At 44.0% G+C, this 72,089-nt stretch overlaps 1 protein-coding gene across 1 annotated transcript; it reads left to right on the top strand.

The window, feature by feature from the left end:
• The first annotated feature begins 15,067 nt into the window (after positions 1–15,067).
• On the top strand, positions 15,068–43,464 carry LOC137378306 (putative nuclease HARBI1). Its single transcript, XM_068048567.1, has 2 exons — positions 15,068–15,272; positions 42,842–43,464. Exons 1-2 carry the CDS (start codon positions 15,068–15,070, stop codon positions 43,462–43,464), a joined length of 828 nt encoding a protein of 275 aa, XP_067904668.1.
• Positions 43,465–72,089: the final 28,625 nt, after the last annotated feature.

The raw sequence follows: 72,089 nt of genomic DNA, 5'->3' as shown, positions 1-72,089 counted from the left end.
CCAGAACCGTGACAGGGTTCCCCTTGTCCTCACTTTTCATCCCACCAGCCTCCATATCCAAAGGATCATCCTCCGCCATTTTCGCCACCTCCAGCGTGATGCCACTACCAGTCGCATCTTCCCCTCCCTTCCCCTGTCAGCATTCCGAAGGGATCGTTCCCTCCGCGACACCCTGGTCCACTCCTCCATTACCCCCACCACCTCGTCCCCGTCCCAGGGCACCTTCCCTTGCAATCGCAGGAGGTGTAATACCTGCCCATTTACCTCCTCGCTCCTCACTATCCCAGGCCCCAAACACTCCTTTCAGGTGAAGCAGCGATTTACTTGTACTTCTTTCAATGTAGTATACTGTATTCGCTGCTCACAGTGTGGTCTCCTCTACATTGGGGAGACCAAGCGCAGACTGGGTGACCGCTTTGCGGAACATCTCCGCTCAGTCCGCAAGCAGGACCCTGAGCTTCCGGTTGCTTGCCATTTCAACACTCCCCCCTGCTCTCATGCTCACATCTCTGTCCTGGGATTGCTGCAGTGTTCCAGTGAACATCAACGCAAGCTCGAGGAACAGCATCTCATCTACCGATTAGGCACACTACAGCCTGCCGGACTGAACATTGAGTTCAATAATTTCAGAGCATGACAGCCCCCCACTTTGCTTTCATTTTTAGTCATTTTTAGTTATTTTTTCTTCCTTTTTTTTTTGCATTCCTTTTTACATTTTTTACAATCTTTTTTTGCATTTATTTATTTCATTTCATCTTAGTTTGTTCAGTTTGCTTACCCACTGTTTTTTTCAGGTTGTTTTTCTTCAGGTTTGCACTTGCTGATGTTCAATATTCAGTATATTCACACCTAATCTGTACTAATGCTTTGTCTTTCAACACACCATTAACATATTGTTTGCCTTTGCTCCGTGACCTTTTGGTCAGCTATGTGGCCTGGTCCAATCTGCACCTTCTCCTTTGTTATCTCTTGCCCAACCCCCACCTCACTTGTTTATAATCTGTGACTTTTCTAATATTTGTCAGTTCCGAAGAAGGGTCACTGACCCGAAACGTTAACTCTGCTTCTCTTTCCACAGATGCTGCCAGACCTGCTGAGTGAGTCCAGCATTTCTTGTTTTTGTTTCAGATTTCCAGCATCCGCAGTATTTTGCTTTTATAAAGATTTTAACTATCTGTGCCATCCCTGTGAAAATGAATACCTTTTTAACTTTTGTAAGAAACATGTTTCAGTCTGAAAATTTGGAAACATTTACAGTGATAAAAGCCCACCAGCAACATTGGCTTCACCCTGTGTATAACAGTTAACATAGCCTTTCAGTAACAGGACAACTGTTATTATTTTCAAGTGGAACTTGATATTGAAATACTCATGATTGGGAAAGCAATAGCAGATAATTAACATCATAAATCATTTACACCTTTAAGTCATAAATACTACAGAACCATGTAGTCTTGACCTCTGTAATTAGCAATTCATTTATTCTAACATTGGCAAATAAACAAACTGTTCCCTCCTTTGCCATCAGTACTAAAAATTGAAACCATGGCAGTCCAGGCCTGTAATAATTTTGTAATCCATGGACAGTCCGAAGTTTACTGAAACCTCAGTCAATTCATATTAACCTTTATTACCTCCACATTAATATTAAATGATTATTAAAATAAAGGTTTAAAAAATTACAAGCAAGCAGTTTACTTTTCCAAATAGATAGTGTGTGTTTGTGTATGTATGTGAGGGAGGGGGAGAGGAACTGGCAATCATAGAATCATAGACTGGTTACAGCACAGAAGGAGGCCATTCAGCCTATCATGTCTGTGCGGGCTCTCTACCCGAGCAACTCAACTAGTCGCACTTCCTCTCCACTTCCCCATAGCCCTATAATTTTTTTTCCTTCAGGTGCTGTCCAATTCCCATTTGAAAGCTGTGATTGAGTCTACCTTCACCCCATTCTCAAGAAGTGCATTGCAGTTCATAACCACTCGCTGCGCAGAACAAGTTTTTCCTCATGGCTGTTCTGCCTTACATTGATATTCTCTGGTTCTCGACCCTTCTGCCAATGGTAACAGTTTCTCTCTATCTACCGTGTCTGGATGTCCCCATGGTTTTGAACACCTCTATTAAATCTCCTCTCAACCTTCTCTTTTCTAAGGAGAGCAGCCTCGCTTATCCAATCTATCCAAGTAACTGATATCCCTCATCCCTGGAACCATTCTCGGAAATCTTTTCTGCATCCTCTCTAAAGCCTTCACATCCTTCCTAAAGTGTGGTGCCCAGAATTGGACACCATTCTTCATTTGAGGCTGAATCAATGTTTCATAAAGGTTCATCATAACTTCCTTGCTTTCATACACCATGCCATTGGCTGGGATTTTACCCTTGATAGACGAGGGCCGTCCACCAACTGAAAAGCGAACCCTCTTCTGACTGGCCTGGGGATCCGACCCGTATTTTGTGGGTGCCCGGCCTTTATTTGCTCTGAGGCGGGGCTTCTACCCACTTGAAGCAGCAAGTCCCGCCTAATAGAGCTGCTGGCCAATCAGCGTGCCAGCTGCTCTTAGTCCCAGCAGCGCCACCAAGAGCAGTGGAGATTGAAAGAATTGCAGCCCAGCGACCCGAAGAAGATGTTGGGGAGCCCGTAACCAAGGTAAGTTTTGGTTACCTCATCAGGGGTGATTGGCTGGGCCCCGGTAAGGCAAGGGTGGTCGACTGGGGGGACGGGGGTGTGGGTTGGGGTTGGAGCAGCAGGAGCTCCCTCCATCGGGCATCGGGTGCCTGATCATGAGGGTCCCAGCCACCGCAGGCCATCAGAGAGCCGCCTGCTTTTAACAGGTGGCTTCTCTCAGGCCTTGGTCACCCGACCGGCCATGGGTAAAATCCCCGTGGCGGCGGGCGGAGGCCCTTAAGTGGCCGTTAAGTGGTCACGTAAGGGCCTTGATTGGCCTGAGGCGGGCGGGCCGTTTTTAGCGGCCGCTGCCCTGCGTAAAGTGTCAGCGAAGACGGGAGCGGGTTGGGAAGGGCACCCTGAGCCTGCCGCTCCATCTTCCACCCCCACCACCCGCCACCTTCCCTCTCTTTGGGGGGCGTAAAGGTCAGCCCATTATCTATAAAGCCCAAGATCCTGTATGCCTTTTTAACTACTTTCTCAACCTGCCCTGCCACCTTCAACGATTTGTGCACATATATCCCCAAGGCACTCTGTTCCTGCGCCTTCTTTAGAATTTCACCTTTTATTTTATATTACCTCTCCTCATTCTTCCTACCAAAATGTATTACTTCATCGTTCTCTGCATTATATTTCATCTGCCACGTTTCTGCCCATTCCACTAGCCTGTCTATGTCCTCTTGAAGTCTATCACTGTGCTCCTCACAGTTCACAATACTTCCAAGTTTTGCGTCAACTGAAAATTTTGAAATTGTGCCCTGACCCAAGTCTAGGTCATTAATAAAAATCAAGAAAAGTAGTAATCCCAGTACTGACCCCCAGGGAACCCCACTGTATACCTTCCTCCAGTCCAAAAAACAACCGTTCACCACTAGTCTCTGTTTCCTGTCACGCAGCCAATTTCTTATCCATGCTGCCACTGTCCCTTTTATATCATGGGCTTCAACTTTGCTGATAGTCTGTTATGCGGCACTTTATCAAATGCCTTTTGGAAGTCCATGTACACAACATCAACCACATTACCCTCATCAACCCTCTCTTCAAAAAAACTCAATCAAGTTAGTTAACGATTTTAACAAATCCGTGCTGGTTTTCCTTAATTTTGTCCTGGATTATTGTTTCTAAAATCTTTCCCACCACTGAGGTTAAACTGACTGCCCTGTTGTTGCTGACTTTATCCTTCCACCCTTTATTGAACAATGGTGTAGCATTTGCAATTCTCCAGTCCTCTGGCACCACCCCTGTACTAAGGAGGATTGGAAGATTGTGGTCAGAGATTTTGCAAATTCCTCCCCTACTTCAAATGAACTTGAAATTCAAACTCATCTAAATATCAGGAATTGCACCAAATTGAGCCAAATCCAGTTGAGTTCTTTTTGAGATTCAGGGAGTGCTAGGAGTGAGTTCAGTTTTCACATCTGTTTTGCCATGTTGAGCCTTTAAAACTATGAGTTGGATTTAGTTGAGCTCCTGACGCGGGCTCTGTCTCCGTTATGGGGTGGACAGGTGTGGCTGGAGGTTTGAACTGACGGCGGCCTGCCATGAAGCCCGATGCCGAGATTGCAGGGCCCGATCTTCCCGGAGGCACCCCCGCCACTCGGTGGCGGGACCTGACTTTAAATATTTAAATAAAGGATAGGCATACATTTACATACCTTTCATCGTGATCTTCCATGTGACAGCTGGCACTCACACACCTTTACTTTCCCATTCAGGGAAAGCTGTCACCACTGAGATGGGGGAGGGGGGAATTTAGGATTTTTAGTGAAGTGGTGGAGGGGGGGGGGGGGGGAGCACGGTGCATGCAGATGGGGGTCAACATTTCTAGTGTAAGGGGTGGGGGGAGTGGCAGAAGGGGTGACCTCTGCACTTTGTGCAGTTGTAGGGGGTGGTCAGATATTAAATGTAAGTGTTTTGTGAGGGGTGGGGGGAAACTGGGCGACCTTTTTTTTTGTATTGTGGGAGGGGTGTGCGGTCTATGGACCAGAAATCTATTAACAATATTTTTTTTGGGGGGAGGGGAGGTACAGGCTTCAATTGTGCAGGTCTTGCAGCCCTTTACAAATGGCAGCAGTGCCTGTGCAGAGGCAGCTGACAATGTTGCAGAGCCCGCCCCCACCACGTGATTGGGGGGGCAGACTGCTCTGCATATGTAGGTGAGCTGCCGCACAATAGATCGCGGCAGCATGGTAGCACGTGCTTATTTTGCCCGTCGCCGTTCCTGGCTGAATTTTACTAGCCCCTTGATGTTGGGGGTTGTGGTGAGGGGGGGCCTGGCCCGTAAACTACTTGCGGGAGCAGCCTGCCACGGCCCTGACGCTGAGAAAGCCTTGCCACATATTACTAGAGGCAGCAAGGCTTCGGTGCGGTCCCAGCGGGGCCTTCATTTGAATATTAAAAATAATTTTTAAAAATGCAGATAAGCCTCCCTCATCCCGGCGACCGAACCACGGTGATATTATGGATGCTGGCTGCAACTTGTGTGCCTTCGGAACTCCGTACGTGTAGGGAAAATGCTAGAACCTATTATGAAGGAGATTGTAGCAGGGTAAGTCGAAAATCTTAATGCGATCAGGCAGAGTCAATGTGGTTTTGTGAAAGGGAAATCGTGTTTGACTAATTTATTAGAGTTCTTTGAGGAAGTAACAAGCAATGTGGATAAAGGGGAACCTGTAGATGTAGTACACTTGGATTTCCAAAAGGCATTTGATAATGTGCCATATGAAAGGTTATGACACAAAATAGGAACTCATGGTATAGGGGTAACATATTAGCATAGATAGAGAATTGGTTAGTTGACAGGCAGCAGAGATTAGGGATAAATGGGTCATTTTCAGGTTGGCAAGTTATAACTAGTGGCGTGCCACAGGGATCAGTGCTAGGGCCTCAACTATTTGCAATCTATATCAATGACTTGGATGAAGGGACAGAATGTATGGTTGCTAAATTTACTGATGACACAAAGATAGGTAGGACAGTACATTGTGAAGAGGACATAGGAATCTGAAAAGGAATATAGATAGGTTAAGTGAGTGGGCAAAACTCTGGCAGATGGAGTATAATGTGGGAAAATGTGAACTGGTCCACTTTGGCAGGAAGAATAGAAAAGCAGTATATTATTTAAATGGAGAGAACCTGCAGAACTCTGCGGTTCAGAGGGATCTGGGTGTCCTGGTGCATGAATCACAAAAAGTTAGAATGCAGGTACAGCAAGTGATCAGGAAGGCAAATGGAATGTTGTTGTTTATTGCAAGGATACTGGAATGCAAAAGTAGGACGTTCTGCTACAATTGTACAGGACATTGATGAGACTACATCTGGAGTACTGTGTACAGTTTTGGCCTCCTTAATTAAGGAAGGATATAATTGCATTACAATCAGTTCAGAGAAGGTCCACTCGACTGATTCCTGGGATGAAGGGGTTATGAGGAAAGGGGGCTTGACAGGGTGGATGCTGAGAGGATGCTTCCTCTTATGATAGAGACTAGAACTAGGAGACACAGTTTAAAAATAAGGGGTCACTCATTTAAGACATAGATGAGGAGAATTCGTTTTCTCTCAGAGGGTTGTTAGTCTGTGGAATTCTCTTCCTCAGAGAGGGTCATTGAATATTTTTAAGGCTGAGCTCGATAGATTCTTGATTGATAAGGGAGTCAAAGGTTATGGCAGTAGACAGGAAAGTAGAGTTAAGGTCACAATCAGATCAGCCAGGATCTTATGGCCTACTCCTGCTCCTAATTCGTATGTTCGTACGTATGATTAGGGTAATGTGATTTTCTAATTCTTCTTCCTGCATTAGCTTATTGCTGTTCTTAACTTTCAATGGAAGGAGAGTGAGTAGCTATATGATTATATCTGGAGGTGTTGGTTACCCAATTAAAAAGCAGTGGCTTTCAGGCTCAAATTACGTTAGTGGTAGCAGTGATCAGGGCCTAAGGCAAATCTACTTCATACATTTATTATTGCTTTTTAAATAGGGCGATAAAAGGGCATTTAAAATTACTGAGCAGTTTAATAGGATTGATTAAATTGTTTGACTGGACAGTGTCAGTTTTCCCTGTACTTATGTTATTGCTGTTGCATACAGTGCAGTTTATTATGTAGTCACCCTTACTGTCATTGTCCTGTTCAGGCTCTGTGCACCATGTGTAATGAAATAGTGAATACGTTTTGCTATTATAAAATTTTTGAAAACCAAAGTACTGAAAGTTATAATTAATGGTATATCAATGCAACATTGTGATTGGAATAATGATGTTGAATGATTTGCTCTACAGTCTATTGTGGCTGAATTTAATGATTCCACCACCGTTCACGGCACCAGGCATGCAAAATTGTGGCAGTCCCGCGTTTCACGTGAGCGGCTGTGCCATCGCGATTACACATTGGGTGGCCCTTTAACATAATGGAGGCAGCCATCCCCCCCAATCACGTGGTGGGGCGGCAGGCAAGACGCCATTCACAGCATTAGCTGATCTCAGAGCAGGTGCTGGCGCCATCTTTAATAGCCTGCCAAACATGCATTCACTCTTTCCTTGCATTTTACAGCAGCTCAGACATCGGAAACGTCTCTCCATTAACATGAATTGCAACCTCAACATGCAGCACCCTGGGAAGACTGTTGAGAATGTCAGAGATCAGAGCAAAGGTGGCCTCATAGTTCTGTGATGCCTCCCTGCTGATTCTCCTCCAGGCTGCAAGGGAAAGGCAAGAGGTTCTTTTTCTCAGTGATGGCAAGAAGAGGTCCTCCCGCCCGATCAAGCAAGCCTGGATGGAAATCACAGAGGAGCTCGCTCAACACAACTGGCTGCAGTGTAGGAAGAGGGTCAATGACCTCGTGCATTCAGTCAAAGTAAGTGCTACATTCCAAAGTTGCTTTGTGGGTTTTGGGTGTCACTACACGGTGTGCCACATGGTGAGTGTGCCACTGCCATTCCAAAGACAGGGAGGTGATAATATCAAGACAGATGCATGGCTGCATCTGTGAAACAAGTCTCCCTCGTTTATACCTCAGCCCAAGTAAATCCCATGACAGGCTGAGTCAGTATGAGATACATTACATCCCCCAGTTGTTGAAAGGGGCCCATGTTAGCAGAACTGTAATGGTGAATCGTATGCCAATTTATAATTTCAACATCCTTGCTCTTGCAGGTGAAGAGGGCCTATAACAGAAGGGAGGTGGCCAAGACTTGTGGTGGAGTGCCAAACATGCGTCCTCTCAGCCAGGCCAAAGAAGAGGCCCTAGAATAGCGGGGAGCCAAGGTGGAAGCGCTGTTTCAGATGGGTTAATCAGGGTCCCTGTGCAAGAGAGTGATTATTGCCGATCAGCTAAAAATTCATTAATAACGGAGAGTTATCTCTAGCATGCTGTCCTTAATGGGAAAACTATAGCCTAACCCACACATGTCGTTTTCATTGTATCTTGAAGGGACTCCCGTCAACTGCTGAGGAGGAACAACACTGAGAATGCACTGTCCCATTACGCTCCTGCACCTTTCACCAGTGCAGACACTTTCACTTCGGTGGGTCACTGCTAAGTTTTAGAATCAGGGTCACAAGTTGGTGAAAGCACCACGCACACACCTGAGCAGCTGGCTGAGGCTGAGATAGCCGAGGCCTCTGACAGTCGGAGGATTGTGGGTGGCCAGCCCATGCTGAGCCCCAGGTTGATGATGAGCCTCTGGTGTCAACAGCACAGGGCATGCTGGAGTTGCAGAGAAAGATAAGGCAACATCTGGTGGAGATGCCAGAGGCCATGCGCAGCCTTGAGTCGACAATGGGGGAGTCCATCCATGCCATGACTGCTGCCATGTCTCAGACATACGAGCGTATGGCTTCCTTCATTGAAAGGTTGGCAATGCTCTTGGCGGGCCACCTTCCACAAATCCTCCATTATCTGAAAACCCTCGCCCTGGCCATGATTTCAGATCGGCAGTGGCAAGGTGAAAGAAGGACCAGGAGGAACCTGGAGACTTTTCCCACTTCTCTGGTGAGCAGGGAGGTTCAAGTGAGCCTTGAGAGGGAGGAGAGGCTGTGTTCCACATCTGTGGTCTCCACTCAGGGCGTTTCGAGTGTGGACACCTGCTCCTCAGCCCCTCTGCCAGTAAGCCCAGCTGCAGCAGCCGCAACACCTGAGGAGAGTCGTGCATCAGTACCTCCAGTCCTCAGACATCCAGAGAGCACCTGCCGAAGTCATCTCAGGCCAAGGGGTGTCCTGATCAACAGCCTGCCTCCAGCACAGTTGATGGCACAGGGGTCACACCATGTAGGAGCACCCACAAGCGTATAAAAAAACTTAGCCATACATGGGTATTCACGTGTGGCATTACTATGTCATGTACAATTTAATTAAATGCTCTTTTATGCTAAACGTTTGCCTTTATTGTATGGAAACCATTTCCACCATGCCTTAACTGTAACCCTCTGAATTCCAACATACCCCTTAGGGCAGTGCTAATGTGAACACGGACCTCATTATTAGGACACTGTGAGTGAAGAAGTAATCACCATATGCTCTCCCATGGGCCCTCGCACACAATGTAGCTGGTCCATATTCAGGTAACACAGAGGGCAAGGAGGTGGAAACCTACATGCCTGAAGGTCAGTATTTATTGCATTGTTATTGAGTAGACATCAGGGTGCCTGAAAGCGAGTCATTATGAGGTTGTCTCTTGCCTCCATTGCGCATCATTCACCATGTCTGTCCTCCATCTTCCCGGAAAATGGGCACACACCTGTCGGAAATGCTTTCGGTGGTCACAGACCAGTTGAACGTTGATTGAATGGAAGCCCTTCCTGTTGATGAAGGCACTAGTTGGTCCATGGAAGCTTTGATGGCCACACTGTGTCCAATCTATTACACTTTGCACCTGTGGGAATCCAGCAATTGCCCCAAATCCGATGGCCTTCTTGGCTTGACTGTCAGGGTCATCCGGTAATGCAAATAATCACTGGCCCTCTTGGACAGGGCATTGGTCACTTTCTTGATGCTGCAGTGTGCTGCTGCCTGGGAGACCCCACACAGGTCCTCAGTGGATCCCGATGTGTAAAAGTTGAGCGCCATGCTTATATTTAGGGTGACCACCAAATCCCATTGGTCGCAAATCATCCTGCAGAAGTCTCCATAGGTACGTGACGGCCTCCCTGAAGAGCCGCAGCCTTTGCTGACAGTGTCACTCAGAGATCTGCAGGTAGGAGATACAAGTCCACTAGACTCTTTGGCGTACTTGGGCCCTTCTTGGCCTTGCCGGCTGTTGCTGTTCGCGTCTTGAAGCTTCAGGGTGAGGCGCAGCTGCCTCTTGGGCCCACTTCTGTTGGACGCGCCTCAACATGCCAAAGGAATCCAGAAACATGGGGTGAATGAGACGCGTGGCAGGTCCCTGGGTCCTTCAGCTCCCTTCTGATGCAGAGTTGAGCCTGTCTAGCCAAATATCTTTGTAAATGTTTGCTCGTCTGGATGCCTGATGTGGCCCTAGAGTAAAGGTTAATGTTGGTCTACCATCGTTTCCAACTGTGCGAGACATCACACACATTACAACATCGTTTATGGTGCCCTCTAATAGCCCCCCAGCGCATACAACCTGTATTCTTGCAGAGCAGCCCCTTTACACCGAACCCCCTTGCAGAGCTCCCCCCATTCACACATCCCGCTTGCAGAGCTCTCCCAATACACATAACCCCAGCACACATAACCCCCAGTACACATAACCCCCCGTACACACAACCCCTGTGGATACTCAGCATAGCAGCAATGGCTGCAGTATCCCCCACTTGCCTTATGCTACTGTGGTCAGGTTACCTTCCCTTTCACAGCACTGAGGCACCGCCAGCTTTTCAGGGTCGCGAATCTGAAGGCATGTGTTTGCGGCATGTCACCCACAAAATTACGGACCGTTTGCTGGATTGGAAATAATTACATTCAAATTAGTTAAACAGCATTTCAGCCATTTAAATTACATTGCTGCTGCGTCGGAGCATCAGTATCGCCATGGTACTTCCCTCCCTCTGATATAATGGGGACACTGCGACACGGCACTGGGTTTCGGGGCTGATGACTCCGTGGCAATTCTCTGCCCCCCCACACCATCAAGCCCGCCTTAGATGGAAGCACAAAATCCAGCCCTTGTTCACAAGTTTTCACTTTGAATGGAATAGGAATTGAATAACTTATGCAAGTTTTTGCAAAACAATGCACAACCAACATCTGTAATCTTGCAATATTTTGTTTAATATTTATCAGTTCATTTTGCTTGATTTCTCAATAATCACAATGTAATCAACCACTTGCACTCATTTAAATCCATATTACTGGAATCATTATGTGGAGGCTCGGACTTGAGAATCTGCATCTTGCACAAAAGAAAACAATCATTGTTCTGAGAGTTTGCTTCTACATGTAGATCTATATCCATGATTACCTTCAATAGCTGGTTGTCTGTTGGAAAGACATTATTTGACACCTGTGTTCGTTTCCTGCCTTCTTTATGCTACTGAAAGTGCTGCAGTGATGAATGGTTTTATTGATTGAAGTTAAAGGTAAGATAACTAAAAGAAAAAGAAATGCTGAAATTACAATACTTCTTAATGGAAAATAAATATGTGAAAGCAATTCAAGTACCATATAATTAAGCAGTATAGTAACCCAAGAAGTAGGAACTCTTAAATAGAAACAGACAGTTTTGGAATTGTTCAACCAGCATCCCAAAGGGCAAAGCATCTTTTCTGTTTTAAAAAGCTGGCAGATCTGCTTTGTATTTCATGCATTTGACATTTTTTCTTATTATTATTTCTAACATAGGAACTCTTCATTCTCCCTTGGCAGTTTGAAATTTGAGCTTTAGTGCTGCTTATTGCTTTAAATTGTTTTCTGTGGTGTAGCAAATGTTATTAGTTCTCAATTGGCCACTTGATAGAGTGGCACATAGAGTGAAGATATTTCATATCGAGGGAAATAAAAACCAAAGGAGGACAGCCTATATATTTGAGTTGTGGTTCATGCTTGCTGTTTCTGGACAACCACACAGCAATCCAACCTGTTAGATGCTTTCATTTGAATTAAGACAATACCAAGGAGAAGATCATGTCAGGCAAAAATGCAAAAGAAACCAGGGAGTGAGAAACAGGACAGCATTAGTCAGGAAGTATTTTTGCTCTTTTTATTTTTCAGAATGATACCAATAGATGAAAGATGATCTAGAGCTCAGTCAAAACTTATTAAAATTATTATATTTAATGCTGTATAAGAACATCTCATACACATACATAGTAATTTACCCAATGTCTGTATGTGAAGCAAAACTATGCTTTTGAAATGAAGCTATTTTATTTTGTAATGTTTTGCATCTCTTGTATTTATGTGTATCTATGTATATCTGAGAGAGAACACAAAACAAGAAAGAGTTGATTAAAAGGAGGGACGTTCTGAAAGGGTTGTACTGTTATTCAGCTGTGAAAGGAGATCTGAATGAAAATCCTGCATATAAACCTGTTACATAAGCAGAACTTTTATGAGCTATAAATGCTGTTATGAAGATATTTGGGAAAGAAGAGAGGCTGCAAATTAGTGTGATTTTTTTTCTTGAGGCTTAAAACCTACCCTACCCCAATGCTCATTTGATACTTAAAACTGGTAGTGTTGTTGTGGTCTGAATGGAAGTACTTCAGCAATTGATTTAAAACTGGTTGTTTGAATTAAACTCAGCTGACTCTTGTTCCTAAGTGTGAGAGAGGGAAAGGCAGAAATGTCTTGTGTAGATAAAAGATCTAAAATCGTTATAGACCAATGTAGAACATTCATGTTGCTTATTTTCCAGTGGAAAGTAGTTGTGTTTTCTCCTCCCGTTTCCTAAGACTTGCATTTATAATTTCACAACCTCAGGACATCCCAAAACACTCAACAACTAGTGAAGTACTTTTGAAGTGTAGTCATTGTTGTAATGTAGGAAACACAGCAGGCTATTTGCACACAGCAAGCTCCCACAAACAGCAATGGTATAGTGACCAGATAATCTGTTTTTATGATTTTGCTAGACGGATAATTATTGGCCAGAACACCAACAGGGGAGCTCTCCCCTGCTCTTTTTCAAATCAGTGCCATGGGATCTTTTGTGTCTATATGCACAGGAATTAATATATTTACGATACAGTGGGAGTAGCAGTTATTGGAATAATACAAATTATTCATTGTTACAGGCAAAATTATGCTCTTACATTTCCTGCTTCAGTTTATTCCCTTTTGTCACCTCTTCTCGTGAAAGCACTAACCTGTGTAGGATAAGGTGCACCAGCAGCGCTTAGCTATCTTGGCCAAATGGCGTTTCTTATTTTGGGAGTACATACAATGACCACCACTGGCTATTGAACTGTGGAGGTGAGAGTCACAGCTGAATCTGATCCTTTCCTCACCGATATCCACATTTGTGCACTTTCCAACAGAAGTCACTGGATGGCAATCTGAAGAAAGAATCATGTTTATTTTTTATACTTCCCAGCCCAGGGAAACCAGAACCAATTGTAATGCCCTAGCTGAAATCAGATAATTCAGCGTAGAGCAGGCTGCAGTTTTGGTGCGAAGCACTCTTATTCCTTTTGTCCCTCCAAAAAATAAATTTCAACAGACCATTTTTGGTCCTCTTCAGCTGTATTCTTCACCCAGTTTTCTTCCAAAATGGCAACTGAAGTCCACGGTGTGCTAATTTGTATATTAATTTCCTATGAACTGAAACAGGTGGCCATGCCAGCTTCCCAGCAGCAGGCCTCTTTCAGGTTGGCATCATTTGGAGTGGGAATGGGGTGCTTTGTTTTCCCTCATGTTTTTCGAGGATGTGCCACCATGTTTCCACTTGGCAAAGCCAGTGAAAATCTCCCCCATTATTTCTGTTGTCTTGCTCCTGGTACACTGTATTGATGTTTAATAACTTGGTCCTGAAATTATGCAATGTAAAAATATCCCAGTGCATAATGTCTTCTTCTAAAGCTCATCGCACTACTATTTTAATGCTACTAATTAAAAATAAATGGATTAACACCTCTCCTAATGTTGTGTGATTGCTTTTAAGAGTAATGTACCTTTAATATCTTGGTATGCTAATGAGCCAAGTACCAGGATGTAGGCACGTGACTACATGCCAGTCTCACTCTGCTACTGTAACACCAAGAGGGAAGTCCTATAATATGTTAGCTCTGTACTGTATATATTAGTTAGCTGTTTAATAAACCTGTTTCAGATCTTCAAACAACCTGAACTTCACGCATCTCATTTATGTTGCATCAGACAACATAAACATCTTTTCATTGCATGGTGGCAGCTGCAGTGAGAAGAAAAAAAATCCAAGTTTGAAGACTACAGGAAAATAGCTTTTTAAAACTACCTCCCTACAGCTGGAAGAGAGAAAATTAAAGAAAAATACTGGTCCAAATAGGTGCCTCATGCTGTCGAAGACAGAGCTGAACGACAGACTGCAAGGAAATCGGGTGAGTCATTCTGTCGATGGGCGAGGGATACTGCTTTAAAAAAAAGCTTTGAAGTCCTTCAGCAGATTAATTTTTGTTTCAAAAAGCTCTGAAGTGCCTAAAAATTGAACTTTTTCAAAGCCTCTATTAAAAAAAATGGAGAAGAACTGACTGCCCTCTCAGGCTGAACAGTGATCGGCACCAGTATCGGAAGCGCCCGACAGAAAAAAGCGCAGGAATTCTTGATACAGTTCACAGCTAGAGCTATCAAGAGAAACCATTAAATCAATCAAGCGTGAATGCATTCCTTCATTCAGCCAGAGTTTTAAAAAAAACCATTGAAGCAATAAGAATTGCCTATTGAATGGCTGCATAAACAAACTAGCAAAAAAAGGCACATGAAATACCTATTTGTTCAGCTATGTAAACAGAAAACACTTAGTGCTGGAAGCTGGACAAACAGACAAGCTGCTGCTGTCAATCAAATCAGCCAAGCCAGTTTCTTAAAGAGGAAACAGTAGAGAGTCACAGAACCAGCTCTTAAAGCAAGTTTTAATGCAAAAGAACAGCAGAAAGATGGATTCCAAGTTTCCCAACATGAACTGGAAAGCCATAGATATCCTATCTGAGTTCTAACTGTTCAAACAGAGAATACAGTTATGCTTCACAGACTAAGTGATGGTAAAACCAGAGAAGCAAGCTCTAAAATTAATGGTAGTGATTGGAAATGAGAGATTGCACAGAATCAATACCTCAGAAATATCTGGAGGACCAGAAAGATCCCGCAAACTGATGGAAAGTGCTGGAAGATCAGCTCAGATTAAGAGTGAATTTTCAAACTCACCTCCTGGAATTGATGTCCTACAGACAACAGCCACAGGAATCAATAGACCAGTTTGTAGCAAGGGCAATGAATACAACTTCTCAGAAACTGAGCTGTCAGACTGAATAATGGAACTGGTGATCATATCAACACCTGTTAAAGTAGTTCAGAAAGACCTCTGGGGAAAAAAGCAAGGTCACAGCATCGATGCACTTCTGGAAGATGGCAGAAAATATAAAGCCATTGTAGCTGGACAACAGCTCCTGCAAGAACTAGGCGCAGCCAACAGTATCGGCACGATAACCAGGTCAAAAAGAGCAATAAAGCTGTGTGGTAAGTGTGCTTGGTTGACAATGGCACTAGTGCAAATGTCCTGCCAGTCCGAACCTTCAAATATATGTACCAGAGTTGTTGGAGACTGATGATACAACTGACAACTGCCAAACTATCTGCATACGATGGGTCACCCTCCCTTGCAATGGCATATTAACAATGCAATGCAGATACGGCAAGTCGGTTTCGAAACCGCAAACATTCTACCTAGTCAACATGCGTGGACCGGCAGTGGCAGGACTACCAGCGTGTAAGAACCTCGACACCATAACTATCCATGAGAGCATTGCCAAAGGGAAATCTCCAAGAACCGAAACCTGCTCGCAGACTCTGACCAGCATCAAACAGTGCAGTTTGGAAACCCAGCAACAGCACAACTATGCTACGACTTCACTTCTGCTCTTTAGAGAGCCGCCAACACCACAACGAGCCAGAACGGACAGTTATCTCCACGAGACCAAGTATTCTTCCCCCAACAAGTCCTCGACTTTGAGCCCCAAGCCTTCAGACGCAGAGGATCAGGAGAGATGAAGGACACGCAATGTCCTGAAGAGGCAGAGGAGGAATGAGTTGAAGCAATGTCTAAAATAGTCAAAAGAGGAGGTTTAGACAAATGCATTAAGCAATATTAACAGTATGAATGCAATTTATTTTTCTTTATCCCACATTGCAGTATGTGCTAGCTGAAGGTTTAAAAGGTGAAATTGGTCCAAGCCACCAGCACAAAACAGGCTCATAGGGATTCAGCAGACGATTTTTCACCATGTCCGATCTTCTTTCCATTGAAATTCACAGCACGTTGGTTTGGAGTCTTGTTTCCTAGTCTCACTGTCGCTTTTACGTGGTTTAAAATGAAAAAGCTTTGCAATATTTTCCAAGTCAATGGAAAATAAAAACTGGCACAATAAAAAATTTTGTTGCCGATTCACTGCTAGCCCGTTTCTCACTGCTGGCATAGATGAATTTTGCCCCTACATTGTCATTGTTCCTGCTCTGATTATGTACTTATCATGCAAATGTTTTCTACCAAAGTTACAATGGAGGAGTGGTAATTTGAAATTTAACCTGTACAATTTAATAATACTTATGCCTTGATTTTTTTTTAACTTTTCATGCACAATTTGACACTGAATGAAGCCAAAATCAAATTAGTAGGTCCTCCCTTACTCACACGCAAGTAAGTTTGGTAGCAAACCTCAATAAAAATGGAAGAAATTGATAGGAGAATATATGATGTGAAGCAAAATTAAGAAATGTGGGACTTATAACAGCCAGAAAATAACTGTGAGAAAAATATAAAATCTGTGACAAAAGAAAAATATTTCTGAGTGAGTGTAGCCAGAGAACAGAGAGAAAATGAAAAAGGAGATAGAAATGAAACCTCTGAAATGAAAGCAAGAAGTAGCTGTGAAAGGTGCAGAGGTTACAGGATCAGAGATAGAGAATTACAAAGGAGTTTAAGAACTGACAGGACTCCAGGTCCATGAAAAAGACATTTAGGAAAAAAAAGCATAGAAAGGAAAGAGTAAATGCCAGTTTTTTATTTTATAGAAGTTTGATTTATTATACTTTCTCTCTTTATATTTTGGAAATCCTACTCCAACGAATGTATTCATAGCATTCAATACACTTTTCATGTATTTTACTCAGTAACAATGGGGATAAATTTCTGTGGTTCACACCATTTTATCAGGATCTCTGCAGCTTTTCCACCAAAATTACAATGGAGAAGAAGGAGAACTGCCATGAAGATTCACCTCCAATAAATCATAATAAAAATCTGCATTGGTTTAGTTATAGTCTTTGTAATGGTATCACCCCATTGATATAGTATTGTTCAATTTGGGTAAGCTGTATCAAAGATCTAGGGCGGATACTCATGCTATGTGGAAAATATGGCATAAAGTGACATGATGGTATGATTCGTGGTTAATAGTACTGGACTAGCAATCTTGAGGTCATGGGTTCAAATCCTGCTTTGAAAATTGAAATGTATGGCTAGCACCAGAAAATAATTCTGAAAGCTGCCAGATTGTTGAAAACACCCAACAAATATCGTTTAGTGAAGTGAACATGAAACACCTACCCATTCTTGTCTACATATGACTCCAGTCCCACACTATGGGGTAAATGTTTGCCGTAATGCCTGGGTAGTAATCTAACGGACTGAAAATTGGTCAGGGTCTACAATTCGTTCCCTTCCATTCCCCCAGATTATCAACCAAGAGATAAGATGAAAATTTACCCATGTGTGTTTGACTCTTAGTGCCTTCTGAGAAATTAGGGCTAGTCAATAAATACTGCCTTGAGAATGTTGCCTAAGAACAAAGAAAAAAAACTAACAATGCCTCAATGCTACAAATGCAAGTAAGCTTTAGCCCTGCTGCTTTGAATGGTGTATTTTCCATACACCATCAGCTACCCAGCATGTGTCTTTCATACACTATATATAACTTTAACATTTTTCATTCCAGTTTTGGAATATATTATTACAAGTTAGTAAACTGAATTTGGCACCATTGTTATCGCTTCTCCTAACCCAGTCCAGACTACACAGGAGGGAAAGCTTATTACTACATGTCGGATAAGCTTGCTGACCTAATAAGGAGATAACTGCTTTGAAAAAAGGATTAGCTGTAACACTGGCTGATGTGTTGGATACATGATGAGACTCAAACCAGTCCTCCTCCTCAATGGCATCATTCAGATATCCATAGAGTTTACTGAAGGCTAGTTGACAGGATGTGGGCTGTCTGCTGGCATTATATCTCATGTATTTCAAAGTTTCTCACATATTGAAGTGTGAAATCTGTTGAAGAGATAAAAATGTGCTGTTGCAATGTTGTTTATTTACCTCACAGCTCGCCATACAATTACATTTCATTGCATAATTTGAAGTTTATTGGTGTACTTTTTTTATACATGGCGTACTTAAACATCGGCACAGTGGCACAGTGGTTAGCACCGCAGCCTCACAGCTCCAACGACCCAGGTTCAGTTCTGGGTACTGCCTGTGGGGAGTTTGCAAGTTCTCCCTGTGACTGCGTGGGTTTCTGCCGGGTGCTCCGGTTTCCTCCCACAGCCAAAGACTTGCAGGTTGATAGGTAAATTGGCCATTGTAAATTGCCCCTAGTGTAGGTAGGTGGGAGGAGAATGGTGGGGATGTGGCAGGGAATATGGGATTAATGTAGGATTAGTATAAATGGGTGGTTGTTGGTCGGCACAGACCCGGTGGGCTGAAGGGCCTATTTCAGTGCTGGATCTCTAAATAAATCTGGGGTTAAATTTTCAAGATGAAGGCAGGAACCAGGTCTGGTTTTGGGACCGAAACCTGCGTCCTCTGGGAAACTGATTCCGATTACAACTTTCAAGTGGGAAAGCCTTAATTGATGCGGAGATGGGTTTCCTGTCCTCTTAGAGCCAGTGGGATTGAAAATGTTAGTTGGTCAGATCAAGTGTGGGACTCATGTAGAGGGTTGCTGTCACTGAGGCTGCTGGCTACCTGAGGGAGAGATCTGCCTCCCACAGCACCAGAGGGAAGCGAGATGTCACAGCAGAGCTGGAGGCCTAGCACTAGGGGCAGGGCAGACTCTCGTTTCATCAGTGCCCACCTGGATCTAATGCTGGAGGCTGTGAGGGAGAGGAGGGAGGTCCTCTTCCCGGAGGATAGCAGGGGGAGGTCACCTTGTCATGCAGCAGGGGCACCTCTCTGTTCAGTGTTATCTCCCTCCATTCCCTCTTCCTTCTCCTCTCTTACCTCCTGCTCCTCCCTAATGAGCTGTCTCCTTCCAGGGCCTCATTGTCCTCAAGGTCCACAACTCTCCAGAGGCCATGTTATGGCGAGCACAGCAGACTACAACAATGACCGAGACCCTTGCATGATGGTATTGGAGGCCTCAACCCGACCAATCCAGGCACCAGAATCGGAACTTCACAAGCCCGATAGCCTACTCAATGGTTGTTCTGCTGAGCAGGTGGCATTGGTTGTATCGCCTCTGTGTCTCTCTCTGGGGTTGCCGAAGAGGGGTCAGTAGCCATCTGTTCAAGGGATTTGCCTTGCCCCCACAAGCATGTTAATGAGTTCTTTAATGAGCTCAACAAGCAATTAATTGGACGTAGGCGCATGACCCGTTCCCTCCCTGCCGGCTGCACTTTAAAAATAGCATTGCGTTCCGGAGACAGCGGGACCCTGTGTCGACCTCCGATAATGTAATATTCAAATCACACTCGCTGCCATTCCCATCCTCAGCGGAGTTTGAAAATCCGGCCCCTGGTTACTACATTCCGATACTGCTTGCATGTAATGTGTGTTTCAGGAACGTTAGTTATGCAAGGAATTCAGTTTGGATAATTTACCTAAAATTTATAATCTAATACTTTTCCATTTACTGCAAGAGTTTTCTGCATTACTTGGAACAATTTTTTTTACACTGATTGCTTCTTTTGCTATGTCTCTTTTTCTTGGCAGACAGGCATCTTTTATTTAAAAATTGCATATGATCCCCAACTTAGCTAGCAAGAAAATAATGGTGCAGGGTTTGAGAAACATGTCTTTTTTACCAACATACAAAAGGAATAAGCTCTTCTTCCTGTAATCTAATAGAATCATAGAAACATGCAACACAGAAGGAGGTCATTCGGCCCATCATACATGTGCTGGCTCTTTGGAACATATAGAATCGTAGAAATTTACAGCAAGAAAGGAGGACATTCGGCCCATCGTGTCCATGCTGGCCAAGAAGTAGTCATTCAGCCTGATCCCACTTTCCAGCTCTTGGTCTGTAGGCTTGTAGGTTAAGATGCTTCAAATACATATCTAAGTCCTTTTTAAATGTTATGAGGGTTTCTGCCTCTACCATCCTTTCAGGCAGTGAGATCCAGATGCTTACCACCCTCTGGGTGAAAAAGTTCTCCTCAAATCCCCTCTAAACCTCCTACCCTTTTACTGTAAATCTATGCCCCATAGTTATGAACCCCTCAATCAAGGTGAATAGGGCCTTCCTGTCCACTCTGTCAAGACCCATCATAATGTTATACACTTCAATTAGATCTCCACTCAGCCTCCTCTGTCCAAAGAAAGCAACCCCAGCACATCTAATCTTTCCTCATAACTAAAATTCTCCAGTCCAGGCAGCGTCTTTGTAAATCTCCTCTGTACCTTTTCCGATGGTGCGTTGACCAGACCTCCAGCTGTGGCCTAACTAGTGTACAGGTTATACAGTTCCAGCATAACCTCCCAGTTCTTACATTCAGCTAGTAAAAGCAAATATCCCGCATGCCTTCTTGACCAGCTTATCTGCTTGTCCAGCCACCTTCAGGGATCTGTGAACATGCCAAGGCTCCTCTGTACTTCTCAGTATCCTACCATTTATTGTGTATTCCCTTGCCTTGTTAGCCTTCCCAAATGCAATGCCTCACACTTCTCTGGATTGAACTCCAATTTTCACAGTTCCACCCACCTGACTAGTCCGTTGATATCTTCTTGCAGTCTACAGCTTTTTTCTTCATTATCAACCACATGGCCAATTTAGGAATCATCTGCAAACTTCTTAATCATACCTCCTACATTCAAGTCCAAATCATTGATATATGCCACAAAAAAAAACAAGGGACCTAGTACTGAGCCCTGTGAAACCCCAATAGCAAAAGCCTTCCATTCACTTTCCTTCCATTCCATTCATCAACCATTACCCTTTGCTTCCTGCCTATGTTGGATCCAATTTGCCACTTTGCCTTGGATTTTCCCGCCACCGAGATTATGCTGACAGGTCAGTAATGACTCAGTCTATCCCTTTCTCCTTTTTAAAACAATGTTGCAACATCAGCTGTCCCCCAGTCCTCTAGCACCACACGTAAAAGCCTCTTCTATTTCTTCTCTTGCTTCCCTTAACAGTCTAACCAGTGTGGGGATTTATCCACTTTCAAAGATATTAAACGCCTTAATACTTCCTTTCTCACTATATGCATTACTGGTCAAAGAGGATATCACAGCTGTGCTGAAGGAGGGCACTATGGAGGACTCGAGCAGTGAGGCAATATGGGCAGAACTCAGAAATAGGAAGGATGCAGTAACAATGTTGGGGCTGTACTACAGGCCTCCCAACAGTGAGCGTGAGATAGAGGTACAAATATGTAAACAGATTATGGAAAGATGCAGGAGCAACAGGGTGCTGGTGATAGGAGATTTTAATTTTCCCAACATTGACTGGGATTCACTTAGTGTTAGAGGTCTAGATGGAGCAGAATTTGTAAGGAGCATCCAGGAGGGTTTTCTAGAGCAATATGTAAATAGTCCATCTCGGGAAGGGGCCATACTGGACCTGGTGTTGGGGAATGAGCCCGGCCAGGTGGTTGAAGTTTCAGTAGGGGACTACTTTGGGAATAGTGATCACAATTCCGTAAGTTTTAGAATACTCATGGACAAAGACGAGAGTGGTCCTAAAGGAAGAGTGCTAAATTGGGGGAAGGCCAACTATACCAAAATTCGGCAGGAGCTGGGGAATGTAGATTGGGAGCAGCTGTTTGAAGATAAATCCACATTTGATATGTGGGAGGCTTTTAAAGAGAGGTTGATTAGCGTGCAGGAGAGACATGTTCCTGTGAAAATGAGGGATAGAAATGGCAAGATTAGGGAACCATGGATGACAGGTGAAATTGTGAAACTAGCTAAGAGGAAAAAGGAAGCATACATAAGGTCTAGGCGGCTGAAGAAAGACGAAGCTTTGGAAGAATATCGGGAATGTAGGACCAATCTGAAACGAGGAATTAAGAGGGCTAAAAGGGGTCATGAAATATCTTTAGCAAACAGGGTTAAGGAAAATCCCAAAGCCTTTTATTCATATATAAGGAGCAAGAGGGTAACTAGAGAAAGGATTGGCCCACTCAAGGACAAAGGAGGAAAATTATGCGTGGAGTCAGAGAAAATGGGTGAGATTCTAAACGAGTACTTTGCATCGGTATTCACCGAGGAGAGGGACATGACGGATGTTGAGGTTAGGGATAGATGTTTGATTACTCCAGGTCAAGTCGGCGTAAGGAGGGAGGAAGTGTTGGGTATTCTAAAAGGCATTAAGGTGGACAAGTCCCCAGGTCCGGATGGGATCTATCCCAGGTTACTGAGGGAAGCGAGAGAGGAAATAGCTGGGGCCTTAACAGATATCTTTGCAGCATCCTTAAACACGGGTGAGGTCCCGGAGGACTGGAGAATTGCTAATGTTGTCTCCTTGTTTAAGAAGGGTAGCAGGGATAATCCAGGTAATTATAGACCGGTGAGCCTGACGTCAGTGGTAGGGAAGCTGCTGGAGAAGATACTGAGGGATTGGATCTATTCCCATTTGGAAGAAAATGGGCTTATCAGTGATAGGCAACATGGTTTTGTGCAGGGAAGGTCATGTCTTACCAACTTAATAGAATTCTTTGAGGAAGTGACAAAGTTGATTGATGAGGGAAGGGCTGTAGATGTCATATACATGGACTTCAGTAAGGCGTTTGATAAGGTTCCCCTTGGTAGGTTGATGGAGAAAGTGAAGTCGCATGGGGTCCAGGGTGTACTAGCTAGATGGATAAAGAACTGGCTGGGCAACAGGAGACAGAGAGTAGCAGTGGAAGGGAGTTTCTCAAAATGGAGACGTGTGACCAGTGGTGTTCCACAGGGATCCGTGCTGGGACCACTGTTGTTTGTGATATACATAAATGATTTGGAGGAAAGTATAGGTGGTCTGATTAGAAAGTTTGCAGATGACACTAAGATTGGTGGAGTAGCAGATAGTGAAGGGGACTGTCAGAGAATACAGCAGAATATAGATAGATTGGAGAGTTGGGCAGAGAAATGGCAGATGGAGTTCAATCCGGGCAAATGCGAGGTGATGCATTTTGGAAGATCCAATTCAAGAGTGAACTATACAGTAAATGGAAAAGTCCTGGGGAAAATTGATGTCCAGAGAGATTTGGGTGTTCAGGTCCATTGTTCCCTGAAGGTGGCAACGCAGGTCAATAGAGTGGTCAAGAAGGCATATGGCATGCTTTCCTTCATCGGACGGGGTATTGAGTACAAGAGTTGGCAGGTCATGTTACAGTTGTATAAAACTTTGGTTCGGCCAGATTTGGAATACTGCGTGCAGTTCTGGTCGCCACATTACCAAAAGGATGTAGATGCTTTGGAGAGGGTGCAGAGGAGGTTCACCAGGATGTTGCCTGGTATGGAGGGTGCTAGCTATGAAGAGAGGTTGAGTAGATTAGGATTATTTTCATTAGAAAGATGGAGGTTGAGGGGGGACCTGATTGAGGTGTACAAAATCATGAGAGGTATAGACAGGGTGGATAGCAAGAAGCTTCTTCCCAGAGTGGGGGATTCAATTACTAAGGGTCACGAGTTCAAAGTGAGAGGGGAAAAGTTTAGGGGGGATATGCGTGGAAAGTTCTTTACGCAGAGGGTGGTGGGTGCCTGGAATGCGTTGCCAGCGGAGGTGGTAGACGCGGGCACGATAGCGTCTTTTAAGATGTATCTAGACAGATTCATGAATGGGTAGGAAGCAAAGAGATACAGACCCTTAGAAAATAGGCGACAGGTTTAGATAGAGGATCTGGATCGGCGCAGGCTTGGAGGGCCGAAGGGCCTGTTCCTGTGCTGTAATTTTCTTTGTTCTTTGTTCTTGTTCAGCTAATATTTCACACTCCTCCTCCCTAATTGCAATATCTGTGTCATCCCTTTCTTTTGTGAAAACAGATGCAAAGTCTTCATTGAGAACCATACCAACCTCCTCAGCCTCCACACACAGGTTGCCTTTACGGTCCCTAAAAGGCCCTACTGTTTCTTTAGTTATCCTCTTGCTCTTTATGTATGTATAGAAAATCTTTGTGTTTTCCTTGATTTTACAAGCCAATATTTTTGTATGCTCTCTCCTTGCTTTTTCTAATTTCCTTTTTAATTTCACCCCTGCACTTTGCATATGCCTCTTGGTTTTCTGCAGTATTGAGCCTTCAGTATCAGTCATAAGCTTCTCTTTTTATTCTTTATCTTCTCCTTTAAGCTCTTTGACATCCATGGGACCCTGGATTTATTAGTCCCTCACTTTTACTTTAAGGAAACATACTTGCACTGAACCCTCACTATCTCTTCCTTGAATGCCTCACACTGATTTTCCTTCAAGTAGTTGTTTCTAGTTCACTTGAACTAATTCACATCTCAGCTTAGTAAAAGTAGCTTTTCTCCAATTGAGAACTTTTATTTATAAACTATCTTTGTCCTTTTCCATAACTATCCTAAATCTAACTGAATTATGATCATTTCTACCAAAGTGCTCCCCACTGATATCTCATCCACCAGCCCAGCCTCATTCCCTAAAACTAAATTCAGAACCACCTCCTGTTCGGCTTGCCACCTACTGGCTAAAAATGTTCTCCTGAATGCATTTTACGAATTCTGCTCCCTCTGTGCCTTTCACACTAATTCTATCCCAGTTAATATGAGGACAGTGGAAATCCCCCACTATTACTGCGCTGTGGCCTATTCTTTTTACACTTAGTTTAGTTTAGTTTAGTTTAGAGGTACAGCACTGAAACAGGCCCTTCGGCCCACCGAGTCTGTGCCGACCATCAACCACCCATTTGTACTAATCCTACACTAATCCCATATTCCTACCACATCCACACCTGTCCTTATATTTCCCGACCACCTACCTATACTAGGGGCAATTTATAATGGCCAATTTACCTATCAACCTGCAAGTCTTTTGGCATGTGGGAGGAAACCGGAGCACCCGGAGGAAACCCACGCAGACACAGGGAGAACTTGCAAACTCCACACAGGCAGTACCCAGAATTGAACCCGGGTCGCTGGAGCTGTGAGGCTGCGGTGCTAACCACTGCGCCACTGTGCCGCCCTTCCCAGAGATTTGCCTCCAGATTTGCTCTTCTGTCTCCCTCTGACTATTTGGGGGTCTATCGTACACTCCCATTAGTATGATTGTCAGTTTTTTGTTCTTCAGTTCAACCAGTATGGCCTTGTTTGATGATTCTTCTACCATATCATCCCTCCTCACAGCTTTAATTGTTTTTTAATCAATATTGTGACTCCCCCCTCCTTTTTTATCCCTCTCTCTATCTTGTCTGAAAACTCTGTAACCAGGTATGTTGAGCTGCCTCTGCCCTTATTTTAACCATGGGCTGAATTTTATTCTGGAGACGGGGACTCGGCGGCGGGCCGGAAGGCGGGTGAAGATCCTGCCTCGACCCTCATCCACAGTGGGCAGGCAACTAACTGCCCACCATCGGGAATGCTGTCCCTTTAAGGGAGGAGGTCCTGCCTCCAGAGCTGCTGGCCAATCCGTAGACCAGCAGCTCTGCAGGACCGGCAGCGCCACTGGGAGCAGTGACCGCTGCCAGTACTGCGGAGGCCCAGCAGTACTGTAAGTACTGAAGAGAGAAGACCCCAGGAGAGGTAAGTGGAGTCAGAGTCACCAGGGCTATTCAGGCAGGCCCCAGCAACGGTGTGTGGGGGCGGGGGGATTGTGAGATTGATGAAGGTGGACAGGGGGGGTCTTCCCGGGGAGGGGGGGGATGTCAATAGCCACTGGGCAGGGTTCCTCCGGGGGCCCTGGATTGCCCCAAAGGAGGGACCCCCTGACCTCACTAGGACACTGCCAGGCTTTCCCTGACGGTATCTCCGTCCATTAAATTGATGTGGGATGTGGGAAGAGGCCCTTAAGTGGCCAATAAGTGACCGTCCCTCCCTCCTGCACCATCTCTCCAGCCACGTATTCATCAGTGGTATCTTCATATTTCTGTACGCATTAGCATGTGGCACTGAGTAATCTGAGGATTACTACCTTTGAGGTCTTGGTCTTCAATCTCTCTCTCCTGGCTCCCTAAACTCTGCCTGCAGGATCTCATCCCTCTTTCTGCCTATGTCATTGGTGCCATTATTGACTACGACCTCTGGCTGTTCGCCTTCCCCCATCAGAATATCCTGCAGGCTCTCAGTGATATCCTTGACCTCAGCACCACAAAGGCAACATACCATCTTGGAGCCAAGTCTGTGGCTGCAGAACCACCTGTCTGTTCCTCTCCATATCAAATACCCTACCACTATTGCTCTTCCACTCTTTTTCTTTCCCCCCTCTGCAGCTGAGTCATCCATGGTGCCACAGACTTTGCTTTGCCTGCACTCCCCACTGAATACAGTTTGGAGCACAAGATACACTCATTGGATCACTGCCATGCTTAACAGATCCTCCTTGTTCTTCTGGCAGTCATCCATTCCCTCTCTGCCTGCACATTGGGCTGAATTTTGTGGTGCCGGTGGGGCTCCTGGCACAGGCCCAAAAGGCAGGGTAATCCTGCCTCAGCGATTTGGGACATCCCCCCAGTGTGATCAAATGGCATTCAGGCACTTAAGTTTCCGGCGCCAGGATCCCTATCCCTTTAAAGGGATCCTGCCTCCAAGAGCTGCCAGCCAATTAGAGGACCAGCAGCTCAGTAGTATTGGTGCCACTGGGAGCGTTGGCCACTGCCGGTACGGAAAGAGGCCTTGATCCAGGCCCCGTGCTGGAACCCGGACCCAAGGCGAGTGAGGCAGGGTTGTTGGGGCCTGACTGGCAGGCTCCTGCGAGTGGGGGTGAGGGAAGGAGTTCAGTGCAGGGGGAGGGGGGGGGGGGTTAGCATAGGTGGAGTTTTTTTCCCAGCTGGGGCCCCCCCACGAAGGAGGGCCTCCCCAAGTCCACAGGAAGGTTGAAATAAAAACAAGAAATGCTGGAAACACTCAGCAGGTCTGGCAGCATCTGTGGTGAGAGAAGCAGAGTTAACGTTTCAGGTCAGTGACCCTTCTTCAGAACTCCACAGGAAGGTTGCCTTGTTTTAATGGGCAACCTCCCCGTGTGGTGGAGGACACCTCCCTCCCGCTCCCCTCCCCCCGCTGTTTAAATCCCGCAGTGGCAGGAAAAGGCCCTTAAGTGGCTGGTAATGGGCCACCTAAAGGCCTCAATTGAGATGGTCAAATCTAGAGCCCCATGGATATCAAGGAGATACAGGGTAAGATAAGGCATAAAAGGAAAGCTTATGTCCGACACCGAGAACTCAGTAATACAGAAAGCCGAGAGGATGATAGAAAATGGAGGGGTGAAATTAAAAAGGAAATTAGGAAAGAAAAGAGAGGGCATGAAAGAATATTGGCAAGCAAAATCAAGGTGAATCCAAAGATGTTTTATCAATACGTTAAGAGTAAGAGGATACTAAGGAGAGAGTAGGGCCCATAAAAGACCAAAAAGGTAACCTATGTGTAGTAGTGGAATATGTTAGTATTGTTCTGAATGAATACTTTGTGTCTGTCTTCACAAAAGAGGGGAACAATGCAGATATTGTAGTTAAGGAGGAGGAGTGTGAAGTATTGGATGTGAGAAACATAGGGAGAGAGGAAGTATTAATGGGATTACCAACCTTGAAAGTTGAGAAATCACCAGGGCTGGAGAAAATATACCCTAGGCTGTTAAAAGAAGCAAGAGCGGAAATAGCAGAAGGTCTGACCATCATTTTCCAGTCCTCACTGGATACAGGTGTGACGCCAGAGGAGTGGAGAACCGCTAATGATGTACCTCTGTTTAAAAAGGGAGCGAAGGATAAACAGAATAATTACAGGCCAGTCAGTCTAACCTCAGTAGTGAGCAAATTACTGGAATCAATTCTGACAGACAGGATAAACTGTTACTTAATCAAGGATAGTCAGCATGGATTTGTTAAGGGAAGATCTTTTCTGACCAACTTGGTCGAATTTTTTGAAGAAGTAACAAAGAAGATAAATGAGGGTAGTGCAGTTGATGTGGTCTACATGGACTTTAGCAAGGCTTTTGACAAGGTCCCACATGGCACACTGGCTAAAACAAAAAATCCCATGTGATCCAGGGAAATGCAACAAGGTGGATACAAAATTGGCTCAGTGGCAGGAAACAAAGGGTAATTGCTGATGGCTGTTTTTGCGACTGGAGGGCTGTTTCCAGTGGCTCAGTACTGGGTCCCCTGCTTTTTGTGGTATATATTAATGATTTGGACGTAAATGTAGGGAGCATGATCAAGAAGTTTGCAGACGACACAAAGATTGGCCATGTGGTAGATAGCGAGGAGGATAGCTTTAGGCTTCAGGAAGATGTTGATGGTCTGGTCAGATGGGCAGAAAAGTGGCAAATGGAATTCAACCTGGAGAAGTGTGATTTGTTGCATTTGGGGAGGTCAAACAAGGTAAAGGAATATATGATAAATGGGAAACTACTGAGAAGTGTAGAGGAAGTGAGGGACCTTGGAGTAAATGTTCACAGAGCCCTGAAGTAGCATGACATGTCGATAAAGTGGTTAAAAAGCATATGGAATTCTTTCCTTTATTAGCCGAGCTATAGAATATAAGAGCAGGGAGGTTATGCTGGAACTGTATAAATCATTGGTTAGTCCACAACTTCAGTACTGTGTGAAGTTCTGGACACTTTAATACAGAAAGGATGTAATTGCACTCGAGAGGGTACAGAGGAGATTTACAAGGATGTTGCCAGGTCTGGAAAAATGCAGCTACTGAGGTAAGATTGGATCGGCTGGGGTTGTTCTCCTTGGAACAGAGAAGGCTGAGGGGAGATCTGATTGAAATGTACAAAATTTTGAGGGGCCTGGAGATGAAGGGCCTATTTACCTTAGCAGAGAGGTCAGTGTCTGGGGGGCATAGATTTAAAGTGATTGGTAGAAAAATTAGAGGGAACATGAGGAAAACCTTTTTCACCCAGAGGGTGGTGGGTTCTTGAACTCACTGCCTCAAAGGGTAGTTGAGGCAGAAATCCTCAACTCATTCAAAAGGAGTCTGAATATGCACCTCAAGTGCTGTAATCTGCAGGGCTACGGACCAAATGTTGAAAGCTGGGCTTAGAATAGGTGGATTGTTTTTTGGCTGGCACAGACACGATGGGCCCAGTGGCCTCTTTCTGTGCCTTAAACTTTCTATGATTCTATGAATTGGCCTCCAGGCGGGAAGGCGGTCATTGGCCTATCCCAGTCCTGACTAAATTCTGCTGTGATGGGAAGGCGATGGGCCATTCGCCCCTGACCCCCGTCGCAATTCTTTGGGCCCCCCGCCTCCAAACTTGTCTCTGGGGTTGGAGGGGGGGGGGGTGCAGTGGGGCGAATGGGTGCCCATAAAATTCAACCCAATTGTTGCAGGGTGGCCACCTCCAGAAATGTGCTATCCATGAAGCTCTCCACCTCACGTATGCTTTGTAGTGACTCCAGCCACCACTGCAGCTCCAAAACCCAGAGCTCTTGCTGCTCTAGCTGGTGGTCTTCCTGCAAATGTGGTCACCCATGCCATGAAAAGCGCCAGGATTTCCCTGGTAGAGAATATGCATTTCATGGGGCTGAAGTTCCCTGTCATGCCTTTACTTTCTAGCCTATTATCTGGAAATAAATATCTTAAATAAAGGCAAAATACAATGGATGCTGGAAATCTGAAATAAAAACAGAAATGCTGGAAATACTTAGCAGGTCTGGCAGCATCTGTGGAGAGAGAAACAGAGTTAACGTTTCGAGTCAGATATGACTCTTCTTCAAAACCAAGAAACAGTTACCAGCTACTCATCAGGTCTCGCTTCTTGTTTCATAAAAGACCAAAACAGCACCTTTTCCCTCACTGAGTCGAATTCCCTCACTCACCAAATTCCCTGAGTTAAGTATTCTGTCGAAACAGTACTCTGTTGAGCTGGACTCTTTGCTACTTATTTCCTGCCATATTATTAAACAATAAGTAGCTGAATTCTACCCCAGTGCTGTCGCTTTTTCTAATCTAACCATATAGGAGGGAAAGTTTAGTCCAATAGATCAGAGGCCAGATAAGCATAGATTGTGGCACCTCCCTCAATAGACATTAGTAATCATAAACATAAAGGTAGTGAAATTGGTCTTGGGCAGTAGCACGAAATAGACAATAGTGGAGCATTGCCCCATTTTCTTTTCCATTGGGGAAAACATAACTGGGTACTGTGTAAAAGAAGCTGCCAATTCGCTATTGCCTATTCTCTGTGGAAGATCAATTTGACCCTTCAATTTTTACATGCCCATTTTGCAAGATTGTCCTTTTCACTCAATCCAGTGATAGATGTAACAGAATGATTGTTACATCGACACAGTGCACATTATAAAAGTAAACCCAATTCATTGTTTCCCAGTCATTAATTGACTGCTGCAGACATTTGTAGACAGACAAAATACTGCTCGATGCTTTCAGTTATTAATGTAATATTCCTGCAATTTTTTTTCTTTATCTGCCTGGTAGGTAATCCTAATGTGACTGACTTAAAATTCCACATATTATAGAATACTTTAGTGTTAAAGAATATTCTAGCTGACTTCTGCATTTCTTGGAACAACCACCTAATAATTGGATAAATAGGTAGGCAATTCAGACGGGCAAAAATCTGACTGGAAATTTCCAGTCAAGGAGGAGATTTTACCAAGAAATACTTCTCTCTGTAATAATTTTCCGTTTGCTCATTGACTTTCTTGAACCTGTTCTCTTTAATCTTTCATTCAAAGAATGAGGGTAACAGTACTGCACCTAATGTCTGTACTGCTAGTGAGGGATTAGAGTGTTAGGGAAAGGAAGAATAGATTTTGAAAATATAACTCATGATGCAGGCATTCATTTTATTAGTAAGCAGAATGAAATACAAAGCATGGTAAAGAAATATACAAAGACAATTTTTTTGGTTGCTAGTGTGTGAATAATTGGTCTGATCCTGAGTCAAAATGGTCTCAAATATTACTGTGGAGGATAAAATGAATTAGAAGACAGGTTCCCACAGTTTTTTGTGTGGATATTTTTGACCAAGCACTTTATCTTTAATCTGTCAGAGAGGGGTATAAAGCATGACTTGAACTCTGTTGTGATTTATGTATGGTTTTCAGACCAAGGTCTGTTGGTGCAATGTTTTTAAATGACATTGTGACCACTTTTTTCTTCTTGCACATAAATCATATTTAATCAGGATTACAATTTCTTTTCCAATTCTGGGTGACATGGAGGAAGCAGCGATTTTAATTGTTTCAGTGCATCTGTTCATATTTTGTGCACCAGGGCAGTAAAGCAGAGAACAAAGGCATATGCTGATTTATTCCATCTAGAACAAAAAACTAATAGCTGCAGTTTGTATGTTGTCAGATTCTTAACTGTACCTTGTATGCCTGAATAACTGTGTGCATTTTCTTCTTTTTTAACGCCAGTTCAAGACAGTAACCTGTAGTTGATGGATCTGGGACAGCTAACCTAAGCTTGTGTTTTGCTTTTCTGACATATTCAGTAATTTTGGTACAAATAGTTTCAGCCAGCTCTTGCATTCAAAATAGCCAATTGCCATGCGAAGCAGCCACCAAGAGACAGTTTATCTAGTCTTGATCAGTTTATAATGACAAATGCAGTATAATAACTGACATATTATCAGTAGACTTTCTTTTAATAGCAGTCAGTTAATACCAATAATATATACAATTAGTTAATTATTCCCATTATAAAGAAGCAGTTGATTTCCCCACAATAACGAAATAAAACATTTTGAATGTTCATAATAACATGTGACTTTTCATAAAGTTCCTTTCAAAAATAATCCTGCTAATCAAGGTCAGACATGTTAATGCAGGAGAATGGAACGCCTTCCAGGTCAGGTAAAGTACAACTAGATGCAGACTAAAGCTCCTCCTGTTCCACTCCAAATCCAGACCTCAGCAGAGCAATTCCTATTACACCAGTGTGCCATTTTTTCTATTTTCCACACAAGTGACCTCCTTTATGGTCTCCAAGAGACATGATGTCCTTCATGTTGAAATAAAAGTCAGTTGTTTAGCTGATTGCAACAAAATTCAGAAGACAGGCTTTAATAGATAATGTCCCAATTTTGGATAAATATCTAAATAAAGGGAAACAACAACAACATGAAGAATGTATGAAGGGAGAATGAAATCTCTCAGTATCAGTACCAATATCAGATCCATGAACTAGCTAAAGCAGATTCCATTAAAGTGCTCTTGGTATCAATTGAGAATAGGTACAGATGAATCACAGCTTTGCAACACATTGTAAATCAAATGACTTGATAGCATAGCATTGACTCTTTATGATAAGAGTTTCCAATTAAAAAGCATGCAAGCCATTTTCACAAATAGTCAAAGGGAACCATTTTATGTCAAGCCAAGCAAACTGATAAAGCTAACAGCTAGAAAAGTTAAAATATTAGAACTCCACAATCAAATAACATAGTCATAGTATTTACTGTTAGTTCTTGTTGCCTGCTGTACAGGAATTCTGGCAGGTGTGATGTTAAAATCATTGTAACTGAAATTCTGCAGGGGATTAACAAACAGATTGGTAATATAATAATGGAGAGTCAACCCTAAGTCCCCATTGAATAGGAGGTCACGCATAATTGAATCTCTGTCTCTGATTGCATGTACCACAAACAAAAATCTTTTTAGAGGATTCTGTGTGATTTGTTCAAACACTTCAGTAAATATGCACTAGCATTTCTGGATGGAGGAAATGTCTTTGGTGCAGTGACCCCACAACTGAATTGGAGATTTTACTTTATCTAGATAGGTTAACTGAGGGTTTCTTTCTCTTAAAGAAAGTGCTGTAATCCAGCACCAAAAACAGTGGAAAATAATTATTTTGGACATTTGAAAAACTCAGCTGTCAACACACAGGAAGAGTGATGTTTTTAGTAAATTAGATCATTGCCTTGAAGATGTCGAGGGAAACTCTGGAAATGATATATGTTTGCATATGGACCTGGATTTTTAAAATTACATTTTAATTTTTAGCATTGCAGTTGAAATGCTTTACTGGGCTAATGAAATGAGTAAGGGCATAACAAGGCATTTCTGATATAATTGTGGTCTTTGCCCTATGCAAATCTCATAAGTGTACATCTTCCCACATTCACACTGTGAGCACACTGAGATAAAAGCATTGGAACAATAGCCGGAGCACAGAGAGGCCGGGAGAGAGAGCAAGAGTTCACTCAGTGAGTGGGAAACAGCGAGAGCGGAGCCATAGCACAGAGAGAGAATGGAGCACAGAGAGCCGGAGCACAGAGAGGCCGGGAGAGAGAGCAAGAGTTCACTCAGCGAGTGGGAAACAGCGAGAGCGGAGCCATAGCACAGAGGCCGGGAGAAAGAGCATGAGTTCATTCAGTGAGTGGGAAACAGCGAGAGCGGAGCCGTAGCACAGAGGCCGGGAGAGAGAGCAAGAGTTCACTCAGCGAGTGGGAAACAGCGAGAGCAGAGCCATAGCACAGAGAGGCCGGGAGAGAGAGCAAGAGTTCATTCAGTGAGTGGGAAACAGCGAGAGCGGAGTCGGAGCACAGAGAGGCCGGGAGAGAGAGAAAGAGTTCACTCAGCAAGTGGGACTTACCTTCCAGGAACCATCCAGGCACGCTGGAGTTTTGAAAAAAAGTCAACAGTGACATCACAGGAAAGCTGCAAGGTGATTGGTTGGTGTGTAACAGCTGTTAGGGAATAATAGTAAATCGCTCGGTAAGTAACTAAATTAAAGAGAAAGGTCTACAGTTCTTTTTTAATATAGTAGGTAGTGGGTTTTTTTAGGGAATCAAGGTTCCTAGTGTAAATAATCTAATTTTTGGGTAATTTAAGGGAGTAAAAACAGTGAAAAAAGGTGACATCACAGGAAAACCATAAGTTCATTGGATGGTAAGTAACTGCTAATTTTAATTACCGATTCTAAGTTGATTTCAGATTAAAGATGAATAGGAGAAATATTTTACAGATTAAAAACTAAAGAACAGTTGGGAATTTAAAAAACAAATTAAAATCTATCAAATAAAATAGAGATGCAGGGCCAGGCGATGTGTTGTACCTGCATGATGTGGGAGCTGGTGGACCCCATTGTGGTTCCTAGTGACCACATGTGCAGCAAGTGTTGGTTACTCGAGGAACTCCGGCTCAAGAGCTGATGAGGTGGAGTCTGAACTTCGGACACTACAATACATAAGGGAGGGGGAGAGTTACCTGGATGCTGTGTTTCAGGAGACAGTCACACCCCTTAGATTAACTACCTTGAATTCAGCCAGTGGTCAGGGAGAGGAGGGTGTGATTATGAGTGAGGCAGGTAGAGGGATCCAGAAGGCAGTGTTGCAGGAGTCTCAGCCCTTGTCCTTGTCCAACAGGTTCGAGATTCTTGCTCCCTGTGTGGACGAGAGCAGGCACTGTAGGGAGGATAAGCAAACTGACCACAGCACTGTGGTACAGGGAGCCATTCAAGGGGGGGGGGAGAAAAGAGAAATGTAGTCATAATTGGGAATAGTATAGTTTGGGGCATAGACACTCTTCTCTGTGGCCAGGATCGAGAGTCCCAAAAGCTGTGTTGCCTACCTGGTGCCAGGGTTCAGGATATCTCATCTGGGCTGCAGAGGAACTTGGAGTGGGAGGGGAAAGATCCACGTAGATGCTAACGATATAGGTAGAACGAGGATAGAGGTTCTGCTGAGGGAATATGAGCAGCTCGAGGCTAAATTAAAAAGCAGAACCAAAAGGATTACTACCTGAGCCACAAGTTAATTGGCACAGGGTCAATAAGATTAAAGAGGTAAATGCGTGGCTCAAAGATTGTTGTGGGAGGAATGGGTTCAAATTCATGGGACATTGGCACCAGTACTGGGGAAGGAGGGAGCTGTTCTGATGGGATGGGCTCCACCTGAATCATGTTGGGACCAGAGTCCTGGCGAATTGCATAACTAGGGCTGTAGATAGGGCTTTAAACAAAATAGTGGGGGAGAGGGTTCAGTTGCATGGAAAAACAGGAAGCCAAAGTTAAAGAAGAAGGTAGGAGTGAAGGTTAGTGATGCTGCTGATTGTTACAAGAAAATAAAAGGTAGGGACAGAACTTGTGAGCGTCATATTGCACCAAGGAATCATACAAGAGTAGGGAAATTTGATAATAGAACAAACTTAAAGGCTTTGTATCTGAATGCACGAAGCATTCGGAATAAAATTAATGTTTAGTTTAGTTATACAACACTGAAACAGGCCCTTCGGCCCACCGACTCTGTGCCGACCATCAACCACCCATTTATACTAATCCTACACTAATCCCATATTCCTACCACATTCCCACCTGTCCCTATATTTCCCGACCACCTACCTACACTAGGGGCAATTGCTAATGGCCAATTTACCTATCAACCTGCAAGTCTTTGGCATGTGGGAGGAAACCGGAGCACCCGGAGGAAACCCACGCAAACACAGGGAGAACTTGCAAACTCTGCACAGGCAGTACCCAGAATTGAACCCGGGTCGCTGGAGCTGTGAAGCTGCGGTGCTAACCACTGCGCCACTGTGCCACCCATGAGTTAACAGTACAAATAAAGACGAATGGGTATGATTTAGTGGCGATTAATGAGACGTGGTTGCAGGGAAACTAGGTTTGGGAATTGAATATCCAAGGGTGCTCAGTATTTCGGAAGGATAGGCAGGAAGGAAAAGGAGGCGGTGTAGCTTTGTTAGTAAAGGAAGAGATCAGTGCTGTCATGAGAACTGATATAGGCACTGGAGAGCATGACATAGAATCAGTCTGGGTAGAAGTAAGAAATAGCAAGGGAAAGAAGTCCCTGGTGGGAGTAATCTATAGATCCCCAAACATTAGTTCCGCAGTGGGGTACAGTGTAAATCAGGAAATACTGGGCGTTTGTAAGAAAGGTACATCAATAATCATGGGTGATTTTAATATGCATATAGACCAGATTAATCATATTGGCAAGGGGAGCCATGAGGGAGAGATCATTGAATGTATTAGATTGTGTTTTAGAGCAATATGTTGTGGAACCAACCAGGGAGCAGGCTATTCTAGATTTGGTATTGTGTATTGAGGCGGGATTAATTAATGATCTCATAGTTAATGATCCTCTAGGGAAGAGTGATCATAGCATGCTAGAATTTCCCATTCAGTTTGAGGGCGAGAAACTGGAGTCCCGCACTAGCGTTCTGGAGTTAAACAAAAGTAATTACATAGGTATGAGGACAGATTTAGCCCTAGTGGATTGGGCAGGAAGACTAAAAGGTAGGACAGTTGATGAGCAGTGGCAGATGTTTAAGGAGATATTCAATTCCTCCCAACTAAAATATATTCCAGAGAGGAAGAAAGATTGTAAGAGGGGGCAAAAACATACATGGCTAAGCAAGGAAGTTAAGAATAACATAAAGACAAAAACTAAGGTATACCAACTTGCAAAGACCAGTGGCAGGCTGGAATTTTGGGAAACTTTTAAAGATCAACAAAGGATTACTAAAAAAGTAATAAAAAGAGCAAAGGTAAATTATGAAAGAAAACTAGCGCAAAATATAAAAACGGATAGCAAAAGCTTCGACAAGTATATAAAAGGGAAGAGAGTAGCTAAAATGAATGTTGGTCCCTGGGAGGATGAGACTGGGGCATTAGTTGTGGGGAACACAGAAATGGCGGAGACACTAATCAGTATTCTGCCTCAGTTTTCACGGTGGAGGACACTAGTACCATCCCAATAGTCACAAGTCATGCAGAGGTTATAGAAAGGGAGGAACTTAGAACAATCATCATCACTTGGGATAAAGTACTGAGCAAACTATTGGGATTGAAGGCAGACAAGTCTCCAGGGCCTGATGGCCTACATCCTAGGGTATTAAAGGAAGTGGCAGTGGAGATAGTGGATCCATTGGTTATAATATTCCAAAATTCCCTGAATGCGGGAAAAGTTCAAATGGATTGGAAAAATGTTAATATAACACCCTTATTCAAAAAAGGAGGGAGGCAGAAAGTAGGAAACTATAGACCAGTTAGTTTAACATCTGTTGCTGGGAAATTGTTAGAATCCATTATTAAGGAAGTAATAACACGACATTTAGAAAGTCAAAACACAAACCATCAGAGTCAGCATGGTTTTATGAAGGGTAAATCGTGTTTGACTAATTTGCTAGAGTTCTTCGAAGATGTAACAGGTAAAGTGGATAATGGGGATCCTGTAGATGTAGTTTATCTGGACTTCCAGAAGGCATTTGATAAGGTGCCGAACAAAAGGTTAATGCACAAGGTAAGATCACATGGGGTTAGGGGCAATTTATTAGCTTGGATAGAGGATTGTCTAACCAACAGAAAGCACAGAGTTGGAATAAATGGTTCCTTTTCTGGTTGGCAAGATGTAACTAGTGGGGTGCTACAGGGTTCAGTCCTCGGGCCCCAACTATTTACAATCTATATTAATGACTTGGATGCAGGGCTAGAAGGTACTATAGCCAAATTTGCAGATGACACTAAAATAGGTGGGATAGTAAGCTGCAATAAAGAAATAAGAAATTTACAAACAGATATGGGTAGGTTAGGTGAATGGGCCAAAATTTGGCAGATGGAGTTTAACGTGGATCAGTGTGAGGTTACCCATTTTGGTCGGAAGAATAGAAAGGCAAATTATTATCTAAATGGAGAGAAACTTTAGAGTGCTCCGGTGCAGAGGGATCTGGGTGTCCTCGTGCATGAATCGCAGAAAGCTAGTATGTAGGTGCAGCAGGTAATAAGGAAGGCAAATGGAATTTTGCCATTTATTGCTAAAGGAATAGAGTATAAAAGTAGGGAAGTGTTGCTGCAACTGTATTAGTGAGACCGCACCTGGAGTATTGCATACAGTTTTTGTCCCCTTACTTGAGGAGGGATGTAGTTGCATTGGAGGCAGTTCAGAGGAGGTTCACAAGATTGATTCCAGAGTTGAGGGGTTTGTCTTATGAAGAGAGATTTAGCAGTTTAGGCCTTTACTCTCTAGAGTTTAGAAGAATGAGAGGAGATCTAATTGAGGTATATAAGATGTTTAAGGGGATTGACAAAGTAGACGTAGAGAGGATGTTTCCTCTGGTGGGGCAATCGAGAACAAGAGACCATAGTTGTAGGATAAGGGGTAGCAGATTTAAAACAGAGATGAGGAGAAATTACTTCTCACAAAGGGTCGTGAGTCTATGGAATTCACTACCCCAGAGTGCAGTGGATGCTGCGACATTGAGTAAAGCGAGACATTCAGTAAAGCCTTTGACAAGGTCCTTGGCAGACTGGTACAAAAAGTGAAGTCACATGGGATCAAAGGTGAGCTGGCAAGATGGATACAGAACTGGCTCAGTCATAGAAGACAGAGGGTAGCAGTGGAAGGGTGCTTTTCTGAATGGAGGGATGTGACTAGTGGTGTTCCACAGGGATCAGTGCTGGGACCTTTGCTCTTTGTAGTATATATAAATGATTTGGAGGAAAATGTAGCTGGTCTGATTAGTAAGTTTGCGGACGACACAAAGGTTGGTGGAGATGCGGATAGTGATGAGGATTGTCAGAGGATACAGCAGGATATAGATCGGTTGGAGACTTGGGCGAAGAAATGGCAGATGGAGTTTAATCCGGACAAATGTGAGGTAATGCATTTTGGAAGGTCTAATGCAGGTGGGAAGTATACAGTGAATGGCAGAACCCTTATGAGTATTGACAGGCAGAGAGATCTGGGCGTACAGGTCCACAGGTCACTGAAAGTGGCAACGCAGGTGGATAAGGTAGTCAAGAAGGCATACGGCATGCTTGCCTTCATCGGTGGGGGCATAGAGTATACAAATTGGCAAGTCATGCTGCAGTTTTACAGAACTTTAGTTAGGCCACACTTGGAATATTGCGTGCAATTCTGGTCGCCACACTACCAGAAGGACGTGGGGGCTTTGGAGAGGGTACAGAAGAGGTTTACCAGGATGTTGCCTGGTCTGGAGGGCATTAGCTATGAAGAGAGGTTGGATAAACTCGGATTGTTTTCACTGGAACGACGGAGGTGGAGGGGCGACATAATAGAGATTTACAAAGTTATGAGCGGCATGGACAGAGTGGATAGTCAGAAGCTTTTTCCCAGGGTAGAAGAGTCAGTTACTAGGGGACATAGGTTTAAGGTGAGGGGGGCAAAGTTTAGAGGGGATGTGCGAGGCAAGTTCTTTACCTGCAGCCGGGGGAGGTCGTGGAAGCAGGTACGATAGAGACGTTTAAGAGGCATCTTGACAAATACATGAATAGGAAGGGAATAGAGGGATACGCTCCCCAGAAGTGCAGAAGGTTTTAATTTAGGCAGGCATCAAGATCGGCGCAGGCTTGGAGGGCCGAATGGCCTGTTCCTGTGCTGTACTGTTCTTTGTTCTTTGTTCTAAATTTAAGGAGGAGATAGACAAACTTTTAATTAGTAATGAGTTGAAGGGTTATGAAGAACGGGCAGGAAAGTGGAGTTGAGGCCGAGATGAGATCAGCCATGATCGTATTGAATGGCGGAGCAGGCTCAAGGGGTTGAATTGCCTACTCCTGCTCCTAGTTCTTATGTTATGTTTGTTACGTTTGTATATTTATTGTCTATTTTGTATATAAATAACCACCAACTGCACTCCATTAAACACAGCATGTAGCTTTATACAATGAATGATTCAGAAATCAATGATTTGACAATATATAAATCAATGAATATATATAATATATATATTAAAGGAAGGTCTATTATTCTTTATACCTCTGTTGACTGTATATCCATCAACACTCGAGAATAGACACTTGGGTGAGGTGCTGAAGGACAGCTAGTATGCAAGCAACCCATCTCTGTGTTTAAGTTACTACTTTGATGAGAGGAGGATATTGGAGGAGCAAAAAAAGTAACAGATGCCTCATCAGTTTAGTCATCTGTTATCGCTATAGCTTGCTAAGAATGACAAGTATGTCTAATCACTGTAACCGCACCATGAGTAACTACAGTAATCTATTTTCCTGACAACAGCGAGGAAGACCACATTATTGACAAATGACAAAGTAATAAATGAATAATGAAGGATTTGCTGCCAGTGGAAAAGTGTCATTTCTTAATAATTCTTTAAAATACAGACGGTACAGTGTATTTTTAGTTGGCATTATCATAAACGTGTAGGCTTTTAACGCTCCATAAAGTCTTGTAACTATTCATTCTTCTTTGAAGTCCTTGATCACCATCTTGAACAGGCAGTTATTCTATTACTGGTCACAGGATTAGTCAGTAAAGATTTTAGCTATGTATTTGAATCCCATTTTGAAATAAAAAATCATCAAACTGAGTTTTAAGTACCAACATTTTTTTAAGTACTGTGACAGCATTTACAGCATCTGCACATCTCAAAATGCATTCACAGTCTTGCTTGTTGACAGCTGCTGTGTGGGTACATTTTTCATGTGGTGTTGAGTGTCAGGCTCATTTGAACAATGGAAAAGTGGAAAACAAGAAGAAAAGTTCCCCAGGAAAGTTCATTCAGTTAGTGCCTGACCTATAGAGTCCTGTCCCAAATTCCAATTTGTGTTTCCTTTTCTGATCTTTAGTTTGGCCGTGCTAGGGACACTATATTGCCATGAGTGCCCCTTCATTTGGCAGGGGGCAATCGGGTAAGATTTCTGCAAAAGTTTGTAGCCTGTTGGAAAATGAGACCTTGGGAGACTGCTCATAGCAAATCTCAGGTTACATGCAAATTGTTTGCTTCTTTCTCTGAGCACATGATGGGAGTGAAGTTTGTCTTCAACAGTAGTACAAAACAACCAATTGCGCCTGATCACCCGCTGAGACATTTGCATTAAATATGCTATCATCCGTTTTCCCCAGGACAAATTTCAACCTCGATGTTTATATATCTTTTCTCTGACATTTGGATGGGTTTGTACAACTGTTTACATTTTGTTACATTTCCCTTTTGTTCAGAAAACACAACTATTTTTAAGCATACAAACACTAAAATAAACTCTCAACTCTGTATGGGGAAGAGTATTATTATATGATATTTAACTAAAACATGTCAAATCGACAAGATGGGTTTCAGATTCTGATTGTTTTCTCTGTTCTCTGTTCTGGTTCACTCATAGTAATCACTGGTTTAGTTTGTTGTATCAGTGTTTCCGTTCTATCTGTTGGCTTTTCTCAAACTGGCTTCTACATTTCAGACATTTTGATGAGATTATTTCTGATGGTTCTCAACTCTTGATCGTCTGCTGTTATAATGGATGATCTTGACTCATTTCTTTTATAAGCAATAACTACTGGATTTCCATTCATTTTGCTTTGTTACGTGCAGCCTGACTCTATATCCTGGTAGCATTGGCATTCAATGATGAGATCCTCCGTTATGATGTATCTTTTGTTTCCTTTTGATGTGCATGAGATATTTTGTGATTGCAGTCAGTCTGATCTGGAAAGTTTATTTGGCATTCTATAATTATGCTGGTGATGCAATTCTATCTCCAGGCATGTTTTGATAATCAAACAGGGCTAGATGTGCATTTTGACATTTTGTTTCTTTACTAAAACTAAACTGAAACTTAAAAGGGAGTTATATGATGAAGTTGGGCAAACTATGCTAAAGATAATCACCATGAATATGAGCTACGCACTAGGAAGGTGAAAAGGGAAATTAGTAGGGGTAAAAGGGAATACGGAAAAATGACTAACCAATAATATAAAAGAAAATAGGCTTTTATAAGCATATGGGAAGTAAAAAGTTAGTAAGAGGAGGTAGGACCATTTAGGCATGAAGGAGGGAGTTTAATTATGGATAATGAAGGTATGGTAGAGATACTAAATAAAGCTTTTATGTATGATTGTGGGTTCCAGAATTAGGGGACATCGGTGTAACATTAACTAAGATTTAAGATAGAGAGCAGGAGAAATGTTTTTATACAGAGTGATTGAATCTAAAGGAGGTATTACTGGAGTTAATGATGGAAGCAGAGTCAATGGCTGGAATTTTACTTACCTTAATCAGGTCAGTTCAGAGGCATCCAGGTGGAAAATGGCATCCGATGATGTTGGATTGGGTCCCCGGAGTCATTACGCACAGACAGCATTTTGCAATCCAGGAAGTCAGGCGCGATTGAGTTGCCACTCGCACGCCCGACGGCAATTAATTTCAAGGCACTTAAAGTAATTGAGAAGCCAGTTGACTAGAAATTTACGTGGCCATCTGATTTTACGGCCGTGAATCGGGTCACTGATCGTGTCAGGGACCCGGCAACTTTAAAAGGGCGTAAGGCAGGCAATCAGTGTGGGTGTTGCAGATAAAGCTTTTGGTGTTGGCTTATCTGTGAACGTTTTTGTGTGTTATATAAATTGTCGACATTTGTAGCTTGCGCAGTGGGCTCCAACTGAGTCTGACTCACTACAGCTCGGGACCTATCTGTTCTGAGTAAGTGAGTGGAAGGAAGGGGGTTGTGTGTGCCTGTCCTGACAGCTGGAACTTAAGAGATTTTGTATTTGAATCTGGTAACCAGTCCAACAATGGGAATTGTGCATTCTGGTGGCAACTCTTCAGAGGAGGAGGACCATGCCCCAATCAGAAGGAAAGCTGGGCATAGGCTTGCGCAATCAGCTGGTCAATTGTCTCCTCGTTATGTGGGAGGGAGAGCAGGTAGCAAAGTCGGGGGAAAGCGAACACATGTCAGGAGACGCGCCTACCCAATAGGCAGGGTATCCCGACTGCGTCTGAACTGCCTGCACCTGTCGGAACGCCAGTGCAGAAGAAGGCTGCACACCACTGCATAAAGGTTGTGACTAATGCACTGTTCAGCCGTGCTAACAATTTCATTAGTTTCAAAACGGACAAAACCAGCAATGCTGAAAGAGCAAGACGATTCAGCGCAATAGCCGGGTTCCCAAAGGTTCAGGGCGTGGTAAACTGTACTCATGTGGCAATTAGATCACCAGCAGGTCATTCAGGGACATTCATTAACCGAAAAGTCTTTCATTCATTGAACGTGCAGCTTGTATGCGATCATCGCAAGAGAATCATGCAGGTTTGTGAACGGTACCCAGGGAGTTGCCATGATGCATACATACTCAGAAACTCTCACATTCCTGCTCTTTTCAGTCCCCCAGACAAACTGGAAGGTTGGATACTTGGCAACAGGGGCTATCCGTTGAAGACATGGCTGATGACACCCGTGAGAATCCCAAGGGGTCATGCTGAGGAACGCGTCAATGAGAGCCATGCGGCCACAAGAGTGACAATCGAACAAACGATTGGCCTGCTCAAGATGAGATTTAGTTGTCTGGACCAGTCAGGAGGATCACTGCAGTATGCGCCAGCACGGGCATTCAGGATTGTTTGCTGCGCCTTGTATAACCTGGTGATGTAAAGGGGAGACGCCATTGAGGAGGTTCAAGGTGTCTAAGGCATCATCAGATGAAGATGGAGTTTCTGATGAGGACGATGGCAACACCAACATGATGGCATAGTAGAGGAAGCAGAATGTCCTCTGGAATTAAGAGCAAGAGAGACCCGGGATGCCCTAATAGGCAGGCGTTTCTCTTGACAGGTTCGCTCCATGCAAGGATTTCACATTGTGGCATGCAATGAGCCATTGTGGGATTGCGAGATGGGAAATACGCGCACATCCAAGGGAAGAGATGATCAGATTAAAAACAACATCATGTCACGATGAACCCAACCCAAATGTGTGACATCTCATATATAACCGCTTCAGCAGCGCAATGATGTCTGATGCTACCTCATAGATGATATATGCAAAGTTAAATGTTCAAACCTCAAATTTATTTACAGTGATGTAATGTGCAATTGAAATAAATAATTGGAAGGTAATCCAGTGAACCAGGAGTGATATTACTGTGATTTCTTAAAACGTTTGCGGTGCTTTTGCATGTGGACGGTCCCTCGCCACCAGACTCACCAGAGGCAGATGGCTGATCGGGTTGCCGCCCTGCTCTTGATGACTTTGGAGATCGTCCTCTGCCTGCTCACGGCCGTGCAGGCCACGGCATATCAGGGTGCTCATGAGAAATATCAGGAGCACCCTCTAACACCCTGGGAGCTTGCGGTTGACATGTCACTAGCGGAGGGAACAAGGGGCTGCATGGTGCATCAGGAGCGCCCTGAGAAGAGCTCCCATGTGCTATCGGCTGCTGCCCCTGTGCCCTCCTGAGGTTCGACTGGTCTTCAAAGCTGACCTCAGAGGGATGAGCAGCCTCCACCTGCCGCATGCGCATCTGAGTTTGCGCCCTGATGGCCTGGTCCAGGGTGGCTACAATCCCCCTGAAATCACGGATGGCTTCCACTACTGGCCCCTCCACTGTAGCTGCCAATCTGTCAGTGGAGGATGCCAGATGGACAAATGCCTGAGAGTTTGCAGCTGACATGCCCTGGATGGAAGTTTCCAGGGTATGTGCTATGCCTCGCAGCATCTCTGGCAACTCCGCCAGATGTTCATGCACCGCATGTTGAACCTACAACATCTCCCACCGAATAGATGTTCTCAGAGGCGCGTCATCAGCTTGCGGCTCTCCACTGGCCTGACCTCCTCTGAGTTTGTGAGACATCGGCCAGTTCTACCTCTGGTGGCTGGTCCAGCGACTGTGCTGTGCTAACACCCGTAAATGACATCGTTTCTGTGGAGACAGTAATCCCAACCGTGGTAGAAGTCTCTGCGCTGGCGCTTGGTGAGGTGTGATGATGTGATGGTGCACCCTCTGAGGTGATCTCTTCATCCTCAGAGGGGGTCTGTTGAGCCCCTGAGACCCATCCTGGCCGCTGATGTGTTTCACCTGCAGGGAAAATCAGATTGATCAGTTTGATCAGCACTTCAGATTGAAGCACATGTCCCTTACTGCAGTTTGCACACATTTGTGTGAGTCAACGTTTATTAGCACACTTCAGTGCATGAGACAATCACCACTGCAACTGCCCCGCAACCAGCCTCCCCCTTACATCCTCCCACCACATTATGGGTCACTCACCCTGATGACCAGGGCCGCCAACCTTGCCATCTGCCATGGCGCGTCCTCCATTGTCCTCTGCCAGCATCAAGGCATCCTCCTCCATACTTGTCAGGTATGCCTGATTGTCCTGGCCACCAGCGGTCCAGGATCTCTCTCGGGTATTGTGAGCCCTCTTCTATTTAAACAAGCACACCTAGTTTAACCATATGATTTGGTATCTCACACCCTCACCTATTGAGTTTCTTGTTCCATTTCAGCGTGACTGCAATGCAGTGCCCAATTTGAACACTATTGGATCACCATGCATCCCAGACCTGCCCATCCTGCATCCCAATACAATGCAGCAGGCAAGGACTGCTCATTGCTGGTTTCCACCTTGCATCGTTAGGATAGACTGAACCTTCTCTGACACACTAACAATGAGATTAATGAGGAGTACCCCTTACCCAGGCAAAGCGAAGCAGGTCATTGAGCCGCTTGCAGCACTGGAGCCATATCCTCCATACCACACAGCGGCTGCTGACCTCCTCGGCGACCTCCAACTAGGCCTTCTTGGTCACTTCTGGGGCCTTCTTCGGCCAACAACGTTGAATAATATGTCAAGCCTCGCCTCCACGCCTGAAGGAGGACCTGCAGAAATTCCTCTGAGAATCTGGGGGCTGTGGTGAACCTTCTCCCCTCCATCACTCTGAATTTCTTCTGCAATTGTTTGCTCCTTTCCTGCCGCTGAGCACTGTCAATCTTCCTTCACTTCTTCACTTTCCAGTCAGCTGGTCACCTCGGCTGTAACGCTCACAACTCCTCCTCCGCAGTATTTCCCTGAGCGGCTGCTCCATTGTACTGCTGTATGCCTTTCTAAAGGGCTGACATTGGCCCCACCCCCAAATCCACTGCTGCAGCCCGCCACGTATGCCCTGTTGGGTGCCGAATACACCGAGGGGCCGCTAATTGGCAGCCCTGCGCGTGATACCGGTGGGCGGGCAGCGCGGAGCGGATTTGGTTTCCTCGGCTGCTTCCACCCCAGCCACCCCGGAGTTGCCGGGAGCAGAATTTATAGGGGCTGAATTTCATCAGCGCGCCGAGCTCTGCGGCGGCGAGCTGTGAAGTCGGCAACATTCCAACACGGATGTGCCACCACAGAGACCCTGCGATATTACGCACGGGGGATCATTTTTTAAATGGATGGTGCGGAGCGGCCGCCCCTGATGGTGTCCCTGGCAACGGCGTCCGGCGCCACTGCGCAGGTGCTGGTGCCATTTTTAAAGGGCTTCAAGCCTTCAGGTAAATTTAAATGTTTAAAGCGCTGTAACAAAATTTCTATTTCAAATAAAAACTTAAAGCAGGGAGGCCCTTTCCCAACCCCCACAATGGTGTTTTTATTGTCTGATTGTCTGATCGTTAGGATTGTCTGATTGTATTCCTCCCCCAACCTCACCACATTAGCCCTTCAACCCCTTTCCTCCTTCCCAATGGCCAATGATTATTGTTTTTCCTGCTTCCCCCAACTCCCGCCCTGATAATTTGACTCCTCCCCCCTCCCCACTCGTGTCTCACCTCAGAACTCCGTATGGAGTTCCAAAGGCGCGCGAGTTGCGGCCGGTTGCAGTAAAATCGGCGTGGGATGGCCAGTAGCAGCAGGTACTTTCATCTGCATTTTAATTAACCTAATTTTAATATTTTAATGAAGGTCCCACCGCCACAGCAAATATCTAGCGGGGCCCTCTCAGCATTGTGGGTCGTGGCGGGCTGCTCCCGCAAGCATTTTACAGGTCTCCCCGCCACAATCCATGATGCCAAGGGGCTGGCAGATAGATAGCTGAAGGAACAGGGAATGAGGAATGTGGAACAGGGTGGGCACATGGGCTTAGGTCTACTGTTTGTATGGAAGATAAATCCCTAATGTAAGAGGGCTGAATGATCTGTTTGCATATTGTATTGTCTTTTGTGTTGTCTATGTTTTATTCTATGTTTTTTACAAATAATGGTAGAAGTGTAAACAGAATTTTAGTAGGGGATGATATGGAACAATTGATATTTCTAATTGTAGAAAATAAATTTGTTCTGAAAACCTTAGCAGTACTCAAGGTAGTTCATTCTAATGACAAGCACTTTAGACTATTGATAGAAATCAGAGGGAAGATAATAGAGGCTCTGGCCACAGTCTTTCAATCTTCCATAAATATGCAATTTGTGTCATGAGACTGCAGTGCAGCTGATGTTACACCCTTGTTTTAAAAGGGGGAGAAAGACCCAAAACTGGGTAACTATTGACTATCGCCAGTTCTTAAACAACTCTTAGAATCCAAAATTTGAGATCAAATTAGCACGTATTTAAAAATGCATGGGTTATCTAAGATAGCCAGCACAGATTTTTAAAGGCAAGTCATGTTTAAAAAAATTAATAGTTTTTGGAAGAAGTGATGAATTGAATAGATAAAGAACAGGCCATAATTGTAGACCTTGAAATTCCACAGGGCATTTTTTGGTCTTTAGTTAGAAATCGAGTGAGAGACCAGCAGAACTCCTGGGAATGTTGTAAACAACCATTTTTAGCCATTTATCTTGGGATTTAACTGCAAGAAGCCAGGAGAACTCTTGCTGAATTTCAGGGTCATATGGTATACAGATTTTCAGAAACATTCAAAATGTGTCTCACAAGAGACTTGACTTGTTCGAAAAATTCAGGCATATGGCACAAGGAAATGTAGCAGCATGGGTAATAAATTAGTTGACAGACAATAAACGAAGAGTTAGGGTAAATGTGTGTTGCTCAGAGAAGGATTGAAAGTGATGTATCTCAGGGGTCAGTATTGGGTCCTCTTCTATTCTCAGTATGTATAACTAATTTGGATTCATGTTTAGGGAACAGAACCTTGAAATTTGCTGATGGCATAAAAGTAGGAGATTTTGCAAACAGCAAGGAAGACTGTACAATACTTCAGGAAAATATAAAGCCTGATTCTAACTTTTAGCAGTGGCGAAAAATGGGCAATAGTGGATCAGCCATCTATTCGCCACCCTGCCTGATATTCCTTTCCATTGCTGTCAATGGTTCATGGGTGAGCAGACATTCAGCAGATGCGATTTATGGTGAATAAGTGCAAAGGAATACATGTTTGGAGGAAAAGTAAGAGCTATGAGTATGCACCGAATAAAAGAGGCTGAAGGATGAATGAAAGACAAGACCTAAGGGTTTAATTACAGAATTCCATGAAAGTGCAGTAGGTAAAAGCATTTACAAAAACAAACAATATTTTGTGTTTTATAAATAGGGGCATAGAATACAAGAATAAAGAAGTAATGATGAATTTAAATAGAATATTGATTAGGCCAGAGTTGTAGGGAATTATGGACAGTTTTGGACGCCCAACGCAGAAAGGTTATTAAAGCCATAGGGAACATGCAATGCAATTCAGCAAGGTAATGCTGGGGATTGAAAACTGTAGTAATGAGGAGAGACTTGACATACTAGAATGCAGGAAGATGTACACTTACGCGAGGATATTTCAAAGAGATTTTTTTTAAATTGAGTGGTTTTGAAAGAGTGAATAGGGAAGACTATTTCTTCTCTGGGAAGACAATAACATCAATTTAAAATTGCCACTGAGAGAATAAGAGAAATCCCTTTACATAGGTTGTTGGAGAATGAATTGCTTTGCTGCAGGGAGGTGTTGTGGAAAAGACCACTGCATCTTTTAAATGAAAATAATATAAGTAGTTGAAACAGAAGAAGGTGCAGGGAAATGGGAAGAGAGCTGGCCAGTGAGATTAGCTTTGAATTACTCTAAAGCTTGACACAGACATGATGAGCCAAATTGACTCCTTTTGTAATGTGAACTTCTATGGTGCTAAACTGACTGTGGCTTGATACTGCCTTGAACTCTCATGTCCAGATCAAATCAAACTACTCTATCATTCATCTTAAGGTCGATTCACTATTCAACTTCATTTTCTGTCTGAATTGCATCTATAAAAAAATCATCCACAATCTCCATCTGAGGCTCCTTTTCCATTTTATGAACTTCCTTTTATATTCTTTTTGCTTGGTTGATGAGAATGGTTTTCCTTTGGCTTTGCCTACTTCAGCCATGTGGTTTTATTTTAGATATTACGTGCACATTTGGCCTGACTCTGGATACTTTTTCCAACTGGGGTGAGTTACTGAGCATTTCTACTATTACAGAAGTCTTCCAGTTATATTTTATTGTTATCAGTTGCTTTGTAAATAACAACCTCTTTCTGTAGATCCAAGACCTGATGTTCTGGTTATAGAAGCTGGTGAAAAGCCTTGCCCATTGGCTATGGATATTGAACAATACTACATGAACACTCATGATTTTCCATCTATTCATATCAGTGGATTGAAGATAGGTGGTGATATGAATGGCTGGTGGAAGAATGCCTCATCAACAGTGCGAGCTTGGAAAATCAGCCCTTTGAATTCTAATGTTTAGTCATCTGATCCTTGATCATCAATGGTCCAGATTAGAACTCTGTCCTCAAATGTTTATGAAGGATCCATACTTATAAGTTGTGATCTTTTTAGACAAATCTATTCTATATGTTCTCCTTGGGCCTAAAACCTCCTATTAAGCACACTTTTAAGCAATATTTTTTCACGGTATGAAATTGTTTAGTTTAGTTTTAGTTTAGAGATACAGCACTGAAACAGGCCCTTCGGCCCACCGAGTCTGTGCCGACCAACAACCACCCATTTATACTAATCCTACACTAATTCCATATTCCTACAACATCCCCACCTGTCCCTGTATTTCCCTACCACCTAACTATACTACGGGCAATTGCTAATGGCCAATTTACTTATCAACCTGCAAGTCTTTGGCATGTGGGAGGAAACCGGAGCAGCCGGAGGAAACCCACGCAGACACAGGGAGAACTTGCAAACTCCACACAGGCAGTACCCAGAATTGAACCCGGGTCGCTGGAGCTGTGAGGCTGCGGTGCTAACCACTGCGCCACTGTGCTGCCCATGTTAAGGAAATGTTCCTTAAACTTCCTCATTCGTGTCCCTCCCTTAACACATGTTATATTACAGTATATAATGACTACTTCATGACGTATGATATGCAGTGAAATGCTGGCTTGCTTTTTCTCCCCCCTAGAATTGTTACTGTTGCAAACAATTTTGTGTGTTGATTCCATTTTCTTCATGCTTCTGTGACAAGGCCAGCTTTTATTGTCTGTCTGTAGTTGCCCAAAGCAATTTGATACAATTAAGTGGCTAGGCTATTTCATAGGACAGTTAATAGTTAACAAAATTGGTGCGGGACTGGAGTCACATTTTGGTCAGACTAGGCAAGAACGAAGCTTCCTTCCCAAAAGGACATAAAAAAAAGAAAGATTTGTATTATAAAGAGCTTTTCATGACCACCTGATGTCTCAAAGCACTTTACAGTCAATGAAGAACTTTTGAAGTGCAGCAATTGTTGTTATATAGGAAATGCAGCAGCCAAGTTGCACACAGCACCACCCCCCCACCCCCCCTCCACAAACAGCAATGTGATAATGACCAGATAATCCTTTTTTTTTTGTGATGTTGATTGAGGGATAAATATTTGCCAGGATACAGGGATAACTGTCCTGCTCTTCTTCAGAATAGCACCCTGGGATCATTGATATCCATCCAGGCAGATGGGGTTTCAGTTTAACATCTCATCTGCAATAAAGCTCACCTGACAGTGCAGTACTCCCTCAACACTGGAGTATCAGCCTTGATTTTAGTGCTCAAACCCTGGCGTGGGACTTGAACTCAGAACCTTATAATTCAGAGGTAGCAGTGCTACCAACTGAACCATGGCCGAACAAAGCTGTCTTGCTTCAAATATGCAATGTCTCCTTTTGTCACTTGTACTGAGATCAGCTGCAAGGTGTCTTGGATTTTATTTATACCTCCTCCTTTGAGCACATAGGGCTAGATTTTAACTTGCCTGACCTGTCAGGAATCAAGAGGTGGCGGGGGAGGGATCAGTTAGACTCGTGGATCCCAAAAGAAGACTGGGGGGATGAGAGGCCTTGGGGAGCTTGTCCAAAGCCTCAGCGGTGCAGGTCAGAGGCCTCGGAGTGGGGGAAAGTCGGAGATCTCAGCGGGAAGGTAGGAGGAGGTGGTGTACAATCGCGGGGGTTGCCCAAGCAGGGCACTGGATCCAGCAGGTAAGTGAAAAGGCACTCACCTCCTGGCTCTGACTGTCCTCACCTGTGTTTAGCTGCTGAGTTTGGCAAAGGCTTGGAAAACCTGGCCGAATACAGTTAAATTTCAAATGGGGAATAGCAATGACTCTTGGAGCCTCTTTATAATATTTTAAGTGTCAACCCGCCGCCTTGGAGTGGATTGATCAGCCCTGTTGAACATCATGCCTCTGTTAAAAATGGAAGTGGGCAGTTTGGAGACTGGTTTTGGTTGGGATTCAGGATTTGAACTCTTTAACATCCCACCCAACCCAAGTGATCTGTTTTTTGAGGTTAAAATTCCCCGATGATATTTATATATTAATTCCATCTCTAATTCCAAAATGACTCTCTTTGATGAGTTAACAAATTTATGCGAAATGTTCTTATAAATTTATATCAAACAAATTTCCCTATTTCTCGAATACAAAAGTTGTAAACTATTTGCCCTCATTTGCCAAAGCTTGCAATCTCCTAGCCTCAAATTTATTCAAACCAACTCAGCAGACATGTTGCTATTTTGATCTTTCAGTGGCTGTCTTTGAGGTATTGGGGTTAATATTACAAGATTTCATGGTGTGTCTTTAAAAAATTTCATCTGCTTACCTTTGTTCCAATAATTGAGTTGCAGCTCCCCATAGAAGTTGGCTTTTGGAATTATATAGTCAGGCATGTGAATGACATGTCTACACCAAGGCACTGGACAATTTGATTGTGACCTCAGTATCAGTTAAATTGCAGCACTTGAGGACGTAAATGTTGTACACCCTGTCCTGGCATTTTACACCAGCGATATACCATTGACAGCACAAGTGGAAATAGTCAAGTCATTTGATGCAGTGGCAGTAAAGGATACATGACTCTGATCCATATAGTAGGATGGTGAGAACAAAAGTTTTGTATATAGACAATTTTCTTGGCAAACCTACCCCTTGTTCCTGCCAGACTCACCATTTGAGTTTGCCAAAAAGCAGAGCTGCCCCTGCTGTCCGATGAGTGATGTCATCATTGATTATGACATTCTGGGAGAGAACACTGTTGAGGTAGCAGAATTTCTGACCTTAAGGGCTATGATATTAATCGTATCTGCAGGGGGTATGACTGGATAACTAGGTATGGTCTGTGGACCATGACCTAAATCTTTTGTAAAGTTGATTGCAAGGTCAAAGTACTGTACTACCTGAACAGTTTATGTAATAGGGAATTGCCTGTATCTTGCACTTTCATATAATATGCATAAATGCTTGATTCTGTGCACCATATAGTGAGAATACACAGAATAAACTGCACAATACAAGTCAAATGCTTAGAAAATTCACTGCAAATGTCTTCAAATTAATTGGGTAATTTGAAAAAAAAATTTTGTTTTTAGTGTTGTTCCGATTATTGTCTCATAATTTCTGAGTTCATTTGATATATCTAAAATATAGAAAGTAAGGAAAGCCATTTGCCTTTAAAATATACTGTGGCATGCCTCATTTGATTGCATAATATTTAATCATATACTGGGCTTAACTCCATAAGCCTGAAGTGCCAATCATTTTCCCATTATTTTGTATATAAACACATCCTGCTTAATCAAATACGTTGAAGTACATAAATTGTTTGGTTATTTGTATGAAGCGTTGGCCTTTAGATTGAACCCCACCTGAGTACTTAATAATGTAAAAAGCTGAATATATACATTAGCCCCATATTTTTCTTGCATATCATTTTTTTCCCTTTATGTTCTGTTATTTATTTCTTAAATTGGTCTTTTATTCTTTTGTCTACCTTTGTGTTTAATACTTCCTTCTGCTTTATTTTTCTAACTCTCTCATTCTTGAGACTGATTCATAATGGGAGATTAATGTAACTGCAAGGCACTTTCCTTTTTGTTCCAGTGTTAGAGGCAGTCTCACATTGCTTTGGTTTAACATCACGTGGATTGCAAATCTAGTACAATTTCACAACCAGTTTATAAAATGCTGAAGTGTTTCCTGGACTCCCTTGGCATTTTTTTTAAACCTATGTAATATTAATTTAAATGTTTTATAGAGCTAGGCACTTTATTTTACATTTTTAAAAAGACATTTAAAGAGCTATATGAATGTTCTGGGTAGAACAATTGAATTTGGAGCCGGACAGGAGATGGTAGTGCAAAAGGTGTAAATGCAGTTTTAACTTTCCCTATTTTTCTTATATCTTTTCTCCATCATACTATATGCCATCAGTGTCATGTAGTCTCCAAAGATTTTCTCCTTGACGTGCTCACATTTTTGTACTTAATCCTGATGGTTATACTTATTTTGCAAATGAATGTAATATCTTGCTTTGTCAGTACTATAGCTGTAAGTAACAAATTGCATATGCTCTGGAGCATCATGTACACCAGAATCTCAGACCTGGAAGTTTGTAGGACATAGCATGAAAGCTGGGGAACATCTGTTACAAATATTCCTGCTGAAACGCGGCATTTGAGCATCATTTCAGCTCTAATGTAGTTATGTGATGAGTGAACATATGAAGTGTAAGCAATTTCAGTCATCAACAGTGACTATCTATATGATTAAACTTCGAAATCTGGACAAGAATAGCGAATCGTGAATCACGTAAGCACTCAAGCACAGCACGTGGTCAATATAATAACTAATGAAGTTGTATCCTAAGAAGCATTGTTGCATCAGGTAAAACTCACTTGGTGTCTTCATGGTAATTAACCCTACAGGGCATATCTTTAAAGGCCTACCACCAATCAGGAAAGGTTAGGCTGTGGTTATGATTCCACCTTGACTACACCCCTTGCCTTTTATTTCTGACCATGATTTGTGTTTTACAACAAAGGTTTTTTTTTTGCAGGGAGTTTATAACTTATTCAACAACCTTAGAAAAAGCCCTGGGCTATGAACTATGTTTTCATCATAATAGGATTGAGCGTTTGTGGAGGAAAAAAAAGTACCTTGAGTCTAACTCTTGGTGGAGTGATGTTTGTTAGTTTGCCTTTGCATAAGCTTGTGTTTTATTGTCTCCGCTGGGCCAAACTACTTGTCCTTGATGTACCTGCACCTAGTCACAGTTGAGGTCAATTTGTCTGTAGTAGCCAGGGTTTCACTTGAAGATTTACTTGTTGGAATATCAACTTACTCATTCCTTGACCAGGATGGAATTGTTATTTACTGTATAACAGTTGGCAGTATTGATTTTGAACCCTTTTCAAACATATGGCTCCCTGTCATTTTCTTAAGCGTATTTTTGCCTCAAGTGGGCAGAAATGTTCACTGAAGATCAACGATACTTAGCTGTGCATTGAGGGTTGCCCTCTTTTAAAATCTCTGTACATTTTAATGGCTATTTTGCTGTTTCTCCCATTAATTAATTGTCATTTTAAATGCGATTTTGTTTATTTTTGTAATTATCTTCTAATTTCTACTTCTGTTTCTATGTTAAATGATGAATGAAACTGTCCAGCAGATCATAATGCAGAACATACGACATATTAATGCATTTTGAATTAAATATTATTTCTTTAGTGTCAAGGATAATTGTTAAAGATTGTGCCTTATTTGGACATTTGCTACGGGTATGAGTGAGCCTGGTGGCCAATAAAGGATTTAGTCATCCTTATTAAAGATGCTAGCCTCCCATTACAGGTGGGTGAAATTATTCTGGCCACTGTAATTTTCTCATCCCCAGTTAAGGTATTAATCCCTGCATTGGATTGTCTAGGAATCAGGATACATAGCAACTATTAGATCATTAAGGGCACATGCATTTCTACTCAATTACCAGAGATTAAGTGAACTCCTGTCAGCTGACAGCCTTCTAAATTGCCAAGACTATTCAGGTCTAGATCTGGACTGCCAAGTAACATAGCTTAATAACCACCACTGGGCCATGAGAATTGTAGGTTCTTCCATTAGCACCTATCACATTTGAAGCACTAAGTAAGAACATAAAAACAATTCTGTAATTTAAAAAAAAACAATTTCAGGGGTTACAATTAGTGTCAATTAGTATTTCATGCATAAAAGGACATTGTGTGTGTGTAGTCTTTTTTTACAAGAGAGGTACAAGTACCTTTGAATTCAAAGTAGTTCATATTGTGCCAAAAGTCCATATTTGTCAATGAACCTAAAATAGGTCAATTATGGACACTTTGGTCTCCTTGAGACTCCTCACTAAACACATTTGCATTCTTGGCCAGCTGCCGAACAACTCTCAGTCACAGCAACGTATGTACAAACACAAAGACAGCAAATCACACTGAAAAAAAGAATTAAACACCTGTTCATTTGGCTTTGCATGTTGGCACATGAAGTTTTACATTTTTTGTGTATGCTCTTTTTCAACCTTTTAGTTCCTCAGCTCTTCTGAACATTTTTGAAGAGCAGTTGAGGCAGATGTGGGAGGATGAAAGCTGAGCAGTAAATTTGCAGTCAGAAATTTAAATATAAATCCTGGCAACAACTTTACTTGTGAGTAGTTCCACATTGGGTTTTATTCATTTACTGTTGTTTGAATTTGTCATGTTGATAGTGACAAACAGGAGCTGAATTGCTTAATTTTCCTTCTTTGCATTTGACTCTCATTTGTTACAATAATTAAGGGATAATGGAACACCCAGTGTATGCCTCACTTTCAAAACATAATAAGATACCAACTGGCAAATGCACTGCTCTGTTTTGCCAAAAATGTTCTGTGATCAGTTGTTGTCAATTAGTATTTCATTTCTTGTGCAGTGCTGCACAAGGGCAGGGAAACTCTTTCAGTGGCAACTTCATTATAGCTTCAGCATTTCACATCGTCCACACAGAGAGAGAGGGATATAAAGATGGACCCATACAGGTTCCTTAAACAATTGTATTTCATTGGAATTTTGAAGTTGCTTGTTTGGAAAGTAAAGCCGTCACCAAAAGAAATATTCCTTCTTTTAATGCAGTGTCAGTGATGCAAAAAGAACATTCAACTGCTATCGTATATAAATTAATCAGTTCAGTTGCCTTTAATCAGTATGCCGTAGATACTTCATTTTTTAAACTTGACTAGTTTCTAGCACATCAGCAGTGTGCTAATGTTTTCTCTTCAATAGATTTTTATTTTATTCTCTGCAGTATTAAATTGTTCTTCAATTTCACATCTGACCTTGTGGGAGCAAAAAAGCCCACATACTAGAACCCCTAATACTATTCCCTAATATGGTTATTCTTTTATTGGAAAAGCAATATTGGTCTCAGTAACATTATTGTAGAATTTAGAATTCTCCAGGCAACTGAATATTTTTACATCATGAATCTTTTTCAAGCTTTTATCACAACACAGTTTCTGAGAATTAATCATTTAACTCTTAAGTGTTAAAATCCTTTTGTAACTTGCAGCAAATCTATCCCTCGTCATCCTTCTCGACCTGTCTGCCGCCTTTGACACCGTTGACGGGACCATCCTCCTCAACCTTCTCTCCACCGTCGTCCAGCTAGGGACTTCACTCACCTGGTTCCATTCTTATCTGTCTAATCATAGCCAGAGAATCACCTGCAATGGCTTCTCTTCCCACTCCTGCTTACCTCTGGTGTTCCCCAAGTATCTAACCTTGGCCTTCTCCCATTCCTCATCTACATGCTGCATCTCAGCAACATCATCTGAAAACAATGTCAGTCACCACATATATACTGTTGACACCCAACTCTACTTTACCACCACCTCTATCTTGTTCGTTCTACTGTCTCTAAATTATCAGACTGCTTGTCCGACATCCAACAGCAGATGAGCAGACATTTTCTCAAACAAACCAATGCAAAGACTGAAGCTATTATCTTCTAACCCTGCCACAAACTCTATTCCCTAGCCAATGACTCCATCTCTCTCCCTGGCAATTGTCTCAGGCTGAACCAGACTGTTTGCAACATTGGTGTCATACCTGACCCTGATATCTGCGCCATCCTATGACTGCCTATTTCCACCATCGTAGCATCGCTCAACTCCATCCCTGCCTCAGCTTATCTGCTGCTGAAACCCTGATCTATGACTTTGTTACCTCTAGACTTGATTATTCCAGTGCACTCCTGGCTGGTCTCCTGCTATCCTTAATCTTGAGTACATCCAAAATTCTGCTGTCCATGCCCTAACTTGCACCAAGTACCGTTCATCCATCACCCATGTGCTCGTTGACCTACATTGGCTCCGGGTTGAGCATTGCCTTGATTTTAAATTTCTCATCCTTTTTTCAAATCCCTCTACAGGCTCACCCCTCCCTATCACTGTATCACTGTAATCTCCTCTAGCCCTACCTCTCTTTAAAATACCTGTACTCCTCCAATTCTGGCCTCTTGAACATTCTTGATTTTAATTGCTCCAAATTGCTCCACCATTGGCAGCCATGCCTCCTGTTGCCAAGGTCTCCGGGACTGGAATTCTTTCCCTAGACCTCTCTCTCTGCGGCACAGTGGTTAGTGCCACAGCCTCAGAGCTCCAGTGACCCAGGTTCAGTTCTGGGTACTGCCTGTGTGGAGTTTGCAAGTTCTCCCTGTGACCATGCGGGTTTCCTCTGGGTGCTCTGGTTTCCTCCCACATGCCAAAGACTTGCAGGTTGAAAGGTAACTTGGCCATTGTAAAAATTGCCCCTAGTGGAGGTAGGAGATTTGAAGGAAGGTGGGGATGTGAGAGGGACAATGGGATTAATGTAGGATTAGTATAAATGGGTGGTTGATGGTTGGTGTGGACTCGTTGGGCCAAAGGGGCTGTTTCAGTGCTGTGTCACTCTATGACTCTCTTCCCTTTTGACACGCCTTAAACCTACCTCTTTGACCCAGCTTTTGGTCATCTGTGCCAATTTCCCCTTATGTGGCATTGTGTCAAACGTTGATTGATTAGCTCCTGTGAAGCAGTTGGCGATGTTGTACTATGTTAAAGGCGCTATATAATTATAAGTTGTTAGTTGCACTTTTAACAGTAACCAATTTTCATTGACAGCATGGAGTGGGCTTCGCCATCAGAAACTCCTTGCTCAGCATGATAGAGCCTCCCTCAAATGGCTCGGAACGCATACTGTCCATCCGACTGCTCACCACCTCTGGTCCAGTACACCTACTCAGCATCTATGCTCCAACACTCTGTTCCGCACCTGAAGCTAAAGACCAGTTCTATGAACAACTCCATAACATCATTAGCAGCATCCCCAACACCGAACACCTATTCCTGCTGGGGGACTTTAATGCCAGGGTTGGGGCCGACCATGACTCATGGCCCTCCTGCCTTGGGCGCTATGGCGTTGGAAGGATGAATGAGAACGGGCAGAGACTGCTTGAGTTGTGTACCTATCATAACCTCTGCATCACCAACTCGTTCTTTCACACTAAACCCTGTCACCAGGTTTCATGGAGGCACCCAAGATCACGTCGTTGGCACCAGCTAGACCTCATTGTCACAAGGCGAGCCGCCTTAAACAGTGTTCAAATCACACGCAGCTTCCACAGTGCGGACTGCGACACCGACCACTCCCTGGTGTGCAGCAAGGTTAGACTCAGACCAAAGAAGTTGCATCATTCCAAGCAGAAGGGCCACCTGCGCATCAACACGAGCAGAATTTCTCACCCACAGCTGTTACAAAAATTTCTAAATTCACTTGTAACAGCCCTTCAAAACACTCCCACAGGGGATGCTGAGACCAAGTGGGCCCACATCAGAGACGCCATCTATGAGTCAGCTTTGACCACCTACGGCAAAAGTGCGAAGAGAAATGCAGACTGGTTTCAATCTCATAATGAAGAGCTGGAACCTGTCATAGCCGCTAAGCGCATTGCACTTTTGAACTACAAGAAAGCCCCCAGCGATTTAACATCCGCAGCACTTAAAGCAGCCAGAAGTACTGCACAAAGAACAGCTAGGCGTTGCGCAAACGACTACTGGCAACACCTATGCAGCCATATTCAGCTGGCCTCAGACACCGGAAACATCAGAGGAATGTATGATGGCATGAAGAGAGCTCTTGGGCCAACCATCAAGAAGATCACCCCCCTCAAATCTAAATCGGGGGACATAATCACTGACCAACGCAAACAGATGGACCGCTGGGTTGAGCACTACCTAGAACTGTACTCCAGGGAGAATGCTGTCACTGAGACTGCCCTCAATGCAGCCCAGCCTCTACCAGTCATGGATGAGCTGGACATACAGCCAACCAAATCGGAACTCAGTGATGCCATTGATTCCCTAGCCAACGGAAAAGCCCCTGGGAAGGACAGCATTACCCCTGAAATCATCAAGAGTGCCAAGCCTGCTATACTCTCAGCACTACATGAACTGCTATGCCTGTGCTGGGACGAGGGAGCAGTACCCCAGGACATGCGCGATGCCAACATCATCACCCTCTATAAAAACAAAGGTGACCGCGGTGACTGCAACAACTACCGTGGAATCTCCCTGCTCAGCATAGTGGGGAAAGTCTTTGCTCGAGTCGCTCTGAACAGGCTCCAGAAGCTGGCCGAGCGCGTCTACCCTGAGGCACAGTGTGGCTTTCGTGCAGAGAGATCGACTATTGACATGCTGTTCTCCCTTCGTCAGATACAGGAGAAATGCCGTGAACAACAGATGCCCCTCTACATTGCTTTCATTGATCTCACCAAAGCCTTTGACCTCGTCAGCAGACGTGGTCTCTTCAGACTACTAGAAAAGATCGGATGTCCACCAAAGCTACTAAGTATCATCACCTCATTCCATGACAATATGAAAGGCACAATTCAACATGGTGGCTCCTCATCAGAGCCCTTTCCTATCCTGAGTGGTGTGAAACAGGGCTGTGTTCTCGCACCCACACTTTTTGGGATTTTCTTCTCCCTGCTGCTTTCACATGCGTTCAAATCCTCTGAAGAAGGAATTTTCCTCCACACAAGATCAGGGGGCAGGTTGTTCAACCTTGCCCGTCTAAGAGCGAAGTCCAAAGTACGGAAAGTCCTCATCAGAGAACTCCTCTTTGCTGACGATGCTGCTTTAACATCTCACACTGAAGAATGCCTGCAGAGTCTCATCGACAGGTTTGCGTCTGCCTGCAATGAATTTGGCCTAACCATCAGCCTCAAGAAAACGAACATCATGGGGCAGGATGTCAGAAATGCTCCATCCATCAATATTGGCGACCACGCTCTGGAAGTGGTTCAAGAGTTCACCTACCTAGGCTCAACTATCACCAGTAACCTGTCTCTAGATGCAGAAATCAACAAGCGCATGGGTAAGGCTTCCACTGCTATGTTCAGACTGGCCAAGAGAGTGTGGGAAAATGGCGCACTGACACGGAACACAAAAGTCCGAGTGTATCAGGCCTGTGTCCTCAGTACCTTGCTCTACGGCAGCGAGGCCTGGACAACGTATGCCAGCCAAGAGCGACGTCTCAATTCATTCCATCTTCGCTGCCTTCGGAGAATACTTGGCATCAGGTGGCAGGACTATATCTCCAACACAGAAGTCCTTGAAGCGGCCAACATCCCCAGCTTATACACACTACTGAGTCAGCGGCGCTTGAGATGGCTTGGCCATGTGAGCCGCATGGAAGATGGCAGGATCCCCAAAGACACATTGTACAGCGAGCTCGCCACTGGTATCAGACCCACCGGCCGTCCATGTCTCCGTTATAAAGACGTCTGCAAACGCGACATGAAATCGTGTGACATTGATCACAAGTCGTGGGAGTCAGTTGCCAGCATTCGCCAGAGCTGGCGGGCAGCCATAAAGACAGGGCTAAATTGTGGCGAGTCGAAGAGACTTAGTAGTTGGCAGGAAAAAGGACAGAGGCGCAAGGGGAGAGCCAACTGTGCAACAGCCCCAACAAACAAATTTCTCTGCAGCACCTGTGGAAGAGCCTGTCACTCCAGAATTGGCCTTTATAGCCACTCCAGGCGCTGCTTCACAAACCACTGACCACCTCCAGGCGCGTATCCATTGTCTCTCGAGATAAGGAGGCCCAAAAGAAGAAGAAAAAGAATTTTCATTGATCTTGTCGTTTTGCAAAGGGTGAATTTAAAACTACTTTTTGATGAAATCAATGGGGTGACTCAAAATAGGAAATCCCTGCAAAAGTTGTGATTTCAATCTGCTTCCTTTTTGAGGCATTAAAATGGAAATGTTACCAAATTGAATTTACTGCTTCCGTGCCACATTCACACCAACTCATCAATCATGACATAATTAGAGCAGTCAAGCCAATCTTCATGTAAAAATTCAATGAAGTTAAGAGTCTAGTCTTTAGATTTCTACTGTGATGTTTCTGTGTTGTAGTACTTCAATTATTGAAAAATTAAGGTGCCAGTGTAAAATCATTTAAAAATATTTTGAGTGCATTAACATTTATTTGATGGTAATTTTGGTTAATTCCATATTTTTCAAAATGGAATGCTAATCTTCAGAACAGTTACTTGAGAGCTTCTGTGTTAAATCCAGCACACTGTCCTGTTTCTGTTAGTTCGGCCTCTTACCTCATTGAATAAATGGTGTCTGTCAAAATGCCAGTATCATGTGAAGCTTTTACGTTTAATTACTAGATATCACTGGGCCAATACTGACAATCCCAAGGTAGACTGAAGGATGGGTAACTGTATTATACTGGTAATTAAACTGCCTAGAATTTTGTATAGCTTCATGCTTAACACATGCAAATTATAACAGGTTATCTCAATGACTCGCTGGAGGCCAAATAAATCATCCTGAAGTAAATAAGATTAATTTGCATCTAAAGCAGTTGATTATAAAAGCACTTGATGACTTGTTGGCCAAGCAATATACACCCTGCTGGCCAGTTAAGTTTTATATTTCAAATCAGGCATGCACTTTCATCATCACTCTCAACTTTTGCCTTGGAAGAACACATAACCTATTTATCTCTGTCTCCCACATTTTGCATTTGCCTGTAGCACCAAAGAGTCATAAATTTCTCAAGTGACTTTTTTATTAGGTGGCTGACCATTACCTCATTGATGTGGCATTGCAGTTTTCCTTATTTATTAACCTTGTCCCCTCTTTTCTCAGTATATAAAGCTGCCGTTCGCAAATAATGTATCTCTCTGCAGAGAATCTGCTGTGGGAAAGGGTAGGCATCTGAGGTGCATGGGGCACCATTTATCTGAATGGAAATAATGACGAATTGGGTGTTCTGGGAAGAGAGCTTGGCAGACACCCAACAAGGCAGCTTGTGCATGAGCCTCAGGAACGAGGCTTTAGCAGGCTGTTTGATTATGGAGGCCATTATACTCAAGCCCATTTTGCACACACCCAGGGCTGGAATTTTAGGTCCCGCCCTGGGCATAAATTAAGGTAAGTGGGTGACGAAAGTACCAGCGATGGCCGGCATGTCTGTTTCCCATCGCAGTTCCCACCACCGGCGGGTTTCATCAGGCTGGGGTGAGATTGGCCTCGAGAAGCCACTCGATCAGTTAATAAGTGCAATTAAGGTTATTAAAGAGCTCATTGACAGCTTGTGGAGGAGCATGCTTAGATTTTGGTGAGCGTGCATGAGCTACAAGCTGGGTTGGGGCAGATCTGTTGCATGGAGGCAGTAACACAGTGGGAGCCCGTCATGACCACCTCAGGGAATTGGGTAGGCACATAAAAGGGAAAACGATGCAGAGGGAAACTCAGCTGTTGACATATTGGGTCAGCACTTCTTGTGGGGAGAGTGGTCAGTAAGCGCTCAGGCAGTGTAGAGGATCGTCATCCTCCTGGCATCGCGGGGCATAGAAGAGGGGGCAAGGCTTCCAGGCACAATTGGGTGGCCACCTAAGCACAAGGAAGGTAGCAGCTAGCAATGGGAGCACAGGTCTCAGATTTTGAGTCCAGTGACGATGAGGAGCAACATCCTTTGCTGGAAGGGCAGAGACCTGGGCATCAGGAGGGCAGAGGAGAGGGACAAGGGGCAGGTAGGACATGGAGGCCATACCCTTAACATAGGATCTACTGCTGAAGATGGAGCTACCTGGACATGTTGGAGAACCAGTGGCAGAGGAGATTGCGACTCTCCAGGCAGATGTTCCCAGAGGTTTGTACTTGCATCGCAGAAGACCTCACACCTCTCAGCACTGCTTCCCAAGCTCTGCCAGTACCCATCAAAGTCACCGTGGCCTTGAACCTCTTCCCCTTTGGCTCCCTCCAAGGATCAGCTGTTGACCTTGGTGGTGTCTTGCCAACAGCTGTACACCATTGCATCTCAAAGGTTACTGATGCCCTATGAGCCAGAGCTGGGCAGTACATTCAATTCCAGACAGATGGGGCCTCACAGGCACAAAGGGCAGTGGGTTTCGCCACGATTGGTGGATTCCCCCGGGTGCACCCATGTGGCCATCAAGGCACCCAATGACCACCCAGTAAGATTCATTAACAGGAAAGGCTTCCACTCCCTCAACATTTAACCTGTCTGCAACCACAACGAGAGATTCCTGTATGTGTGTGTTCGCTATTCTGGCAGCTGCCATGACTCCTTCATCCTCCGCCAGACCAGGCTGCCACAGCTCTTCATTCCACCCCCCAAACTATGTGGTTGGATTCTAAGGGACAAGGGATATCCCTTGGAGATGACAACTCATCTCTTTATATGACCCAAGACAGAGCCGCAGAGGCACTACAACCGAAGCCATCTGCTCACAAGGACCACCATCGAACAGACGATCTGCTTTCTGAAGATGCAGTTCTGGTGCCTGGCCCAGTTGGGTGGTGCCCTGCACTACACTCCTGCAAGAGTCTTGTGCATTGTGATGCTCTGCTGCACTGTCCATAGCATGGCCCTCCAGAGAGGACCTTGAAGAGGGTGAGGTCCGAGAATGACATTTCTTTGAATAGTTAGGTGCTTGATGGCCAGCATAGAAGGGCCTGTTTCTGTGCTGCATAACTATGACTGTATGACTCTATAACATAGCTCATTGGAGGAGCAGGATGAGGAAGAGGAGGAGGACTATGCAGAACACCAATGTGCCCTGGCTGCACCACAAGGAGGTGCCCGGATCTGGCATGGGATTCGAGGGCCTCATCAGGATGCCATCAACGTTAGGAATCATCTGTTCCAAGCACATTTCAGCTAACCCCTCCCAACCCAAGTGGATGGCATTATCTGGAACTCACTTTGAGCTGCCTGCGAGAGCATCTCCATTAAAGACTCAGCCTGGAATAGATCCAATCTTACTGCCAGTGAATGATGCATGTCTGTCCAGTGGTTTCACTGTGCCCATCCAAGAACCCTTACTCCCCTTCACCCCTCTTTTCTTGATTCACTTATAAAAAAATAAAAGCTCACGTGTCTGGAATCAAACCCCTGTGATCCACTTAATGCTCTGCCTGACACAGTGGCCTCCAACTCAGCTACTTCTCTGCGGTGCTCCCCTTGTGGCCTCGGATGAGGTGGAGGCAGACTGCCCATTTTCTCTCTGCTCATGGCTGATATGCATGTGGCGGTCATCCTCTCTGGCCCTGCTGCACAGATGGTCCCTCAATCAAAGAGGCTGAGGAGGCCAATGAGATAGTGCCCTGAAGAGGTGGCACCCTCATCTTTCTCGGTGACTGCCACAGCCCTTGGCTGGCCCTCCGGATGGCTGGAGGGGACCACCAGCTGAGCTGCAACTGGCATTCCCTTCAAACATCTCTGCGCCATTGGCACCACTGTCCAGTCCATGCTACAGAGTATGGCATGCATTCTGTGGGCAAGAGAGTGGCAAATGGAATTTAACGCAGACAAGTGTGAAGTGATGCATTTTGGGAAGTTAAGCCAGGGCAGGACATATGCAGTGAATGGCAGGTCCCTGGGAGTGTTGTTGAGCAGAGACACCTTGGGGTGCAAGTACATAGTTCCCTGAAAGTGGCAACACAGGTAGACAGGGTGGTGAAGAAGGCGTATGGCATGCTTGCTTTCATCGGCCGAGGCATTGATACAAGAGTTGGGACGTCATGTTACAGTTGTACATAACATTGGTTTGGCCGCATTTGGAGTACTGTGTGCAGTTCTGGTCGCCGCACTACAGGAAAGATGTAATTAAGCTAGAGAGGGTGCAGAAAAGATTCACAAGGATGTTGCCTGGTTTGGAGGGCTTGAGTTATAAAGAGAGATTGGATAGGCTGGGTCTGTTTTCCCTGGAGTGAAGGAGGCTGAGAGGGGACATGATAGGGGTATATAAAACTATGAGAGGCATAGATAGGGTAGATAGCCAGAGTCTGTTCCCCATGGTAGGGGTGAGTAAAACTAGAGGGCATAGACTTAAGGTGAGAGGGAGGAGGTTTAAAGGAGATCAAAGGGGTACATTTTTCACACAAAGAATAGTGGGTATCTGGAATGAGCTGCCTGAGGAGGTGGTGGAGGCAGGAACAGTAGCGACATTTAAGAGGCATCTGGACAGGTACTTGAATGAGCAAAGCATAGAGGGATATGGAATTAATGCAGGCAGGTGGGATTAGTATAGATAGGCATTATGGTCGGCATGGACGCGGTGGGTCGAAGGGCCTGTTTCTATGCTGTACGACTCTGTGAGTCTATATTCGCTGGAGTTCTGAAGAGTGAGGGGGGACCTCATAGAAACCTAGAAAATTCTAACAGGACTTGACAGGGTAGATGCAGGAAGGATGTTCCCGATGGTGGGGGAGTCCAGAACCAGGGGTCATAGTCTAAGGATACAGGGTAAACCTTTCAGGACTGAGATGAGGAGAAATTTCTTCACCCAGAGAGTGGTGAACCTGTGGAATTGGCTACCACAGAAAACAGTTGAGGCCAAAACATTGTATGTTTTCAAGAAGGAGTTAGATATAGCTCTCGGGTTTAAAGGGATCAAAGGATATGGGGCGAAAGCGGGAGCAGGTTACTGAGTTGGATGATCAGCCATGATCATAATGAATGGCGGAGCAGGCTCGAAGGGCCGAATGGCCTACTCCTGCTCCTATTTTCTATGTTTCTAAGCTTCGGCAGTGCTGAGGCTTCCCAAAGCAGCTGTATCTTCGGCTTGCTGTCAGATGGGGTAGCGTGCAATGCACTCCTTTAATCTGCCCATTACCATTTCTATTCACCCACTCCACCCGGGATGCCCATCTCACCTACCTCAATTTGTCAAGGCCAGCGACCCTGGTAATTTCCATAGCTCCCTCTTCCATCATGATGGTCATGTGAAAGATGGGGACCCCTCCTCCTTTCTGGACACCCTCGCGTGCATTGTGAGCCCCTTTCTCCTGAAAGAAAAGTGAGAGAGTGTGAGAGAGAAGGCACTGTTGACTTCTATGGCCAATGCCAATGGCTAATATTCATAAGAAGCTGCATGTTTCAGTGCTGGCACACCCTCAGCAGCACTGTGGCTCTGAGCCTTGTTGAGGGGACAGTAGCTACCCTAGGCACACATTCCTCCCATGTTCAGTAACAGCATGTACCCTCAGGCTCTTCAGCTGGAGTGTCTGTGGAGGTTGAATACCCAGAGGCCTGTCCTGAGGGTCTGGCATTGTACTCACCTTTCCAGAGTGAATAAGGCAATTGAATGTCTTCCTGCACTGGACCGCACTTGTCTGTTTACAGTCTCGGCGAACTCGGTCAAGGCCTGCTTGGTCTGGTAGGGTGGCCTTCTCCTGCCGTCCTCCTGAAACAGGCCCTGCCTCATGGAGGACTTCCAGGTCAGCACCAGCAAAGTGAGGGACAGCCATAGAACCATAGAAAACTTCTAGCATAGAAAGAGGCCATTCAGCCCATCGTGTCTGTGCCAGATTAAAAAATTAGCCACCCATTCTAATTCCACCTTCCAGCACCTGGTCTGTTGCCTTGCAGGTTGCAGCACTTCAGGTGCAAGTCAAGGTACCTTTTACATGAGTTGAGGGTTTCTGCCTCCACCACCGATCCGGGCAGTGAATTTCAGACGCCCACCACCCTCTGGGTGAAAAAGTTTTTCCTCATGTCCTCTCTAATCCTTCTACTAATCACCTTAAATCTGTGCCCCCTGGTAATTGACCTCTCCACTAGGGGAAGCAGGTACTTCCTGTCTACTCTATCTAGGCCCCTCATAATTTTGTACACCTCAATTAAGTCACCCCTCAGCCTCCTCTGTTCTAAGGAAAACAACGCTAGCCGATCCAATCTTTCCCCATAGTTGCAATTTTCAAGCCCTGGCAACATTCTTGTAAATCTCCTCTGTACTCTCTCCAGAGCAATTATGTCCTTCCTGCAATGTAACCAGAAATATACGCAATACTCCAGCTGCGGCCTAACCAGTGCTTTTATACAGCACCAGTATTACATCCCTGTTTTTGTATTCTATACCTCGGCCAATAAAGGAAAGCATTCCATATGCCTTCTTCACCGTTTTATCTACCTGTCCTGCAACTTTCAGCGACCTGTGAACATACACTCCAAGGTTTCTCACTTCTACCCCTCTCAATATCTTCTGGTTTATTGAGTATTCCCTTGCTTTGTTTGCCCTCCCCAAATGCATTACCCCACACTTCTCCGGATTGAATTCCATTTGCCACTTTTCCACCCACTCAACCAAACCATTGATACCATTCTGGAGTCTACAGCTATCCTCTTCACTATCAACTACATGGCCAATTTTTGTCCGGGTTCCAGCCCTCTGCCTTTCCTGCTCCATCAGTCATACAGCAAATAAATCTCTAAAAACAGCAGCTGAGTTGTGTTTAAATCGAGTCCACGCTCTTTCAGTCCTGCCTACGTTCCACCCCATGTCCACTGATTGGACCAATTAACAGTCCGCCCTGTGAAAATTGGGACCTGTAACTGCTCCTACCCCGGGGTGGGGTTGGAGGGGGTGGTGGATCTGGACCCGGAAACAGTCCTGACATCCATTTCCTTACTCCGGAAGGAAAATTAGACCCCAGTGTCTATGCAGCACACTTTCAGCAGGTGTCGTTGGACAGTTAGTAGGAGAAGAAACCTTCCCTATACTATGGGTGCCTACAGTGTTCCCTCTAAGCTGCACAGTTGAGCAGCTGCCCAGCAATTGGGAATGTGCTATGCAGGGAACAAACAGGCCCCGCATAAACCACATTCCCTTTAATATGTGCGCATGGGCAGCCGCACGACAACCTTAAAGGGAACATGTAATGCAACAAGCCGCCCGCACACAGCAAACAGAAGTTGGAGGGAACACTGGGTGCCTGATCTATTTGTGTCACCCATCAATACAGATGAAGTTTCATACATGAAACCATCCTGGTCATATTGTTCAGCTGCTTGCTCAATAAATGCACTGAGGCCTTTAGATAGCAAGAATTCTGACAGTTAAGATGGTCCTCAGACCAGAATGTTTCGATACATTCTTGTCAGTGTTAAGCTCCATTTTATATGTTCCTACTAATTTCTTTTTTATTTTGCCCTCCTCGCTTTTACCTTTCTCTCATCCTAGTTGTTTTCCTTTGAGTTTTGCCCATTGTATTTTAGTGCTTTCCGTTTTGATAAAACCAGTCTATGGAATGTTAGCACCCTAGTGCTATTGCTACATGTTGGTTTGTTGGGAGGTGACAGGTAGGTGGGAGAAATTGTAAGATAAACCACTGGTACTTATGGGCTATATGGCTGCATAATAATGTGTGCCAACAGTTGACACACTATTCATATTATTTATGTTGTGAACTTTGCAGAAGTGAAATTTTATTAAGATTGATTTTATGCATGATTCATGAAACATACATTACTCATCAGTCCAATAAATCACAGTATAACTGTGTGTACATAGTGATTTTAATTAATCTGTAGTTATTTTTCAAACATATATATTTTTGTGCTGATTAGAGTGAACTGTTTTCTTGAATTTCCTGCATTGGATAAAGTTCCTCTTTTAATAGGAGATAGAAAATATCTCTTTATTCTGTAAGAACTTCCATTTGGAAATGCTTCCTCCGAAATCATCTGCATCAAATACAAGCATTCATGAAAATTGTCCATGATGGTGAAAAGGCTCCTTTTCAGTAAAAGGATTTTTTCTCTTTATGGATATTTTATTTAGAGATACAGCACTGAAACAGGCTCTTCGGCCCACTGAGTCTGTGCCGACCAACAACCACCCATTTATACTAATCCTACATTAATCCCATATTCTCTACCACATCCCCACCTTTCTCTTACCACCTACCTACACTAGGGGCAATTTACAATGGCCAATTTACGTGTCAACCTGTAAGTCTTTGGCTGTGGGAGGAAACTGGAGCAGCCGGCAGAAACCCACACAGACACAGGGAGAACTTGCAAACTCCATACAGGCAGTACCCAGAACTGAACCCGGGTCAGTGGAGCTGTGAGGCTGCGGTGCTAACCACTGCGCCACTGTGCCGCCCATAACCACTGTGCTGCCCATTTTGTTATGTTAGATCAGCATCTATTTTCAGTTTGAGGTTCTATTTGAAGTCTGAACTAAGAAAAATAATTATTTTTCCTGAGCAAGTTCTTCCAAACTACCAGATATGAATTTTCTATACTAATATAGTGTAAACCTTGAAAAGAGTGGAACACAGTCTATAGCATGAATATCAGAAATGAAACAGGTTGTCAAGCCACTTCATCTGAGGCTACATTTACCCCTTATTGTCATACTACCTGAAAGACACAGTACCCCATCTTATTCTTGAACTGGGTATGGTTTGGAATGAGTGAGGAGTAGCTGCTGTGAAATATCCTTCTGATCACCAGTTGCATCAAGATAATAACTTCTGGACAGCTGAAGTCAATTTCTGAAATATGTGGATTCTGTACTTATGTTCTTCAACTTCGGGTTTCCATCAATCACAGAACCAGAAGCCAAGACCAAAGAGCAAAGGTAACATTTCATTTAAAAAAATCTTCAACTTATTGATTTGATCTCCTGGAGCCATTGCTAGGCCCACTATTGTTGGAGTCAGTTAGATGATCCTATTATCCATTCAGCTGAACACTGCAACATGCATTTTAAATCTTTTTAAAAATCCTGCTGCTAAGTAAATGCCAAGAGTAAGAACCTTCGTAATTAGCTTTGGCAAAAAAGATTAAAGCCGCAGGCAAAATATATAATGAGAAAGAAACAGAGAACTTGCGTTTATACAGCATCTTATCAAGTCTCCTAAATATGTCCCAAAATGTTATATATACAGAAAAATACTTTGAAGGGCAGTCACTGTTGTTTTGTAGGCAAAGGTGGCAGCCATTTCGTACACAGCAATGTCCCACAAACAGCAATACGATGAATGATCATTTAATCTATTTTTTTGCCATTGGTTGGGAAAAGAATATTGTCAGGACATCAGGAGAACAAATTGCTCATTCTTGACTAGTACCATGGGATTTTTAACATTTGCCTAAACATTGCTCTAAACCTCATCTGAAGGGTAGCAGCTACAATAAAGAATCACTCCTTCAGTATTGTATGTGGCAACTTAGAATATGTGTTTAATACTTGTATAATGGGAAACACAGGAATATTTTAATAGGCTTTAAGTCATCCCAATGCAATTCAAAAAAGAACTTTGACTTCTTTGAGACACTGCAGCTTTAGTTAATTCTACATTTCCAAGTGATTGCGCATGTGTGAATAAGCTAACATAATTAGTTAGGAATCATCATTGTGGGTTCATGAAGGATTGAATCTGTAATTTGTTAGAAAAAAGCATAAATGTAAATAAAGAACATGCAATGTCATGTATCACATGTATAGATTATGCATCATAAAAGAATTATAGCCATGCCAATTCAGTTGATAATGTGAAATGTTAGTGGCAGTCATTTTGGAGTCGAGAAAACTTTAGTGAAATTTTTCATAAGCTGATAGGTTGAGGTGAAGTAGGGTAGGAGGAGGCTCATGTGGAGTATATGCACCGGCATAGATCAGTTGGGCCGAATGGCCTGTTGCTGTGTCATAAACTCTGGGCGAAATTTTACAAGGGGACAGTGGCACTGCACACTGGCTGGCAAGCTAGGGGTGAGCCCACCTCCGCCAACCCTGGAAGCCACCACATTAGTTTGCTTTGCTCAGGCAATTAATTGCCTGCAGTCGTGACTTCCATCCCTCAGTGCCTCCAAGAGCTGCTGGCCAATCAGACGGCCGGCAGCTCTTCAGTCCAAGCAGCGCCACCGGGAGTGGTGACCTTTGCTGGAACCATAGCAGGCCCCGGAACCAGTCAGCAATGGCGCTGGAGAAAATGGTATGTGGGGTTGGGCCAATCAGCCAGCCCTGGGAAGGGGATGCGGGGAGTGGGGGGTGTTGATCGCGAGGGCAGGGGGTTGTTCCAGCAGGGGTGACCCGTGCCACTGTAGAGACCCTCTGTAGGGCACAGGATGCCCTATCAGGAGGGCTCCCCAACCTGCAAAGAGGCCACCAGGTATTACTGGGCATCTCCCCAGGTGGCGGAGTGCCCATTTGACACTGGTAAAATACCTGTGGTGGCAGGAAGAGGCCTTAAGTGGCCACTTAAGAGGGTCAATTGGCTTAAAGGTGGGCAGGCTGCTTGCCGCCACCTCCGCCACTGGTAAAATACCAGTGGAGGCAGGTAAGCAATGGGCATGGCACCCTCCGCCACCCCACCCAACCTTATAACCCAATCCCCCTCCCCTCACCCCGCTCCAGTCCACTACTGGAAGGTTGGGGTGGGGGGGGGGTGGTGGCTGGCGCATAAAATTCCAGCCTATGTAACATCAAGATGATGTAAAAAATTAACATCTTAGTTATCTATCATAGAAGTTCAGTACAAACTACTCATAGCTAGGCTAGGTTATGAATTAAAAGTTGGTGGGTTGGTGGGGTATTATATTTTGACATTTTTGTACCTCATTTGCTAAACTATAGTTTGAGATTTAAATGATTAAAGTGCGTATAGGAAGTAAAGTTACAACATAAACTCCAATGCAGGTTAAATAACAAAAAAGTTAGACTATAGCAAGTGCTTTCTACCT

The sequence above is a fragment of the Heterodontus francisci genome, chromosome 16 (genome assembly GCF_036365525.1).
Source record: "Heterodontus francisci isolate sHetFra1 chromosome 16, sHetFra1.hap1, whole genome shotgun sequence".
NCBI lineage: Eukaryota > Metazoa > Chordata > Chondrichthyes > Heterodontiformes > Heterodontidae > Heterodontus > Heterodontus francisci.
Note: the sequence above shows the minus strand (reverse complement) of the source record. Positions and strands in the feature narration are given on the sequence as shown.

What these genes read in the sequence shown, in the direction of transcription:
- LOC137378306 (XM_068048567.1), top strand. Translation starts at nt 15,068, where the DNA reads ATGGAACTGGTGATCATATCAACACCTGTTAAAGTAGTTCAGAAAGAC. An exon ending in AAGAGCAATAAAGCTGTGTG is followed by an intron (nt 15,273 to 42,841) that starts GTAAGTGTGCTT and finishes TCGGAACGCCAG; the next exon opens with TGCAGAAGAAGGCTGCACAC.